We start from the raw sequence: 63,943 nt of genomic DNA on the forward strand, positions 1-63,943 counted from the left end.
TGGCCTGTAAACCAGGACAAGGGAACATCCTCTACTCGTAGAGGAGACTCGGTTCTAACAATGCCTTCACACACATGTATGGGGGGCGTATATCCGGCCGACGTATATACGGCTGATATATATCCCCCATACACTTCTATGGACTCACTACCCTATACGGGAGCGGTAAGGTGCAGCACATGTGCGGCAGCGTACCGCTCCGTAGCCTGTAGAAAGATAGGACATGTCCTATCTTTCTACGTGATACGGCGCAGTCACTGTATATTCCTATGGAGAGGGGCGGGGGTGAGCTGCGCTCATCCCCTGCTCCTCTCCGCAGTGCCAATGTATGCCAGCCGTACTATGTTACGGCGGGCATACATCATCTGAAGGTAGCCTAAGAATGTACAAAGAGCACATGTTCAAGAGAGGCCTGGGTCTTTCTGAAGAGCAAAAATATCATAGGTTATGGGAAGAAAACATTTAATTAAATGTAATAATTAAATGCAAATTTAAAAAACTATACTGTATAAAAAATTCTCATTGTTTTGCCTGTAAAAATTCATAAATTTTTTTTAAACTGTAATTGAACTGACCTATAAAATTAAGTTATTGCATTAATTATACATTGGGGGGCTTATTTACTAAGGGTCTGTGCACGCACTTTAGTCTGACATTCTGAAGTTTTCGGGGATTACACGGCTGTGACAGGTATTAACACCTTCGCAACCGAGGACAAACTATATCGTCTTCGTGCTGCAAAGGGTGTAGGGAGAGAGCTCACGAGCTGAGCTCTCTCCATACACACTGGGTGTCAGTTGTATAAAAGAGCTGATGCCCGCCTGTTACTGCTGTGGTTGGTGCTGTCACCGATTTCGGCAGTTATTGGCAGGGATTGGTTGGCATGGCAGCCTACAGTCTCATTAGGATTAGTAGGCTTGCCATGTGCAATGATTACCCTGGAGGATCTGAAATAATGGCAAAAAAATGTAAACATTTTTTTTTTTAAATAGTAAAAAAAGTAAAAGTTTAAATCACCCCTCTTTCCCTAAATCACATATAAAAGCAAATAAACAGTAAGAATCATAAACATGTTTGGTATCATCGTGTCCCAAAATGTCCGCTATATCAAAATATAATAACAATTTTTCCCAGCTTTTAACCCTATAACGGAAAATAGCGCCCAAAGATGAAAGTGCCACTTTTTTACCATTTTGAAAAATATAAAAAATTCTATAAAAAGTGATCAAAAGGCCGTACAGTGGTAAAAATGATTGCAATAAAAATGTATTTAAAAGTTGCAAAAAAAAAATGACAGCACCCACAGTTCCTTACACTGAAATATGAAAAGTTATTAGCGCCAGAACATGGCAAAATGAAGAATTTTTTTTTGTACAGGTTTTAATTTTTGTAAATGTATGCAAACATTATAAAACCTATATAAAATTGGTATCCTCGTGATTGTACCAACCCAAAGAATAGAGTAGACATGCCATTTGCGGCATACAGTGAAAGCTGTAAAATAGAAGCCAACAAGAATATGGCGCAAATGCGTTTTTTCATCATATTTACGGCATGGAATAATAAATACACCATTCACCATACAGTGCAATTTGTTATGCAGAAAACAATCGCAAGCACAGCTCTTTATATGGAAAATTAAAAAAGTTATAGATTTTTGAAGGTGTGGAGTGAAAAATGAAAATGCAAAAACGAAAATGGGCCACGTCCTTAAGGGGTTAAACAGGTGTTTGCACTGGAATTGTGTTGCACGTGTTCGAAATTTTGGCGCAGCTGCACCGGCTTGCATGCAAAATCAGGGGTTCTGTCGGACGATCCAACTGATTCGGACAGAGCGGGGGATTTAACTTTCAAATTGTGTCATAAGCCCAAGCACTAACTGGCACCACGAAGAAGAAGGTGAACTCCGGAGTACCTGAGCAGGGAAGCGTCACATGCAGGAAATCGGGCGCACAATCTTAGTGAATCGCGGCACAGTGCATTATTGTCCGACAATGCACTTTCATGGAACTTTGTTGGGCACGTAAGTAAATGTGCTCCATTATGTCATTTCTGCTGCAAAATGTTTCCTTTCTTAACAGGAAACATTTAAATATACAAATCACCACTTTTCGATATTTAACTAACTATAAAATTTTGGATGAAAAGTGAATAGGTCATACAATTTTAATAAGGTACAGGTTGTTAATTGTGATAAATAGACATTTTTAAAGATATATATACGAACAAAACTCAATAAATTTAGGCTCTGTTTGAGATTGGTATTTCTTTTAAGCTTATTTATCCTATGTTGTACAGCAAGATGGCTATTTGTAGAGTTGTGTTCTGGGCTGGGGAGGACAGGGGAGATGAAATGGTTTACCATTAGGCTGACAACTTAGGTCAGTGGTCAGTGGTCAGTGATCGAGCGCTGGAGGAGTGTGAGGAACACTCCTTACACTCACACTCCTCCAGCGCTCGATCACCTATTCACTTGAAAAAGGGTACCACAGATCCCCGAAACGCGTTGTGTTTTTCCGTGTACCCCCCATGAACTAAATAAAAGGAAAACCTTCTGGAACAAATACCTGGTCTTGTCGTGCGCCTTCCGCTTTTGACTTCACTGCACCTATTCTCTGACTCCAGCCGATCTAGCATCTCGTGCCTGGAAAACCCAAAGACGCCGGCTGGATTCATATTTTGACGTTCATCACTGCTATTTTCCCATCTTTTGAAGGATCGGATCAGATCTGATCTGGCCTAGGTCTGCGTAAAAGTCAGTGTACGAAAGTTCCCTGGTTTTGCAAAAGAACGCAGGCATCCCTCTACACCCCCAGCATGCCCACATAGCATGCAGGCGGAGTATTAACAATTTTAATTGCAAATCCTTCCACTGTGCAAGAAAACTGTGCAGAAAACTGGTGTAGAAGTAGTAATAAATCTCTCCCACAGTGTCAGAATCCCAATGTCAATCTTGTTGTGGTTTACTTTTGCTCCTCACTGCTGGAGGTGCATATACATCACATACAAACACACATATAAAGCATACACCCATCCCATTTACGTGATATATAAATTGTACAATGGGCAGCATAATATGCATACAATAATACACACCCGCAATTCTTTAGTATGTCTGGTCCGATGATGAGTCCCTCTGACACTGCAGGCCCCATAGCAGCAACTATGGCTGCCACTGCTGTAGTTATACCCCTGTTTCCATCCTGAACTCTCATAGTTATGTTAAAGATATCTGGCAAAGGTGGAATTCGACAAACTCAGGAGGCCTGCTGTCTGTGACTTCAATCTTAAGTTGCGTTGGGCATGAACCTTTCTTCTTTATTTCAGTATTTGTTTTTATTAATTGGCAAACTTTTGTCCGAAATTATATAAGAAAATTTATTGTGAAAATCCAGTTGAGATAAGACAAAGATATATACAAAAGAACTCTAAGCAGTTATTTAAAATGTATGTATGTATGTCTTATCATTATGAATATATGCATTTTTCTTTTTTTTAAATAATATGATTTGGGAAAACCTGAATTTATTCCATGGGGGACAAAGATATTTCCCCAGATGAAATATTGAGCAAATAAATTGATGAACAATGGGTCTTAAAATCATAATTCATGTCACGGAGCACGTTGGTAATGACAAAATGATTTAACCATAAATGTTATATACTATGTATATTTTATACTTCTATGAAAAGCAAATGCATGACAATGCACTTCTTATATGACATATGACACAGCTTTATACCTATTACATTTGTAGCTTTATATAAAGAAAACATGCACAAATTTGTTCATTGCATTTAAAGTGCCACTTTCAGGAAGCAGAAGGTTCTTGGATTTGTAAACTAACATCTACTATTGAGCTATAACCTTAGTCAACTTAGGAGTGGTTTAACACAAAGGAGTAACACTTTAAAAAAAAAAAAAACAATTTCACAGTTTTTGCCAGCTAAATTGGGGCAGTTTAAAAAAAAATAGTTTTTGTTTACCATTGCAACCAATCACAACACTGCCATTTCTCAGAATTCTTTTACTAGAGATGCAGTTATATACATGAATCACAATAGTTTTTAATCATATAATTGTTTTATAATTATTCTAAATCACATTATTTTGCAAAAATGTTTAAAAAGGTGTAAACTGCAGTTTTAAAGCAAAAGTGTGTATGAAGGAAGGCTGAGACAAAGGCTTCACACACACTTTTGGTTTAAAAGGGTCATATTTAAAACACAAGGTGAAATCTATTGTAATTTACAGGCACAACATGGAATGGAATTGAAATCCCATCCTTATGCAGCAGATAAATTCCACATCCCAAACAATAACCACATAAAATAAGGTTGATTTATTTTTCTTCAGACAGCAGTGTGCTTCACATGACTATAATTCTAGCTTATTAATGGGCACTCTATAACCATGGCATTTAAAGGAAAAATCAACGGTTCCAAGTTGGATGAATTTATTCTTACTGGTTTCTCTCCAGAGCCACATATCCAAAAGTTATTATATGTTGTTTTTTTATTAATTTATCTCATCACCATTTTCGGAAATGCATGTGTTATTTTTCTTGTCAACACAAACCCTCATCTTAAAATACCAATGTATTATTTTATAAGTAACCTGGCCTTCCTTGATATTTCTTATTCTTCTTGTATTGCCCCCAAAACACTTGTAGACCTCCTTTCCCACCATAAAGCAATTTCATATTTTGGATGCGCAACTCAGCTCTTTTTCTATTCTGGCTTAGGAAGCACAGAAAGTTTTCTTTTTGCTGTTATGGCTTATGACCGTTATATGGCAATATGTAATCCATTGATCTATCAATTGATAATGCAGCAAAGAACATGTGTGAGACTAGTGTATGGAGCCTACAGCGGTGGCTTCCTTCATTCTCTGATAGAGACTTGCTGCACCTTTCGTCTTTCCTTTTGTGCCTCTCATGTCCTCCATCATTTTGTTTGTGATTTTCCTCCTTTATTAAAAATCTCTTGTATGGACACGACTATAAATGAAATAGTCCTGTTCACGTTTTCTTCTTTAGTGACAATGTCTTCCATCTTGGTCATTGTTGCCTCATACATTTCGATCGTACTAGCTGTTATGAAGATAAGTAGCACTGATGGAAGACTTAAAGCTTTCTCAACCTGTGCTTCACATATCACAGCGGTAATCTTGTTTTATGGTACAGTGCTCTATGTGTACTTAAGACCTAAATCCCAATCTTCCATTGAAACAGGTAGTGTTGCATCAGTTTTTTACACTATGGTTATCCCAATGTTAAATCCATTGATTTATAGCATGAGAAACAAAGATATTAAACTCTCTTTACAAAGATTATTGGCACTAACGAAAAGGTAAAAGTTGAATGTATACATTGGGATGCTAATATAAGAACCCATAATTTTGACAGATCTGCAGTTATCTACATCAACATGTTGTCTCGAGAAAATTGCTGCCATTCCGCATCAGTAGAATATAAGCTGATATTTATAACCACTCAAATAAAGTGAAATCACTTTAGTGACCTGCCCTCAGGGGTGTAACTGCCATGAGGCGAGTTGAGACTTCCGCCTCAGGTGGTGCGCTCTGCTGTAGAAAGGCGGAGACAACAGAGGAACAGTGCTACCAGTGTCCACACTCTCAATCTGCCCAAACAGAAAGAGAGTAGACAGAAAGGAGGAACAGGGTCTTCTACTGTGCCCTTTGTACTGTATGTACTGTACAGCACACATGGTCCCTGTGGCATCTCAGTAACATCCAGGCAAAGTGTAGGCTGTCCCTTCCCCCTCTCCCTCTTGTGCTGTAGCTGGTCAGAGACATCTATCAGGAGAAGACTGCACATCAGTGTTATAGGACTGTGAAAAATAACTGTGTCCTGTGTCCTCCTCCTCCTCCCTTTTGAGCCATCCCTGGTTGAACCATCTGATAACCTAGATGGGGGCATAACTAAATCTGCAAAATGACTGTTTATTTAGACAGGATGGGAGGACACATAAGTAGGATGCTAGGACTTCCTGTCTGTCGGTTGGACTGCAGTACCAACATTGGTACAGTTGTTAATGTATAGAAACTGCAGTTCGGCAATCCTTGTATTATATTTCTGTATGAGGCAAGGACTCCTATCCTGTGGGTTGCATACCAAAATATTTCCAGATATATATATATATAATTGATAGCTTTTTACTGAACTGTAATGAATTCTTCAATTGATTTATTGAATATTCAATCAATTCTATTACCTGTAAATTATTAACAAACTTATGCATACATTTTTTTTTTACTTTTTAAGTTTAACCCCTTAAAGCAGATCTCATTCCTGTTTCTTTCATTCCACTACAATTTGTTCTTTCTAGTGCCCCCTTTTCTTGTGAGTATTTTTTCAAAGGTATTCGGTATATGTTATATTATGGTATATTATAGTGTTTGAGATATATTAGGACATTACAAAAAAAGGGTGAAAAAGGTTTTCGGGGCTAAATTGAACGTCACACAGTAAGTACTTTTTTGTTTATGTTGTTTTTTGAAGGGATGGGATCCTGAGTTTTTCGGTATTATAATTTGTATTTTTAGTCTGTTTATAAGGACATACTTATATTAACAATATAAGTTTTTTTTAGGGGCAGGGCTGGCTGTATACTGGTAGGCAGGGGGCTGGCCAGCTATATACTGGCTGGTGGCTGTGACCAGGGCATTTCCCACCCTATAGTCAATAGGTTTTCCCAGTTTTTTGTGGTAAAATTAGGTACCTTGGCTTACACTCGAGTATATACAATATTCATATTGAAATAATTAGTATTGAGAAATAGAAAGGATCTGTATGGAGGAAAGTTTCCTTTTCTTTCTTTTTTTATAACTATGGCTGTTTTATCAAGCATTTGTATTGTCCTTTCTGGTTGGATTTAATAAAAGCAATGTTTTTTTAAAAAAATGGCCTATCCCAAGCTCTGTTTTTACAGCTAATAAGACAGACATATCAAAATTAATATAGACAGAACCCCACAAGTAGGAGAAATGTAATCCTCTTATTTCTACATTTTCTAAATGGGGTTAACTCTGCATGAAAAAGCTACATTAACACAGTAATGGGCTAAACACATAGGAAAGGTGTACAGGTAGACAGGTGTGCGCCCAGTCACCACAAAACTTCTTCATAGCCACCCAACACCAGTATTGTTCAAAAGTACTGACGTGTTTCTACATCAGGGAGCCAGCTCACCATAGGTGTCCCAGTTGCCAACACAGGACAGCTACTCTGTACTCCTTCTAGGGGATGAACCAGCAAGGGTCAGAAATAAAGTGCATCGATTGACTTAGTTTATAGCGTTGGCAAGTAGAATCCATATAGCAGCAAAATGGAAAACACTAGATCTGTCATTTACCCCGATGAAGAACAGAGTAAACCTATTGATGTTGTTCTGTTGTTCAGATAGAGGTGACCAGGACAGGCACACTACCTGTATTTGAAGGTATTTGGAACCCAAGAATCACTGCACATGGTTCACCTACCCTTTGCCCCCCCCCCTCCCTTCTCCCCCATTCATTTGTTCAACCTGTTTAATACAGTTGCTGATTATGCATCACTCTGAAACCACTTCTATGAGATGCCCCTGCGAGGGGCATATGTTATGCCATGACCTATTGTAAGGCACTGTTATGCTTTTATTTCAATAAAATCTTGTTGAAACTAAAAAAGAGGATATTTTTATACAAGAAGGTAAAAATATTGGTAAGATGAAGAAAAAGCATGAAATGAACATCGCACAACACTTTAAAAACAAAGGACATAAGATTTAGGATTTACGGTGGTTGGTATTGGAACAGGTAATAGGTAATGATTCAGTGACGATTAAGAATAGGCTGGAGAAATAAGAATCTATGTATCCTCAAAGGTTGAATGAACAATGTAATTTTAATGTATTCCTGTAATATGTTATATGTAAATATTTACAGTTTGGTTGTGTGTGTTTTTGTAATAAATTGTGTCAAATAGATGATTACTATTTCTGATACTTCAGGATTTGGCTAAAATTTATAGTTACTCAAGCAGCTAGGGTGCATGCCTGAGGAAGGATTTGGAGACTTAGAAACATTGCAAAGGTTGCTGGTGTCTCAGTGAACAAACCCTGCTGCAATGTGGAATGCTGAAGATATTGGGACATTATGCCTATGGACTGATATACAGTAAGAGAGAATTTTTTTGTGTCCTTTTTTGTATTTTTAAAGTGTTGCTGAATAAAAAGCTGCTGAATAAAAAGGTGTTTTAAGAATCAAGGAATTATGGATATAAAGAGTCATGGTGTCCGTGGTAGGATATTGTAATGGCTAAAAGGGAGTGAAAGGTCTTCTAATTGTGCACTGTCCATTTGTTTCACCTGTGTTCAATACGCAGTTTTTGATTGTTTGTATGACTTAGAATCTGACTTGTGTCTGTAATGGCCAGGTACAAACAAGGACAGTAAGTCCCCAAAACTGGTTCTGCCTGCTTATTGGGTCTATCCTAAATAGAGGCTAATAACTGGGCGTGGTTCACTCCCTACGCAACAAGACAGTACAGAATCAAAAGGACGTAGAATGGCCAACGATATAGCAAATATTCAAGAGGAAGTGAGGAGCAAGAGAAACAGAAGATAGATAACAGAGTATACAGAGCTGTGCAGACTAAAAGTTTGACCAGCAAGGAAAACGGCTGCACACGGATCTTAAATTAGAGTATACCAGGGAAAGGAGAGGCAAAACTCTAAAATTGTGCAATCTTTAACCCTTACTGGACCAGAGCAGAGGGAGCAGAGACTGAAAATCAATGAGAAATTCAGTGCCTTCATAGTCAAACAACAGAAGACTGTAACAAAGCTGTAACAGTGTCACTATATTTGGTTATAACTTTGAAACACTTTACTACATCCTTATTGCCAATATATATATATTAATTTGGGGGTGATAATGTATACATTTACAAGGGATGGATGAATAGATTTGCTGAAAATCTTTTTTGCATTTTTAAATTTTTAAATTTTATGGTGTTTATTGTGCAGCTCCAATAATGCTTCAGATTTATTTTACAGATTGTTACGCACTCTTTTGGGGGGTTTCTACATGTATCAGCGTTTAACAGAACAGGTTCTGTCCTAATGTATGGAATCATCTGATGTCAGTGTAAGAAGAGTGCACTCTTTAATGTTATAGTGAATTTCTTTTGATCTATCGGTAGCCAGGCGTCAAAAACAATTTACAGGCGCTCCTCATATTATGCAAACGATAGGTTCTTTAGGTTTGTTCTTAAAGGAAATCTACCATTTGCTTTTATGCATTGTGAACCAAATACCTAGAGAATGCTGTAGTTACACTTATGCAGAACATATCTGGTTTAATCTCTGAACTGAGTGGTTTTGCTGAAAAAAAAAACAATTATAAAATTATGATAATGAGGCTCTGTTGCTCCAGTAGCTGCCCGGCGCACTCCTCTAACCATAATTATGCATTGCTTCAGCCTTGTCCTGGCCAGCATAAGCAGAGAATAAGTCATCAATGTGTTGACCATGATAGGAAGAAGTAACCAATCGCTGCAGCTCTTTTATGTTCGGAAGCCAGTCTGCACCCAGCTTTCCCAAAGACCTGAATTTTATAATTATTTTTTGACCAAAACCACTCGGCTCAGGGATTAAGCAAGATATGTTTCTTCATCAGTGTAGCTGAAGCATTCTCAAGGTATGTTTGGTTCACAATGCATAAAAATAAATGGTACATTTACTTTAAGTTGAATATGTATGCAAGTCAGAACAGGTATATTTTGTAAGTGTAACTACAGACAATATTTTCTTTGCATGGAAACAAGGATTAACTATAAAGCATCATTACGGACCCTTTTGATAAGTCTTACCTATGATCATACATTCCTTGTCACATACTTCAGTACTTCAGGTCGTACAATTACCTTATTGGCGCTCATTTACCCACATGTCCTCTCAATTCACAGGGGGGCTTATCTTGCATCAGCAAGACGATTCTTGTGATATGTATTACAACATCTAGCCCCTTTATTTCTTCTTTAATATTGTGCTATGTAATTTTGTGATAGAGGGAGGCACAGTACAGAAGGGGGAGGGGAAGGCTGACATATAATGGTTGTATTATGAGATTTTACTTGTAAACCAAGCTCCAATTTGTGGAACAGGTTACTAGTCAATGAAGGTTACACCATATATATATATATATACTGTATATGTATATCCATCAGGTTGGGTCTTTGGTAATGGTACATAATGTACAGGAATGGTACAGTGGAGGGTCTTATACTTACTCAGTTAAGTTTGATAAAAGCAGCCAACCCCTTTAAATTGGCAATCTATACAAGAGCTTATAAGAACCCTTTCATGCCAAGATGCTTAGCAAGCAGCCCCAACCATGTGCTTCATCAAAATCTGAGGTACCTCATTCCCTTTGCAAACCCCTGCAGTAGTTGAATCATCTGAGTTGTACCACTTCAGCACCATGCCTTTCTTCTCCTCCTTGGACTCCAGTGCAAGTTTTAGGGGTAGTCGGAGTATCTGGTGCTTCAACACTTATATGGTTTTAACATATAATATAGTGAATTTCTTCATAAGCTTTTATGTTAAATCGACAAACAAATGGTAACAGTGTTCCCCTACAAGTGTTTGGTTTGAGGTCTGGGAACTTTGGGGCCAATCCAGTACCTCTGCTGGAACATTACCATATCCCATTCATACCCAGAGAAACTAAGTGTACTCAGTAACTTATCTTGTAGTACACTCACATATGGTTCATCCTCAAACCAACATTAAAACCTGGTTAAGCTATGAACACATTTGGCTGTGAAAAAACCTTGTTTCACTGAGGTGCATGGGCAGGCTGGCTATAAACTGGGGGTCATTGTCTGGTAAGCTATAGGGGACATGGGCTGGCTAGCTATATACTGGTGGGACAGGGGCTGGTTAGCTATATACTGGGGGGTATGGGCTGGCTATATACTATGGCGCAAATTGATTTTTTCCCCAATTTCACTGCATTTGAATTATTTGCCCGCATCCAGTACATGCCATGGAATATTAAATACTCTCACTATGAAGTGCAATTTGTTATGCAGAAAACAAGCCCTCACTTGGCTCCTTTCATAAAAAAATTAAAAAATTATGGATTTTTGAAGGTAGGACGTGAAAAATGAAAACACAAAAACTAAAAAAGCCCTGGATATTAAGGGGTTAAGATATTAAAAAAACTATTTCCCGTGTGCCAAAGATGAAATAAGTCAGAGTAAATTCTTTATTTTCAAAGTTCTCATTTTTCTGTTTTTCAGGCAGTTAGTCATAGCAGCCAAACAACTTCTTAATTAACATTTCCTAATGTCTTAGGTAACCTGATGCCTCCTGTTTATTCCTACAATGCATTTTGATCTAAAGGGCCAACAGGTCACTAGGTTCCGGTCAGGGAACGCTGCTTGCCGTCATGTTTACAGAGATCAGTCTGTGAATTTGTAACAAAGTGGGAACAAAGTAGGACTGGTAAAAACAAGTCTCTTGGTGGGTAAACCTAAATGGTCAGGAATGATGCAGGGATCATCCACAGGGTAGATCTTTGTTTTGTTCACAAAGTAGTATAGGCCAGTATAATAATAGTAATGTATGGTTTCCCCTTCTGTCAGTTCGGTATAAAGTTTGATGGCGTTAGTCCTGCTGCCATAAAGAGCATCATAAGAATCTTATGGGGCTAAGAATTGCATTAAAAGTAGAAAAGGTAAAATAGCAATGGTGTTTTTTGGCATAAACTTAAAGGGATTGTCCACTTTCAGCCAATGGTTTGTGCACCTGCATGTCCATCACATCACATGGACACATTTCTATCCACTGGAAGTAAACAAAGAGGGTCCTATATTAAGACAGCAAGCAGAGATCTAGAAAACTGTGAGGAATTGATACAGAAAGTACCGTATACACTTGTGTATAAGCCAAGTTTTTCAGCACAAAAAATGTGCTGAAAAACCTCACCTCGGCTTATACACGAGTCAAGAAAATAAAATAAACTTAAATACTCACCCTCCGGTGCCCCGATGCTCGGTGCGGCTTCTCTTCTGTCTTCTCTATGCTTTATTAGCCGACAGAGACGCGTCCATGCGATCTGCCGGCTGGCACACACTATGATGCGGGAGTGTCGCCGCTGATGACGTCATAGTGTGCACCAGCCTGCAGATCGTGTGGATGCATCTCTGCCGCCTGCTACAGCAAAGAGAAGAAAGAAGAGAAGCTAGGGGAACTGGAGCATCGGGTAGCTGCACCAGGCATTGGGACCGCCTAATGGTAAGTATGCAGGTTTGTTTTTTTTTTATTTGCTTGGCAAACTGTGGGCTGGCTGGCTGTATACTAGTGGGGGCTGGTTGGCTGTATACTACATGGGGCTGGCTGTATACTACATGGGGCTAGCTGGCTGTATACTACAGGGGGCTGGCTGTATACTACATGGGGCTGGCTGGCTGTATACTACATGGGGCTGGCTGGCTGTATACAACAGGGGGCTGGCAGGCTGAATACTACAGGGGGCTGTCTGTATACTCAATTTGGCTGGCTGGATGTATACTACCTGGGGCTAACTGGCCGTATACTACATGGGGCTAGCTGGTTGTATACTAAATGTACCATTTAAATCTATACATGGCCATACATTCAGAACCCAGAGCCATGAGCTGAAAAGAATCACCATACTGCATCACTGCAACATTTTTCATTTGATGTTTACAGTATTTTGAAACTATTTTCCTCCTCATCTCTATCACCCAGTCTCTGAAGCTCTCACACACTTGTCTCAAGACATTAACATCTTGCTTATAGTAAGATTTTAATTAGCTATAAAATCAGTGCTCTGTCCTTAGCTGATGTCACAACCAAGAAGTCATGCCCACTTCAGGAAAAGCTGAGAGCTTTTTTATTGAGTCCAAGAGGTACATTCATATGACAATTTTGCATAGAAAGACACCAAGAACATACATGCGTAAATAAATCTACAATTTGATAGACTACGTCAGAACAATGGTAGTTAACACGTAATTATGGGAAAGGTAGTGAGTGGCAAACAGTTTACCTCAGAAGGGCTGTGGGAATAATATGGGAAGAAGGGATATCATATTCTTGCAATATCTCTTTTGCAGTTTCGATCTTCCCGCAAAAGCCAAGTCGTTGTGGGTGGTGATCCCCTTGTCAGCCCAGAATTTTGTTACTAAGAAAGTAGAGAAGATTTCCACTCTTTGGATTGGCAATTGTACCCGCACTTTTGTCTTGTTTTTTTTTACTTTGCCTCAATATCATAAATTTCCAGCTTAGAATTGATACTTGGATAGAGAGACATTGGTATGCATGAAGAGGCCTAGTTCACCAGTAGTAAATGTTTTAAGGGTCTGGGGAATGGGGGTTTGGAGGGGATATACTTATAGTGTTGAATAAAATATTTTTACTGTATATTTGTAATGTGCTTGATAAAATTATTGTACTTTTTATATAAATGGATGCCCAAGAAAGGTCAAAATTGATGTATTTTGGAAAATGTAATTAAAAATAATTCCTTCTCCTATATGCAGTTCCCTGGAATGAATTACAGAGAGCACAGCACCCCACTTTATTATATATACAGCCCTCCCTAATTCATTAATTAAGGGTGTGTTCATATAACAAAGCACAAAATGCATTAACAATGCCTATACAGTATATATACTGTATGTAGCACAGCACCTGCCCCCCAGTAGATAGGTAGTCACAGTAAATGCCCTCCAGTATATAGGAAGCCAAAGCAATGCCCCCCCCCCTAGTAGATAGGTTGCCACAGCACATGCCCCCAGAAGATAGGTAGTCACAGCAAAAAAAAAAAAAAACAATTAATACTCACCTAACTGTGATCCCTGCATGCAGCTCCTCATCACTGCTGTGGCCTTCAGGGCGCTGTCAGATGGCAGCATCCACTCCTCTCCATGACCAAGGCTTCATCACCTAAGGGACAAAGGTGGCAAAGGTGCCTAGATCACACAAAGGACCCAGGGAGCTTTAACATTGCTTAGATGCACACAGCGATGATCACTATTAAAGGACACCTGTCATCAGGTCTGTGTCACTTGTCCTGTCACCTCTACCTGTTGGAGCAGCTCACAAGGATCCCATCCCAGCCTTTATCTAGTTATTTCATACATTAATCATTGTAAAATCATCTATTCTTTATTATGTAAATGAGGCTGGTCACATGGTCAGAGGCAGTGATGTCACCCCTGTTACCCCTCCCCTCTCCTCCCCCTGCTCATGTCTGTGTGTATTGTATAGTAAAGCATGGCTAGTGTGTGCTGCATCCTCCTAATATGCAGGTGAGAGACACAGACATCAGCTACACATGAATCTGACATGTTCTGCTGTAACATGGCTGCAGCCTGGAGCTGTTGTATCTCTCTTATACACACACACACATGCACACACAGGCTGCAGGGGGCGTGGCCACCAGCACCAGGAAGCACATCATTATACAGCCTCACATCATTATACAGGCTGTCAGTCATGCACTGGGGGTGTGGCTGTGCCTCCCACTCATGAATAGAGTGGACAGCTTGAATATGCTAATGCTTCATTGGACATTTCACAGGTCATTTGCATACAGCTTTAGGACCTCATTGCTTAGGTTTACAGGCATGTAGAGGGACAATGAAGGGATAGAGGCAATGCTCTCTAATGGCAGTTTATGAAAATATATTTAGTTTAGGGGGGTTATTTTGCATGACGGGTTCTCTTTAAGGGCAGGGCTTAGATGCTCACAGCGCCTGAGCTCAGGCCCGGGACTGCAGTTCACCATTTTCCCCAATGATGGCAGCCATGATCTATGGAAAAAAATTGTTCCAACGTCACAGAATTTACATCTAAATGAATAACACTATTTGATGGTCCCAATCTTGTGAAGTTTTGTGCATGTAAAGATGCAGATCCTGCCAGAGGGGACACACACCAGTACATCAGTGTGCTTGGTTTACAATCCTTCATCCTAGTAAGCATTTTGTGCTTCCCAAATTATGACTTTCTGCGTTGAAGCATGCTTTGGGATGATCTTATTATAGCTAATTTAATGTCTTTATTTCTCAGGCTATAAATCAATGGATTTAACATTGGTAGTACTACTGTATAAAACACTGTGGCCATGTTTACATTATCTCTAGATGATGGAGATTTTGGACTCAGGTACACATAAAGAACCGAACTATAAAGTAATGTCACCGCTATGATATGGGAGGCACATGTAGAATAGGCCTTTTTTCTTCCTTCTGGAACTTTGATTTTTAGAATGCTTATAAATATGGACAAATACGACCCAAGAATTACCATAATTGAAGGCACAGTGACAGAAGATGAGAAAATCAAGAGAATCCTTTCATTTAATGAAGTGTCAGTACAAGAAATGCTTAATAATTGGGGAAAATCACAAACAAAATGGTGAAGGACATTGGATGCACAGAAAGAAAGGTGGAAGGTACAACAAATTTCTATTAGAGAATGAAGAAATCCTGCAGTATAAACCCCAAGCATCAATCCCAGGCACATCCTCTGCCTCATGATCAGGTTATAACTTAGTGGGTTACAGATTGCCACATAACGGTCATAAGCCATAACTGCAAAAAGCATGCACTCAGTGCTCCCAAGGGCACAGAAAATAAAAAGTTGTATGGCACAACAATAATACGAAATTGATGTCTTCCCAAAATATAGGCCCTCAAGCATTTTAGGTGCAATATCTGAAGCATACAACAGATCTATAGCAGAGAGGTTGCTCAGAAAAAAGTACATTGGTGCATGGAACATAAGATGGCTATAGACAAGATAAACTATTGCAATGTTTCCCACAACAGAACTAATATAAATTATTAAAAACACAAAAAATAAACACATATTTTTGTAGGATTTATCCGTAAACCCTAAAAGGACAAACTCATTTATTAAGGAGTGATTGTTTTCCGAAATTTCCATTTTTTTGAAGAAAGTTCTGCAAAACAAAATAATTATAATGCAACACAAGTAAATTCTGAATATTTCAATTATCTTCAAATTCAGGGAGTTCTGAATTTCTATCTTTAAACTTCGATACATAAAATCGGTCAGCAACATTTCACAGCAGCTATGTGTTTATAGTTTTTTACTAAACATTGCATGGCTTGGACAGGTATATGACTGGTGTCTGTGCGGGTATTGTGTCGCAAGCGATCAGATTTTGGCACAGATTTCATGCTTTCAGCTTTCGTGCGTGCCGTTGGATGATCCGACAGATCCGGACTGAGCGCGGCATTTACCATATTTTTTGGACTATAAGACGCAGTTTTTAGCAAGAAAAAATCTTGCTAAAAAGTGCCTGCGTCTTATAGACCGAAGGTCAGGAGGATCCAGCACTGCCAGACCCTCCTGACCGCTGTAATGGAGATTGGGTGATGCCCTGATATAGAGCTGCACACCATCACCCAGAGAGGAGAGGCTCCATACTGCTCTCTCACTATGCCTACAGGTACAGGAACTGCGGTGATGTCAGAATCATGTGACATGCTTCTTACATCCCCACAGGATCTGATACTGGGAGAATGGGGACACATGCTGTGCTGGGACAGGGTAAGGAGAAGGGAAGTATGTGTGCGTGTGTGGGGGGGGAGTTCTGTGTGTATAGCTGAGCTGTGTGTGTATCTGTATGGATGATGCAGAGCTGTGTGTGCTGTGCTTTAGTGCGACCAACATAGATATTTTAATTGGTGTAAAATATATTTTTCCTTTTTTTGGAAGCCTAAATCTGGGGTGCGTCCTATAGTAAGAAGCGTCTTATAGTGCGAAAAATACGGTAACTTTCAAATTGTGTCGCAAGCCATGCACTAACATGCGTCGGGAAGGTGAACTCCGGGGGACCTAAGCGGGGAAGCGACACATGCAGAATATCGGGCGCACGATCTTAGTGAATCGTGCCCGATGAACTTCGTCAGACAGGTAAGTAAATGTGCTGGCAGTGCTGGAAAGTTTTTTTTTTCTTTCCAAAAATGTCCACGTCTAGTACGAAAAATATGGTTTAAATAAATCTAGTCAGGTAAACTAAGAAGATAATAGAAATGCAAAAGTAAATAATAATACAATTGAGTACACTTGAAAATTTAATTCATTTCTTTCAAGGCTTTATCTAAATTGGTTTATCCTTAATTTTTTAATTACTCATCCAAGAGGAAGTACTGTACTCCAGGAAGATTCTAGCTTTTTTGCTGCCTGAGGTGAAAACTGAAACACTGCCTCCTCCACCCCCCAAAATCCTAGCCCTGATCTCCTCCTATATTCCGCCCACTGAATTTACATACACATCTTTAAAGTGATCTAAAACCTGATTAAAGTATGCTGACAGCATTGCCAATAATATCCTCGCAAAGCACCACAGATCACGGACACCTTATGACTGACACTACACGGGGTGACGCTGTCTCACACACTAGGATCAGTCAGTAACACAGACATTGGTGACATCTGGTACCTTACAGGTGACATCATCAGGAAGAGAACTTCATTACGATTTCTTCCACCCTAAAGAACTTATATACAGCCCCCAATTAATTTATATACATAACCACATATACAGCACCCGTAATTAAAATCTGCCCCCATAGATGCAACCTCCAACTTTAATTATATACAGTATCCCATAACAGCTCTCCCTATAAATTCCCCCTTTTATTTAAGATCTGACCTTCCATTATAATCCACCAAATTAAACTTTATACAGTAACCCATCAGCCTCCCCCCAGTTCAATTCATATTCATCCCCCCATAAAAAGCCCCCTCCACCGCCAGTTAAGTTATATGAAGTACTCATTTATAGAGAAGCCCTCCCCAATTTTAACCCTGGGCTCCATAGTGAGTCATCACCCTCTGAACAGGAAGTAGGGACTGGCAGCGGCAGATAGGTTTTCTTTTCTGGTGAATTTCCCTCATCGAAAACTACAATATTCTGCAGCCTTTCAATCAAAATCTAAAAACATTTCCTACAATTAAGGTCCACATATCTTCTTTCCATTCCTTATAAAACGTACTCATTTAATAAGTTTTTGTCCAATTTATTCCACACATTTTAATTCGACTATTACTTACCTTTTACTTAGATTTAACTCTCATCCTTGGTGATTGCATGTAAATTTTAAGTAATGTGTGGGCTTCCCCTATACTCGCCAAGGTCTCCAAACTTGAATCTTAAAGCATACCTCCAATTATAAAACAACTTTTCACACATCAATAGGAAAAAAGGAGTGACTAAAGTCACTCACAATCTTAAGCTATATCTAGCTCTGGCTATACGTCGGTAAAACTTACTTTCATTCCCTTAATGATAAACCTCCGAAATGATTCTACTGTTAAGAATTAAATATAATTAAATATAAAATAATAATAAAAAATATAATAATAATAATAATAATTATTATTATTATATATAAAATTAAATATTATTATTTTAGGCCAAGTTACACAGGGAAATCTTCACTGTATTTAATACTACATTTAAGCATAAATTAGCATTCATTTCTCCTCCATGCAGAATCCATTCCTGGTTTTAAGAAGGAACCAAAAGCAGCAAAATCTATCCACTTAAGAAGACCTAAAAAACTATAAACATTGAAAATGTCTTGCTGATATTTGCGTCTGGATTCGTTTTTGTGCAGTTATATTTGTAATACACAGTATCTATATACTAATATAATACTCACTATCACTTCAAAAAAACACATTATTAAACAAAGCAATTCAATATAATGTTTGAAAACCATCTTCATCAATATAAATATTCTTTGCTTGAAGTGATTTATATTTCCTCTATTTCCCTACAGTATTTAATCCTCATTGGATAACTGAATTTCTGAGGGAATTATACATAATGAATCCCGGCATCATTAACAATTACTTTTATTTGTTAATGGGCAGGTTTTTTTTATTGTTTTTTTTTCTATGTGTTTTGGAGATAATATAAAATAATACACTGTTAAAAAAATAAAGTGAACACTTAAAGAGAACCCGTCATGCAAAATAACCCCCCTAAACTAAATATATTTTCATAAACTGCCATTAGAGAGCATTGCCTCTATCCCTTCATTGTCCCTCTACATGCCTGTAAACCTAAGCAATGAGGTCCTAAAGCTGTATGCAAATGACCTGTGAAATGTCCAATGAAGCATTAGCATATTCAAGCTGTCCACTCTATTCATGAGTGGGAGGCACAGCCACACCCCCAGTGCGTGACTGACAGCCTGTATAATTGTGTGAGGCTGTATAATGATGTGAGGCTGTATAATGATGTGCTTCCTGGTGCTGGTGGCCTGCAGCCTGTGTGTGCATGTGTGTGTGTATAGGAGAGATACTAGGCTCCAGGCAGCCATGTTACAGCAGAACATGTCAGATTCATGTGTAGCTCATGTCTGTGTCTCTCACCTGTATATTAGGAGGATGCAGCATGTCAGCAGATGCTGCACACACACTAACCATGCTTTACTATACATTACACACAGACATGAGCAGGGGGAGGAGAGGGGAGGGGTAACAGGGGTGACATCACTGCCTCTGACCATGTGACCAGCCTCATTTACATGATAAAAAATAGATGATTTTACAATGAATAATGTATGAAATGACTAGATAAAGGCTGGGATGGGATCCTTGTGAGCTGCTCCAACAGGTAGAGGTGACAGGACTAGGGACACAGACCTGATGACAGGTGTCCTTTAAATAACACATCCTAGATCTGAATGAATGAAACATTCTCATTGAATACTTTGTTTTATACAAAGTTGAACGTGCTGACAACAAAATCACAAAAAAAATCATCAATGGAAATCAAATTTATTAACCAATGGAGGCCTAGATTTGGAGTCATTCACAAAATTAGTGGAAAAACATACTACAGGCTGCTCTAGCTTATGTCTGTAAAATAAGACAAAATGAGGCTCATTATTGTGTGTAGCCTCTCACACTCCAGCCACATGGGGTCTAGCATTGTCCTGCATTAGGAGGAACCCAGGGCCAACCTCACCAGCATAAGGTCTCACAAGGGGTCTGAGGATCGCATCTCGGTACCTAATTGCAGTCAAGCTACCTCTGGCGAGCACATTGAGGGCTGTGCGGCCCTCCAAAGAAATTCCACCCCAAACTATTACTGACCCACTGCCAAATCGGTCATGCTGAAGGAGGCGGCAGATCACTCTCAACGGCGTCACCAGACCCTCTCACATCTGCCACATGTGCTCTGTGTGAACCTGCTTTGATCTGTGAAGAGCTTAGGGTGCCAGTGGCAAATTTACCAATCATTGTGTTCTCTGGCAAATGTCAAGAATCCTGCACAGTGTTGGGCTGTGAGCACAACCTCCATCCATTCTCATGGAGTCGATTTATAGCTGTTTGTGCAGAAACATTCACATTCACTTAAAGGGTTAACAGACTTAATAGAAGTTGTTTTACATACATAGAGGTGTGTAGTTTCTATAGTATGGTAATTTATGCGCATACTATTTAGACCTTTCAAAGTCACTTGATAGCTGAGTTTTCCCTTAAAATGGAAATTTTGGCAATTTTCAGGCAAAGATGAAAATTACTCTAAACCTTAACCGTAATTGGATTTTTCATAACTTCCACAACAGCAGTGAAAGAAGGGATTCTTGCCCCCAGGGACAGGAAACAACACGGAATGTTTCAAAAGGAGGACCTTCCGCTTCTACCTTAGTAAAATCAGAGTAGTGTAACATAACCATTAACAACAAACTCAGTTTATAAGAAATATTAGCTACATTAGAAAAACAACTTTTCCATGAAACAAAAAAACATTGGAGGGAAATTCCCGTGTCATTGTGGAAGTTGGAGAGGAACCTTTTAGGAACATTTTAGGGCACCTTTTAGGCTGTTGACAAAGATATTCCTGCTCTTTCCTTGGAAGGACTGGAATTTGGTCTTACCCTCTCTTTTTGACTGATCGGGACGAAAATGTTTCTGGTTACGGAAGGATTTCCTGTGGTTGAAGAATTTTGTTTCCTGTGGGAACCAGTTCTTTTCTGACATTTTTACCAGAAAATCATCTAATCTAGATTCTGTCTCCTTCACAAGGAATTCCTACAATGTTTTTTGACCCTGTGTCCACTGACCAAGTTCTTAACCAAGTACATCTTGTAGCTGAGTTAGACAAAGCTGATGCTCAGAAAATTTTATCATGTCGGCTGATGCATTTAAAAAGTGATAGGGAGGATAGAATGGGGCACATTTACTTACCCGATCCTGTGGAGATCACTAAAGTGAATTGTCTGACGATAATGCACTGTGCCACTATTCACTTAGATTGTGCGCCCAATATCTTTTTTTTCCAGGAGTATGTAAGTGCTCAGTCTTGCGACACAATTTGAAAGTTAAATCCCGTGCTCAGTGGATCATCCAACGGCAACCCCCCTCCCATTTCTGTTGCATGAAAGCCAGCGCAGCTGCGCCACAATCCAGTTGCGTGAAACACAATCCCCAGTTAAATACCTGTCACAGCGGCACAAATCCCGAAAACTTTGGAAAATCCGACAAAAGTGGAGCCGCGGACCCTTAGTAAATAAGCCCTAATGTCTTCTCTAGGAGTAACTGAAATCGGGTGTTCCAGCTGATCTAGCCGCATCCCCATACATCTAGCTGTGCAATACTGGGCCTCAGCATAGAAGTACTTGACTCCAAAGATCTTTTTTTAGATATCCCGGCAATAGGGGCATCCACCTTTGGGAACTTATTCCAGCACAAAGCATCTTCCTCAGCGAACTGGTTTTTACGTTTAAAGGAATCTGAAAGCATTAACCATTTTTTTCAGGGTCTTTCTATTATTCTTAATCATACTGGAAATATTATCATGTACTGGAAATACTTTTATCCTTTTTTCTCTTAGACCCTTAAATAACTTGTTTGACAATGGTTGTACTGGATCTTCTAAGTCCATTATAGTTCTAACAGCTCTAAGTATGCCTTTCACATCCTCAAACTGACACAGACCCTGACCAGACAACTCTTCCTGTCTTTCAGTCTCATCTTGAGAAAAAAAATGTCACCCTTATCTACTTTCTCAAATGACAACATAGGATCCGGCATATAGCTAGCACCTAATGCTGAACTAATCTTATTTTTAATATATATCTTATGGCTAGACGTTAAGGAAGGTGACTCATCTGCCAACACTGATTGAAGGTAAGAGTTCTCCTTATGGAGACTTTGCCAATTAAGGCCGCCTTATAGGCGTGTGGAGACTTAAAGCCAGATGCTCCACTAGGGTATTTTGAGAAGTGTGCAAATACATTTTACAAGGTGTTAAATGGAAACAATGCCACTTTTTGCTACCTTGAAAGGCAGCCCCCCTAACACCAAGTATGACCTACAAGAGATCTAAAAACCTCTTAAGCCCAACCAGTATATCTATTCCAGGATATCTATCCTTGGAAAATGTATTTGCATACTTCCCAAAATTCCCTAGTGGAGCATCTATGACTTTGTCTCCACATGCCTATAAGGCAGCCTTAGTTGAAAACCTCTCCATAAGGAGAACTCTTACCTTCTGACCCTAGTAAATAGCCTCTCACACAGCCAAACCAGTTCACTATGCTGTAATGAGGACTTAACCAAGTACAAACAGGGCTGTCTACAGTTGGGAGTCTGACCAGATATACTGGTTTGGATTAATCCCACATCATGTTTTTAGACTTCTTGTAGGTCATACTTGGTGTTGGGGCTGCCTTTCAAAGTAGAAAAAGGAGGCAATGTTTTCCATTTAACACCTTTAACAAAATTTAACAAAAATTTATTTGCATACTTCCCTAAACTGATTGAATGCATTTTGAACATAATTGGGCACATTTACTTACCTGTTAACGTCGCAATCCCCGATCTGGAATGTCTGCCTATCATCATATGGATTATATGGACATGTAATATGAAATGTGCTGCAATTCACTAAGATTGTGCGCCCGATATGCTGCATGTGTCGCTCCCTGCTCAGGTCTGCCGGAGTTCACCATCTTCTTCCTGATGTATGCAAGTGCATTGGTTGCTACACAATTTGAAAGTTATATCCCGTGCTCAGTCCGAATCAGTGGGATCGTCCAACGGCCCGCCCCCCCCCTTTTCTGACGCATGAAAGACAGCGCAAAATCCAATCGTCCAATCGCAAAATCATCTTCTTAATGCCTGTCCCGGCGGCGCGATCCCCGAAAAGTTGGAAAACCTGGCGAAAATGCGACTGCGGGACCCTCAGTAAATAAGCCCCATTCCGTCGGAAAACCTGACGGAAATGCAGCCGTGGGACCCTTATTCAATAAGCCCCATTACTAAGGGTCCCACGGCTGCATTTTGGATTTTGGCGCATCGGCGCCAGCTTTCATGTGACAGAACTGGGGGCCGGGCCATCGGATGATCCGGCGATTCGGATAGAGCACAGGATTTAAGAGTAAAATTGTGTCGCAAGCCATGCACTTACATACACAACGGGAAAAAGATGGTAGACTCCGACAGATCTGATCGGGTAAACGACACATGCAGGAAATCAGGCGCACAATCTTCTTGAATCGTGGCAGAGTGCTGTCAGCACCTGTCCAGCAACCGTGCAACCACAACCAGACTTGGTGCTAACTGTCAGACTAGGTAAGTGATGGCAAACTCACCATGCGACGTCCCTTGGGCTAAGGCCCTGCCTAAAGCAGATAAGCTGCCCTGGCAAGGGCAAACCCACTATCAGGAACCTAACTGACAGTCCCTGAGCAACCCTACAACATGACAGGGAAGACTTACTTCATCTGGCAGCTGCTGGATGGTGGAGCAGACAGGTAACCGGAATACAGATATAGACCAGTTTTCACACTGGTACACAGAACCCGAAACAAGACTGAGACAGGTAAGTGGGGTCACACTAGGAGATAAACGATACTGAGAGACAAACAACAGATACAGACAGACAAGCGGAGTCAAAAAAACTGGGTCAAAACCAGGATGGTGGCAAAGGTACAGAATCGTATAGCAATAAAATGGTCAGTAGGCAAACAAAAGTCAATGCACAGAATAGCAAGAAACGCAATAGCAAGAACACTAGAGAACACGGGAGACTGAATAACCAACACCCAATGAAGGGCTGGGCAGAATATAAAGCAGTAATGGACAATACCTCCAGCACTGACAGGCTCAGCAGTCCATCACTCAAACCGCAGCTGCAGACAAAACGAGTTCCAAGCAGGGAGGGAAAGAAGCACTCACACAAGGACAAGGTACACGACAGCTGTTATGCGCTCGTGGCGCATCATCTGGCTTGCTTGTTCAACACACAATGAAACAGTGTGGCTATTTGAACTAAACAAGGCTCACCCCTAATTCCTACTAAAATTCCTATTGGTGCCTCGCGGCATTGCATTGTTTAATCCTAATACAGCTCCTGTAACATAATATGTCTCACAAGGCACTGCCAAATAGACAATACTGTAATAAAAGTACACTTACTGTATACTGATCGCATATTGCAGGCTCCTCTAAGCAGCATTCACCTATCCCGGCGGGCAGGCTGACGCCAACCCCAAGATGGCGCCGCCACAACAGCAAATAGCTGCAGGTCCGCGCTGGACCCTCTCAAGATGGCGTCAGCCATGGAAGGGGTGTTACTGATATCGCAACAGTTATTGTAAGCTTCTGCATAGAGCTGCATGTGGAGCTCGGCAGTTCCCATGGGGCCCGCAAACAACAGATAAGAAATACTTCTGCGAGAATGAATCAGAGCCTGGTAGGCTGATTGATTTATAGGATGACACGGGGTGAGCGATATTAGGTTATTCAGACAAAACATTACTATTAAAATGTTGCAATTCTTTGGTACAAATTTGGAGTATTGAGGCCCTTAGGGAGAATAAATTCTTCCTCCCATAGACAACTCTCTCTCCATGAACTATTGAATGGTGCAACATTTTTCTTTTTTTGACATAAAACTTGACATGGACGTATGGAACATGAGGAATTAGTTAATATACCATTAAATTAAACTAAACAAAGGGTGCATCCGGCTTATATCATTCTGGACTTTTCATAGAAACTCACTGATATCCAGTCTGTCATTAAGCGATATTGGTCCTAAGGCTCTTGTCTGTAGTATCCATCTGCCCTCTTTTTGTAATAGGAGGCAATGTCTGTCGCCTCCTCCTCTCAGGATGGGGACTCGTTCTACACCTGCCAATCTGAGTGACATCGGGTCTGAATTGTGGTGTACTCTGATATGTGCACTCAGCCTCGGGGCTCCATTCTTATGGATCTAATATGCTCACTAAAGCATGTGTTCAATTTCCTTATGGTTTTGCCTATATAGAACCTCTCACACATGCAGAAGATTCCGTACACTTCAAAATCTGTTTTGCATGTAATTAAGTGTTTCATCCTTATGGTTTGTCCACCCCATATTATCTTTTTTATTTTGATGAATTGTAGTGGGATTGAAAACACTAGTCACCCACTCAGATTTTATTGTCCTCCCTCTCCGATTAGAGGTCCTCTGGCTGCTGTTTCACCTAGTTCTTTATCTGCTTCAATTATGTGCCAGTTGGACCTTATTGCTGACTTTATGATTTGTGCCTGAGGTGTAAAATCAAAAGAAAAAAACAAATCTATCGTTATTTCCTTTAAACTCTTTTGTTTACATGGATTTCACTGTATTAGCTCTCTATTCCTCTTAGTTCTCTGGAAGGCTTCATCAATAAGTATTTCTGGATACCCTCTGGCTATTAGTTTTGTTTTTAATCCTTGATTGCATTAAAAAACTTTTCTCTGTGTTATTGATACAGGAAACTCTGACAAATTGACTGTACGGTAAGGGTTTCTTCACGTAAAGTGGATTATAGCTACAATAAGGCATTTCTGGCTATACTCTTTCGAAAGACTCGTGTCTCTTTCCCTCTTTCTCTTCTACTAAAACATCTAGAAATTCCAGTCGGCTTCCCCCAATGTTGTATGTGAAATACATGTTCATTGTATTTTGTGCATTTAGATATGCCACCATTTCTTGAAACTGCTGGTTAGAGCCTCTCCATATTATGAAAACATTGCCCACATAACGTTTATATACTTGCATATTCATCAAGTAGGGGTTCTTTTCCGAAAATATGTTTTTGTCTTCAAATATGGCCAGAAAGTGGTTAGCGTTTGTGCAGGAGACCGGAGTCCCCATCGTTGTACCCTCTCTCTGGCCATACAAAACATAATCATGCTGAAACAAGTTATGTGTCAGTATAAAACGTAGTGCATTGCAAACAAAACCTGTGTATTCCTCATTCTTATTTGCCTGAGTATGCACTGCTTGTATTCCTGTAAGTATACGTCAATAAATTGGAACAAAAGGAGAAGCTGTGGAGAGTGCCGTTCTACTGTTTTGTATCACTATTGGGACTTGTTCACTTTTAAAAGAATACCACCGTTTTTTTCCAACATATATTGACTTGACAATCAACATGAAGCAGACTACAATATTTTATGACAACATGCATACAGAGTAGTGCCACACAGTGCATACACCCTTTCTCTTGTGCCTTGGTTTATAGAAGTATGAAATAAACCTAATTGTCATGGGTGCTCCCACGACCCACGTCTCAGGTCGCAGGCTCACCCATGCCCCATCACCCTGAAACACCTGTCAGGGTGCCTGTGTCTGTTCCGGTGGTCAGGCGTGCATGTCCCCATCTCCTAGAGTGGGTACGCGCCGGCTCCAGAACATACAAAGGGCTAGCGCACCTTGATTGGCGCTGGCCATTTCCAGAATCGCTTATAAACCAGCCTCTACCTACACACCCTGCTGGATCTTTGTGCCATTGAGAAAGCTTTGTTCCCGATTCCCTGTGCTTGTGTTCTGAATTCCCGTTGTGACCCTGGTTCCATTACTGACTACACTCCTTTGCTGCCTGCCCTGACCTTCTGCTTCAACCCTGACTCTGATCCTGTGCTGCCAGTCCTGACCTCCTGGCTGTCCCCGACTATGATTCTGCTCAACGTCTTTGTACCTTGCCTTGGCTATCACCGGGGACAAAGTCGCTCCTGTGGAAAGACCTGGTGGTACCACGCTGCAACAAATCCAACCTGCTTTGCAGCGGGCTCTGGTGAAAGCCAGGTATCACTTAGACTCCGATCCCAGGTGTCGGCTTACGTCATCATTCGCAGTGGTCCAGTGGGTCCACTAACCTTGGTGTCCAGTGGGTCCACTACCCCTGGTACAGAGTTAGAAGGCATGTTCGTGGTCGGGGACAGGCAGGAGTTCGAGACAGGCGGCAAAGGTTCAGGGTCAGAGGCGGAGCAGAAGGTCAGTGCTGGCAGAAAAGGATCAGAGTCAAATGCAGAACCGGGGTCACAACAGGACATACAAACACAAGCGCACGGCAGGGAATCATGGGAGAGCCCAGCTTCTATCTAAATTCGGGAAGCCAGCACCAATCAGCGGTACACTGGCCCTTTACATGTACAAGCGCCGGTGCGCCCTAATAGGCGGGGACGCTAACGCTGGGAAGCTGGGACGGGAGCAGAAGCGTGAAGAGGTGAGTGATGCCAAGGGGAGCGGGCACCACAGAGAGGGGCACGGGTATGCCTGCCACCCGGGATGTGGTTTGCAGGAGCACCCGTGTCACTATAATTTACTAATAAGCTATCAGTCCCTAGTTCTGTACCCTAGTTCTGTACCTGTTATGTTTGTGCCACTGTATCTGATATTAGGATAATAAATAATTTTGGGAGATCCCGTTCTTACTATAGAAAGACATCTGTCAAAGCTCAGAGCAAAGTATGGTGCTTGAGAAGTACAATTTTGGCAATTACTTACACTCATGTCATTATAAGGAATATTAGGTGTAGCAAACTCACTCTTGGGTCCCAGCACTTACCCCGAGTCAGGCTTCGTGATAATATTCTGTGTAGTTTTAATAAAAATGATTTAAAAAAATAAAGTAAAAAGTCATTGGACATCTCTGGCTCCACACAACTGTTTTTGGCACCTGTGAAGTGCTCACATAAACTGCTGCCAGTTCAAAACCACCATAGACCTAGCTGGATGCCTGAGTGACTGAGCTGGGTGGCTAAAGTAAAGTAAAGAGTAGGTCCTATTTTAGGCTGAGGTGTCGCTCAGCATCCCTTGAATGAGGAGTGTGTGCTTTTCCTGGATTCCAGCCCGGTTAGAGCAAACAGTCCTGTGCACTTAGGCTACACTCACACGAACGCATGGCGAACTTATGTACGCCTGCAAGCTTGTGGGCAGCCTTACCTCCCTCTTGGACGGCAACGGCCGCATGGAGAGTTATGGACATGTCCTATCTTTCCCCTTGTTACGGCCCGTATGCTGTGCATTTCTACAGAGAGGCACTGAAAGTATGTCCTCCAGGCTACAGCCTGTTGGGCATACGTTCATGTTAATGTAGCCTTAGTTGTAGGATCTAATAATTCGATTCCCGGTTTATTCTTCTAAATGAAAATCCCTCTAAATGCCTGTGAATTAAACCTAGCAAATGATATTGCCATCCATATTCACAGTATACATTCAATTGTTGATTGATTGCTCAAGCAAACAATGTCCTACAGCTGTTCTCACAAGACCTTCACTATGACTCGGATGAACAGGCACATCCTTCCTGTAGCTCAACGGAACATAATATATTACAGTGATTGTATCTTTCCTACATTTCTTTTAGTACATTTTCAAAAAGTCATTTGTTCTGTAGAAAAGAATTGAGGACACTAAATATTTCTGACCTCTTCCTTTTTTGTCTTAATATTTCATATATTTACATTTTTACAATCTACAGAATTGGAAATTACAAACAACACGTTAATTCAGATATTCAGTTTCATTTATAATTTTGTAGGAGAACACCAAGAATAAGTTGCTGTTAATTCATTATTATTTCACCAAGAAAGCAATTCTATTGGTAATAGACATCCTTTCCTCTACTACTGTACTATAGATATTATTGTCGATCACTGGTAGGACCGCCTAGATTACTGAGCAGAAAAATAAAAGGATAAATAAATTAATCTTTTCCACAAACTATATATTAATCTGCTCAGCTCCCCTGCTCTATTACATTCTGCTGCACCATTCAACAGGTTTGCTTTAGTTGATAAAGAAAGGAATACTAGCTATAGTGGGGCGATGAACTTGCATCACACTCGCAAGTGTGGAATAGGCTAGTCTAAAAATTAAATTGGATTAACATTAACATTGTTTAATGCAGGTGGTTATAAACATGTCAGGTAGTAAAGAGATTGTAAAACAAAAGATTCGTTTTTTTCTGGTTTATACATATTGGGGCACATTTACATACCCCTCTGGAGGAGTTCACAGAAAGAGCATTGTCCGACTGGAATGCACTGTGCCGCGATTCACTAAGATCATGCACCCGATATCCTGCATGTTTCGCTTCCCCGCTCAGGTCCGCCGGAATTCACATTGCGACACAATTTGAAAGTTAAATCCCCCGCTCAGACTGAATCTGTCGGACGGCCCGTTCCCCACGATTTCGGTCACATGAAAGCCAGCGCAGTTGTGCCAAAATCTGCGTGCGACACAATCCCCTGTCACAGCGGTGCAAATGCTGACAACTTCGGAAAATCCGGCGAAAGCCCCATAATTACCAAATAAGAGGATGGATCATACATAGGAGGATCATACAACAGTGCTCCCTGCAGCCTAGTGCTCGTTGGTGACCACGGTACTTGGTACTAGGGAATGGAGGCATTACCATTTATAGACACTGGAGACCCTGGGATTTAGTTTTCCAACACCTGAGGTAAACCTTGAATTGGCAGGGTGTTGCATATATATATATATATATATATATATATATATATATATATATATATATATATATATACTGTTTATATACTGTAAGTACATGAAGTATATATACTGTATGTATGTGTATGTACTGTACGTGCATATAAATTATGTTTATATGGTTACTTTACTCATACCTACCAACATTTGTGAAAGGGAAAGAGGGACAAAATGATCCCCCTAAGCCACAGCCCCAATCACTCCCTGGCCACGCCCCAAATTTTAGCCATATTATAATAATGAAAATCATCTCAATTAAAAAAAAAAAAAATTTTCTTCATTGGGATTTGATCCCAGAACCTGCAGTGTCCATGTACAATATTGACACAGCGCCCCAACCAACTGAGCTATAATCTCTGTGATTATCTAGGTGTAGAATTTTGGTAACTAAGAACTATGACTACTGTTACACTGTGACACAGATTTAATGCTTTGGTATATAGAGAGGGATCTTCTCAGAAATTATTGTAATTATTGAGACTATTATTATTATTATGGAGATTATTATTATTATTGAGATGATTATTATTTTTACTATTATTAATAATCGTCTCCATAATAATAAAAATAATAAAATTTATAATAATAATAATAGTCTCAATAATTACAATAATAATCTCTGAGAAGATCCCTCTCTATACACTCACCGGCCACTTTATTAGGTACACCTGTCCAACTGCTCGTTAACACTTAATTTCTAATCAGCCAATCACATGGCGGCAACTCAGTGCATTTAGGCATGTAGACATGGTCAAGACAATCTCCTGCAGTTCAAACCGAGCATCAGTATGGGGAAGAAAGGTGATTTGAGTGCCTTTGAACGTGGCATGGTTGTTGGTGCCCGAAACTGCGGATCTACTGGGATTTTCACGCACAACCATCTCTAGGGTTTACAGAGAATGGTCCGAAAAAGAAAAAACATCCAGTGAGCAGCAGTTCTGTGGGCGGAAATGCCTTGTTGATGCCAGAGGTCAGAGGAGAATGGGCAGACTTGTTCGAGCTGATAGAAAGGCAACAGTGACTCAAATCGCCACCCGTTACAACCAAGGTAGGCAGAAGAGCATCTCTGAACGCACAGTACGTCGAACTTTGAGGCAGATGGGCTACAGCAGCAGAAGACCACACCGGGTGCCACTCCTTTCAGCTAAGAACAGGAAACTGAGGCTACAATTTGCACAAGCTCATCGAAATTGGACAGTAGAAGATTGGAAAAACGTTGCCTGGTCTGATGAGTCTCGATATCTGCTGCGACATTCGGATGGTAGGGTCAGAATTTGGCGTCAACAACATGAAAGCATGGATCCATCCTGCCTTGTATCAACGGTTCAGGCTGGTGGTGGTGGTGTCATGGTGTGGGGAATATTTACTTGGCACTCTTTGGGCCCCTTGGTACCAATTGAGCATCTTTGCAACGCCACACCCTACCTGAGTATTGTTGCTGACCATGTCCATCCCTTTATGACCACAATGTACCCAACATCTGATGGCTACTTTCAGCAGGATAATGCGCCATGTCATAAAGCTGGAATCATCTCAGACTGGTTTCTTGAACATGACAATGAGGTCACTGTACTCAAATGGCCTCCACAGTCACCAGATCTCAATCCAATAGAGCATCTTTGGGATGTGGTGGAATGGGAGATTCGCATCATGGATGTGCAGCCGACAAATCTGCGGCAACTGTGTGATGCCATCATGTCAATATGGACCAAAATCTCTGAGGAATGCTTCCAGCACCTTGTTGAATCTATGCCACGAAGAACTGAGGCAGTTCTGAAGGCAAAAGGGGGTCCAACCGGTTACTAGCATGGTGTACCTAATAAAGTGGCCGGTGAGTGTATATCAGTGCAGTAAGTCTGTGTCACAATGTAACAGTGGCAGATAACACTTCTTAGTTACCAGAAATCCTCCGACATGTATCACTGGGCTTATAGCTCAGTTAGTTAAGGCTCCTGTCTACAGTGCAGAGGGTCCCAGGTTTGAATCTCAGCCTGGGCACAACTTTATGTAATTTAATTAAAGGGGTTATCCGGGTTTAATTTTTTTCTTATGGCCGGGCTGGGGAGGGCTATTTAAACATAATAAACATGTACTTACCTCCTCCGGTGCTGCCGATGTCCCGCGCCGCGGCCCGTCTTCTCCGTGCGCCAGTTTCATTACACCGGCGCACAGGGAGCTTCCGGCCGGCCGGATGCTCCCATGCGCACCATCTCCCAGCGCTTACAACGCTGAGATATAGGGACGGATGGGAGGAGCCGTCCACAACGCGGACCGGAAGCTCCCTGTGCGCGGCTTCCGTGCCCCTGTTTGTTTACAGGGGCACGGAACGAAGTGACCGCGGCGTGGGACATCGGCGGCACCGGAGGAGGTAAGTCCATGTTTATTATGTTTAACTATCCCTCCCCAGCCCGGCCATAAAAAAAAAATTAAACCCGGATAACCCCTTTAAATAAAGAGCTTGTGTCTGGGGAAACCCTGGAGACCATATATGGACAGATGCTGATCTGAAGCTGATGACGTGGTCCCTGCTCTCTACTTCTCTGAAAAGGATTCCCTGCCCGATGTCTGCTCTGGGGAACCCTAGGAGATGCAGTGACCATATATGGACAGATGCTGATCTGAAGCTGATGACGTGGTCCCTGCTCTCCGCTAAGCCCGACACTTCTCTGAAAAGACATCTTCCCTCCCGATGTCTGTACAAGCCATTCTGTACTGTGAGTTTAGGCTTTCAAAGTATTTACTATGCGGACACAGCAGCGGGACCTGGGGGGAAAATCTGTGACAATCTCATAGCTGCCCGTGACACGGGGCAGAGGTAAGAAAAACGGGACTTTCCCGGCAAAATCAGGACGGTTGGGAGCTATGCTTTACTGTATGTACATGTTGTGTATATGATGTCGTAATTTATCAGTTATATAGGGTTACGGTACTGTATATGTGTGTACATAATGTGTATACTGTATTTGCATGTATATGATGTGTTTATACTGTATGTGTCTATGATATATATATATATATATACAATTTTTTATGTGTAAGAGTCGAGACTTGCTCGTGTAGGATTCAGTCATGGGGCCCAGCCTCTCCTGACCTGCACCTATTAGACCAGATGTTACATATTGCTTTTAGAAAAGTCCTGGACAGTCCCTATGCATTACAATCCATGAATGCTTGTATTGAGCCTCTCTCTGCTGTTGTTCACTACATATCAGCACACAAATGAGTGAAGATGTTTACATGTCAGAAGTCACATTTCCTTCCTGAGTCATCCAGCTGAAGCTACTTCCTCAGGCCTGGATGGCCACACAGCTGGCAGCCTGAGCTGTACCTGCTCACAACTAATCTGCTCATTAAAGTTTGTTGGGAAAGAAAAAAAAAACTGAGAAGGCAGCTAGCTAGAGGATTGTTAAAGGAAGTGAAAGAGCGGCTGCCTGACACATGAGGTGTGTAAGAGACATGGCTTGTAGCTGTGCTGGGAAATGCTGGGTGTGCTGTGATGTTGTATCTCATATTAATGGTGTGTGCTTCCCCAGGGCTCCTCCACTAGTTCTATCCTCTGCCCTGAAGTTGTAAGGCACTTAGTCATTTGCAAGTTTTACTCATTGTAACATCTACACCATTAGTTGCTGCAGAGCTACAGCTTCCAGCATGTGCAGAGCGGAATACACTGAGGTTTTGTTTAGCAACACATACGATGTTCACAGAGACACTGCTGTTTGCTTTCCATCAGGGATCAGTAATCATGCTGGGAGGTGTAGTGCAGCTGCTGGAGGAAGCTTCTTGCATATTCTGATTTGTTGGTGCAGTTAGAACTGCTTTAAAATGATGTGAGCCAAAGCTGCAGTCAGTCTTTGCTGCAATTGCACCAGAAACCTCATCAACACTACATGCAGTTTTCTGATTCATTGCTGATATAGTTTTAAGGGTATTGTCACTAGTTTGATTATTATACCCTATACCAGTGATGGTGAACCTTTTGGAGACAGAGTGCCCAAACTACAACTAAAATCCACTTATTTACCGTGAAGTGCCAACATGGAATTTTAAGCAGTAATTTATTGCTACCTCTCAGCCCTTAAGGCCACCAATACAGATGAAAGAAGGAGGGAAAATTCAGTCTATGATTGTAGCTTCTCTCCAGAGGAAGAATGAAGGGCCCAGCAGGAAGACCTCCAATGATAATGAAGCCCCTTCCACACCTTCTTACTTTTCACACATTTCCAAACAGCCAATAGAGTGTTGCTTTAAAATAGCGCTGAGAGCAGCATCTCTACTGGGACTACAGGAAGATTTGGTGGATTTGTTCCTGTCTGATGATGAACTCTGTCCGGAGGTGAGAACCTGAGTGCCCACAGAAATGGCTCTGAGTGCCACCGGTTCGCCACCACTGCCCTATACAATAGATGAAAGCAGAGTGGTTTGTCTATAAGTCGGTTATTCTTATCCCCTGCCCAAAGGATATGCGTAAACAATCTCATTAAAGGGAACCTGTCACCATATTTTCTCAAATACAGCTAGTGACAGGTTCCCATAGAGCCATATTAACGGACACCCTTCTTTTATCTAAAAATGGTTTATCTCAGGTCCCGATAAATCATCTTTATAACCTTGTTCCATGTGGCTAGGTCTCTGCCAAACATTTGGAGTGGATTGTTGTACAGTCTTATGGGCTATAGAAGGACTCTTTACTGGTGCACAGTATCAGCCCTTGGTATGTGTGATTCTGTACGAGAATGTTTTGATTAAGAAGGATATTTTGCATGAAATTGCACACAATACCCACATTTATCAAAGATAGTGCAAACTGCTCTATGTGCAGTTTGTCTGTGTAGTGTGCAGAGGGCACCAAATTAATGCATTGCGGAGCATGTTCTTCTAGAATCTGGTGCCCCTTGCACTGCGCAAACTGGTGCATGTTTAACATGGGGCATGCAGCACAATTCTGTCAGACTTTGCATAATAAATGTGCAGTATAGTGCAGCTGCGACAAAAATGTGTCTCGGACACTTCTTAAATACATGTGCAAGCAGTTTGCACTGAAAAGAACATGCAAATTCAGACAGAAAACTGTTGCAGGGGCTCTAAAGGACACCTGTCATCAGGTCTGTGTCCCTAGTCCTGTCACCTCTACCTGTTGGAGCAACTCACAAGGATCCATCCCAGCCTTTATCTAGTTATTTCATACATTATTCATTGTAAAATCATCTATTCTTTATTATGTAAATGAGGCTGGTCACATGGTCAGAGGCAGTGATGTCACCCCTGTTACCCCTCCCCCTGCTCATGTCTGTGTGTAATGTATAGTAAAGCATTGCTAGTGTGTGCTGCATCCTCCTAATAGACAGGTGAGAGACACAGACATGAGCTACACATGAATCTGACATGTTCTGCTGTAACATGGCTGCCTGGAGCCTAGTATCTCTCCTATACTCACACACAGGCTGCAGGGGGCGTGGCCACCAGCACCAGGAAGCACATCATTATACAGCCTCACATCATTATACAGGCTGTCAGTCACGCACTGGGGGTGTGGCTGTGCCTCCCACTCATGAATAGAGTGGACAGCTTGAATATGCTAATGCTTCATTGGACATTTCACAGGTCATTTGCATACAGCTTTAGGACCTCATTGCTTAGGTTTACAGGCATGTAGAGGGACAATGAAGGGATAGAGGCAATGCTCTCTAATGGCAGTTTATGAAAATATATTTAGTTTAGGGGGGTTATTTTGCATGACGGGTTCTCTTTAAAGGGGTTGTCTGAGTTTATTAATAATTTAGGGACTCCTCCGATCTGTCCCTATCTCTCAGCATTGTAAGCACTGGGAGATGGTGTCGGATGGGAGCTTCCGGCCGGCCCTTGTAGTCAAACCGGCGCACAGATCAGATGTACAACCGGACAACGGCAGCGCCGAGGAGGTAAGTGCACATTTATTATTTTTAAACAGCCCTAAATTATTAGTAACACGGATAACTCCTTTAATAAATCTGTGCCACTTTGTCTTTGAATATTCAGTTTTGGTATAAACCGTTAGATCCATTACTATCAAAATGTTATACCCTGTACTCTTAATCCCCCCTCTGTCTCGCCAGATACATCAGGAGGCTTAGGCTTTTTATTCTCTCCATTGATACCTCTCCTTTATTCTTGGGGTTGTTCCTGTCACATAAATATATATGCTTGTTACGGTACATTTAATACCTTTAAAATCAAATTAAAATCTTTAGAGGAAAAAAAGTTTGGTGTGTGAGGTCATTTATTTGTGGGTCAAGCTGTTGTTTTTATTTCTATCGTTCCAGGCACTGTACAACCTATTGATCACTTTTCATCCCAATTTTTTTTTTGTAAGAGAGGAAAAGTGTCGATTCATCCATTTTTACATTTTTTTTCTCTTACGATGTTCATCATATGGGATAATTATTTTAATAGACGTGGCGCGTGGCTACTGCACATCCTTATGATTTCAGTGGTGGATCTATAGTATAGTAACACAAGGGAATATGTTTATGTGCAACCTCATCTCTCCTATACTCTATATTCTACTCATCGCTACATATGCCCGCTGTGTTCTTCTCACTCAGTTACCACCCCTCCTCATGTTCTCCCTCCTCCTGAAGCAGTTACTGCTTATGTTACCTGCTTATGTTCTTCCCCATCATCACTCAGCTTATGTTTTCTCAGATGGCCTCATGGGTGGTGAACCCTTTCTATTAGTTTATTCATGGTGTGCTTTCAGCATATGTTATGCACAATATATTATCGTATAGAGGCAATATACAGTGTTATAAGTCACTTTATAGGCTTTCATATTTTTTTTTTTTAAGTACAAAACAAGATGTTTTTATGATATTATATGGTGCCATAAAGAAACCAGTAAAGACTAAATAACCTAAACAAAAATCAATGCTGATGTGCTATAAAAATGGGCATCTTGGGTCATGGCTTTCGTTGCCCAACCATCATGACAGTAAGTAAATAATGCAAATAATCACTGAGCTCTGGTCAGGTGCAGACACTAGTCATGAAATACCATGGGGATCACCAGGCATGTGAGGGGTGACATATGATTTTTTCGGATAACATTTTAACTAAACATACACTGCAAACATTTTCATAGGATTCTAATTCTCTGTCCCTTTTGAAAGTGTGGCTGTATTTGTGTTAGTTATCTAAGATAACACTCGTTGCTATTCTGGTTCGGCTGAAGTTGGATTCATACATGCAGTTTAGATACAGTTTATGCAGCTGATTTAGTGAAAAATGTTAGTAATGCTAAATGTAAAAAGGACAATACAGGCGGTCCCCTACTTAAGAACACTCGACTTACATACGACCCCTAGTTACAAACGGACCTCTGGATATTGGTAATTCATTGTACTTTAGTCCTAAGCTACAATCATCAGCTGTAGCAATTATCAAATGTGTCTGTAATGAAGGTTTATTGTTAATATTGATTCTTATGACAACCCAACATTTTTAAAATCCAATTGTCACAGAGACCAAAAAAGTTCTGGCTGGGATTACAGTGATAAAATATACAGTTCCGACTTACATACAAACTCAACTTAAGAACAAACCTACAGACCCTATCTTGTATGTAACCCGGGGACTGCCTGTATAAATTTTCATAAAAGCAATTTGACAAACTGACGTACTAATGCAAATTTCTTAACTGTGCACATACATGTGTTCATTTGTAAGTTACTCTCTTATATAATAATCTTTATTTATATGGCGCCATCATTTTCTGCATCCTATTTCACATCATGGGGTCCATATACAAACATTTCAGAGTAATAACATTGTCAGATGAAATAATAAGCCCTTACAATTTGTGATCTGAGATCTTCAATCATACCCTTATAATTATAAACTATATTGCACTTACAGTAATAAACTGGTAGCATAAAAGCAAAAGATCTATTTACAGCCTAATATTGCTGCCTTTATTTTTCTTTGAAGTTATTGAATCAGCTATTGTTCAAGGATCCAAGAGGGATGATGTTGCAATGAGTTGTACTTTTAATAATTACAAGAACTTTGGCAAAAGATAACAAATTTACTATTAATATTAATACATAGGTCTTATAAGTGATCATTTTCCCCCAGCTAAGCACATGGTAACATTCCTCTTTTAGAACCAGGGTCAAAATCTGACAAACAGAAGGCTCTGATCAAACTTTAACCAGACTCTTTGATGTGGAGCAAAAACAACTGCTACAGATAATCCAAGCACACATTTTCTGGAAGACCATCAGGAAAGGATCATGGCAGCCACAAATCTCGAGGAAAACCTTTCTGTTGTAGTACATGGAGTTGGAGATCTTCGTTTGGTAAGTTGTTGACTATTTCCACAACATAACTTGTCTGTGGCCCAGTAACCTTCATTTACTTGTTACTCATAGCATTCCCACACTGTTGTTTCGTCTCAGCAACTAATCCACTAGATGATAAATATTAAATATTTTAATGCTTTTTTTTTTTTTACACAAAGAGCTAAAAAAACAGGGAGATTTCTGTAGTTAACCCTGCCATAAATATATAAGTAGCCAATTTTACACCTTAGTATGTTTTTGTGAGGATACTCTAGTACAAACTCCACGCAGATATTGCCATTGATGGTATCCTAAACCCAGCAGTGTAAGGCAGCAGTTGTAACTACTAAGCTACCAAGGAGATACATTTTTGGTTACTGTGGGTCCCCATGTGGGACCCTCACAAATTAATGTGGGGGCATGGATCCTGTGTTCCCTTTATGAATTGATCAATATTGTTCAGAAGTCTGATGGCTTACATTAGTCTACAAAAAATTTTATGGCATGTGTTATTGCTGCTGCTCAGGGGCAAGGCTTTGCCTGACAACATAAGACTTTCCTTTGAAATGCATATGATCAGTAACAAGCACCCAGTGTTTTGCAGGTAAACAATCCAGAACACCGGACACTTGTTATAGATTGCATGCTTTTCAATGGGAGTCTGGTTGTGCCTAGTCTCCGGACATTTGCATTGCATTTCTAAATGTTGTGCAAAGGAACATGTGAATGCAGCCCAAAGTATAACTTGCCCACAGTACTAGAAGCAGGCCATGGACAACAATATCAGGGCTTTAGCAAAATCTTTAAAGGAAACCTACCACATGAAATGGTAGGTGTAAGATGCAAATACCGAGCACCAGCTCAGGGTGAGCTGGTGCCGGGGCTTATTTTCGTTAGTGTCCTAAAACGGTGTATCACGGTTTAAAACACTTTTTAATCTTTATAGCTGAAGCAGCTTCGGCGCACCAGGCGCGCGACCGTGTGCACGTGACGTCACTGGCTTTCCGACACTTCCTATGTAGGCGCACGCACGGTCGCGCACTTGGTGCGACGAAGCTGCTTCAGCTATAAAGATTAAAAAGTGTTTAAACCGCAATACAGCGGTTTAGGACACTAACGAATATAAGCTGCGGCACCAGCTCACCCTGAGCTGGTGCACGGTATTTGCATCTTACACCTACCATATCATGTGGTAGGTTTCCTTTAAGACCTTTTCTTTTATAATCTGTTAAACATCATGTTATACTTAAAACAAAAAAGACATTTCAATCTTATGATTGTTCTCCATCCATATAGGTTATTTATTAGAAGTTAGTCATTTAGTTCTCCTTGACTTTATTGTTAATAATAAACTTTGTTCACATGTTGTGTTTTGTTTGTGTATTTATTAAAGTTGGGGAGAGCAAAGTAATGGTGTAGTCTATATTTGAGAGGTGCATGGGTCTCCAAACTGGACATCAGTGCTGTGTCAGTAATGTCAGTGCTGTGTATATGTTGTGGATATGGGCAGTATGCCCTTTACTAAGATGGCAATGGCCATGTAGGTCATGTGACCAGATTCTCGAATCAGGTGCGTGTAATACCCAATGATAGTGTGGAACACATTGCGCCAGATTGTGGCGCATGCCATTGCTGTGGATGTGTGAATAGTGGGCCTCCTGATTGGCCGATGACTCCTTCATCACTTGCTTTCTAGAGTGCCGAGGGAGATTGAAAACTGTGTCTGTGTTTGATATTGATTGGTGGTTACACTTGAACAATAATTTATATTGTGTATCACAGGAAAAGTATAGGTATAATGAGAATATATTGAGCTGTAAGTTGATTTATGGTTATACTGATATTTCACAAATATAAGCACAATTGGGTGATTGAAACAACGTGTCTGCGAGTAGAACTGTTCTATTTGGCCATGACAACCAATCAGAGGCCAGCTTTCATTTCCCCACAGCTGTTTATTAAATTTAAACTGAGCTCTAATTGTTTTTTATGGGCAACTAAAAAAAGTTTTACCTCAGAAACGTCTGATAAATTTCCCCCAGTGTGTGTATTATGTTAGTGATTGTACACTTATGACACTGCTTCAGACGGGATTCTTATAAGGACTATAAAGTACTCATTTTTGTTTTCACTATACTTTAAAACCACAGTGACCTAATTCAACCTCACTTGAAAACCTCACCAGTTTTATTTTCCAATATTTGCTTATAGCAATAAAGCTATAAAAAATGCTTATACTGTAATCTACTAAGGTTTTCTATTACTTTTTACTTTTTCTACTAGGAAAATCGACCAGTTCCTGTACCTGGTCCAAATGGTGAGTATTTATTATCATCACTTTTATGGTAATAGGATAGTGAGGGTATATAACTTTTGTAAGTTATGACTTGAGATGAGTAGGATTGCATTTAAAGTTTGGGTTCGGGGGTGTGTCCAGCGAGACCCAGACATATTGCTGGATAGGCGGCCGTGTGGCCACAGCCATGACTAGTAGGTCGAGGTGTCTATTTGCTGGATTGGCTGCATGGCTGGGTCACGTGCAACACACCCAGACCCCGAACTTAAATGGATTGTCCACTTTCAGCAAATAATTGATATGGATTGTGTAAGGACAAGTTATACAACTTATCAATATACCGTACTTTCTGTATCAATTCCTCACAGCTTTCTAGAACACAGGTGCATGGCACGTTATATCACACAGCTCTGCTTTCTCTCTGTTATACTAACGAGCCGTGCACCTGTGTGACCATGGTCAGAATTCTATCCACTGGAAGTAAACATAGAAGTTTTCTATAGCAGGAAAGCAAGCAGAGATCTAGAAAACTGTGAGGAATTGATACAGAAAGTATATTGGAAAATTGTTTAACTTTTCCTTACACAAACAATATGAATTATTTGCTGAAAGTGGACAATCCCTTTAAAGTTCAGGTCTTCTCATCTCTAGTTATGAGCCGCAGTTTCCCTAACCATATGACAACATTGCATCCTTAACTGGACCCGAGGCTATTTCGTTTTAACCCCTTCATTAGAATGTGCTGATAGCACATTGTAATGAATGAGGAGGAAAATCTCCATATACTGCCATACTGTAGCATGGTAGTATATGATAGGATCGATCAGATAACCTACGGTTAAAGTACCCTAGGTAGTCTGAAAAATAGTAAAAATAAAAATAAAAAAAGTTTAAAAAATATATATAATAAAAAACCTAAAATTTCAAATCACCCCCTTTCCATAGAACTGACATAAATATAAATAAACAGTAATTAGGTATCGACGTGTCCGAAAATGCCCAATATATAAAAATATAATAACGGTTTTAAAATGCGTTTAACCCCGTAATGGAAAATAGCGCCCAAAGTTGAAAATGGCACCTTTTTTGCCATTTTGAAAAATATAAAAAAATCTATAAAAAGTGATCAAAAGGTCTCACAGTCCTAAAAATGATATCATTGAAAATATTATCAAATTTCGCAAAAAATGACACCACCCACAGCTCCATACACCAAAGTATAAAAAAGTTATTAGCGCCAGAAGTTGGCAAAATCCCTGAGGAAGTCGCGAGGAAGTCGCAAGAGGCGACGTAACGCGTGGGGTGCCTTCAGCCACAGGTTCATTACTTAGCATTTCCTCCATTTACTTTAGTTTGAATTGTTCATTCAATGTGCCTTTGGTTTTGTCCTATGTCTGATTCTTTGTACCTTTTATTTCTTGCATCCATGTGACCCAGTTCTATTTATACTTACCTTGGTATTCTCATGACATTATGTTGTTGTTCACCTTGGAGGCTCTGCAGTAACACACTCCATAGGACTCCATTTAGGCACATACATCTGTACTGTTGTACACATCTTGTGTGAGGTTATTGTCATTACTGCTGTGCTGTGCACGTACCTGTGGCTGTGAGTGGGTCCTTGTTACTGGCTCGGACCCGCTCAGTTTTTTTGTAAATATGTGTACTTGTACACTTTTTAAGTGGTTTTAAAGCATATATGTGGGACTTTTTTGTATTTTGCAGATTGTAATAAAGTTGTTTATTTTGTAGCCTATACACACTTGTTCTTTTCTCATTTTGTCTTCAAGTTGGCAAAATCAAAAAAATAATTTTTGTACAGGAGGTTTTAATTTTTGTAAATGTATGAAAATATTATAATACCTATACAAATTTGGTATCCCCTTAAACGTACCAACCCAAAGAATAAAGTAGACATCTCATTTGGGGCGCTCAGTGAAAGACGTAATATCCAAGCCCACAAGAAAATGGCGCAAATGCGTTTTTCACCATTTTCACTGCATTTGGAATTTTTTTCCCGCTTCAGAGTACATGGCATGGAATATTTAATACCATCACTATGAAGTGCAATTTGTTATGCATAAAACACAGCCGTCACACAACTCTTTACGTGTAAAAATAAAAAAGTTATAGATTTTTGAAGGTGGGGAGTGAAAAATGGACATGAAAAAACAGGAAAGGGCCCTTAACCGGTTAAATTAATATACAATATATAGTAATTGTTTAAAAATGTTTGAACCTAAATCTTTAACTTCTTTGTAGAGGTCTTATTGAAGATGCATTCAGTTGGAATATGTGGATCAGATGTACATTACTGGCAACATGGTCGCATTGGTGATTTTATAGTGAAAAAACCTATGGTTCTTGGTCATGAAGCCTCAGGGACAGTGATAAAAGTGGGAGCTTCAGTGAATCACCTCAAACCAGGTACACAGCAATAATGGCTCCAATCTAAGATTGTTAAAGGGGATGTGCTGACAAATGGTGTCAACTAATAAAATAAGGCATACATTGCCTTCTGTATCTTCTTTTATTACACCTCTGATACTCCTGTCTCCCAGGATGTTCTGTGCTTCCTTGATAGACAGAAAATGACTGTTCTACCCATCATTGGCTCTAGTAGTTGAGTCAGGTCACTGCTGCAGTATAATGGAGCCACTATGATCTAATATAAATGAGCAGATAAGAGAAGGATTAGGATTCTAGATATCAACATATTAAATGGGAGATAATCTATTCTCTAATTATCATCAGCATGATTTTTGCAAAATAAAGGTGATATGTTGGTAATTTTGAAAAACTTTTAGGCTGCACTTTTTAGATTACATTACTTCTGAAAAAATCAAGTAATGATACATTTTGATCTCCAGTGTTCACTTAAAAACTATAAATGGAATTATAAAATCTGATGTGTTCAAAAAATGTGGGGCAATTCTCATTACAAGGTCCATTACCAAATTCTATACAAACTACAATATAACCTTACACACACCAACATATGCATAGCATGAAATATTCAGTGAAAGAATAATTGAACTTGAGGGGCCGAGACAGATTGGGGACGCAGTATTTCTCCGGTGGTGGGGTTACATTGGGTGCCACATGTTAATTATATTATTGCTATGATTATTTCATACATGTTGTACATGTGTACATGTGGTTATCCCCTAGGTTTAGATGCAAATGTATTAAATTGCCCACAAGTGTTATCGCTCTTTTGGATGCATGTTTACGTTATACCATTTGTGGCTTTTAACCCCTTAAGGACACAGCCATTTTATCGCCAAAGAATCAGCCCTATTTTTTGGATTCTGACATGCGTCGCTTTATATAGTTGTAACTTTTGAACACTGTTACTTATCACAGTAATAATGATATTGTTTTTTTCCTTACATGTTGTACTTCATTTTAGTGGTAATTTTTGGCTGATAAGTTTTGCGTTTATATAAAAAAATCATCACGTTTTAAGGCAGGAGGGAATTAGGGACTTGCATCTTCTTGGATTTTAGTTTTCTCATTTGCTCTTTTCGTAGGCTATAAAATTTTAGCTTTTTGGTTACTGGGGCCATGTGACAGCATTTTTTTTTTGCGGGATGAGATGCTTTTTCCAGTGTTACCATTTTGGGGTAACGATCATAGGAATGATCGTGCCCCCCGAAGAAGGCGCGTGGGAGGGGGGGAGCGATCGTGGGGCAGAGACCCCTGACAGGCAAGTTAAATGCCCTGGTCGCGCTGACCATGGCATTTAACAGGTTAAATACCCGCAATGGGAGCCCACTCCGACCACGGGTGTTACACGGGGAGGTCAACGGTAGATTACTGCTGACACCCCGTGACTCCCGATGTCAATTCGGCTACATTGCAGAGCCGAACAGGATGGGACCCTCGCAGTACTAGTATGGGGCTGAGCGCTACATGGTTAACGGAATGTTTCTTTTGATTTACTAATTACATAAGGCTCCATGCACATATCCTCAAATGGCAGCAATCTCTGCAAAAGATAGGAAAGGTCATTTTCCCGCCCGGCTTTGCCACTCGGCCACTCAGCTCGCTATTAAGAGGGGGAGGGGTGAGATGCGCTGACACCCTCCTTTTCTGGCCGGCGTTTGTCTCACGGCACACATCTGCTTGTGCGTAGTCAATACTTTTGTGGCATAGAAGTATTAGTATTTCTGCTTGTACAGGTGATTCATGAATACTGCACCCATTAGGGTCACTTTCTCACCATGAGTCTAGGAGGAGATACAGCTCAGTTATTGAAAGCGACTGTTATCAATAAGGGAGAAGAGGGATAGCTGAATTCTAAATGATCACATAATGTGAGAAAGGAAGAGTAGGAAGAAGGTCTGGTGTGGATTGGTGGGTCATTAATCTTAATCTTTTCACACATCAAATTTATTGGAGAGCTACAATTTTGGTAAACAAAGCTATCAGGTAAGAAGTAGATAAAGTGGAGGGAGCGTCTTAAAGATATGGTATGGGTGATGAGCATTTTTTAATTAGAATAAAATGCCAACATACAAAAGAAATGTACAGTAATACCAATACCAAAGGTCTATATACTGTACCATAAAGTAATTGGGAGTAGAGGTGATACCATATAAATCACTATCACTGTCAACAATTCCAGTTTTTGTATCATAATGATGAAATTATGTTGAGTTTATTGAAAAAAAAAATCTTTGTCTGTTTTCCTCAACAGATTTCTCTATGGATATAAATGTTTACTATACATGAATATTTGTTTTGTTTGGACATTGCAGGAGACAGAGTTGCTATTGAACCAGGTGTTCCAAGAGAAAATGATGAGTACTGCAAAAATGGGCGCTATAATCTTTCTCCTACTATTTTTTTCTGCGCTACACCACCCGATGATGGGAACCTATGTAGATACTACACCCATAATGCAAGCTTCTGCTACAAGTAAGACAATTTGGGCAATTTAGGAAATCTTGTAAACATTTTTTAAATGTCCTCAACAATGAAACACTTTGTCATCAACAGCATGTTGTTGTTTGCATTTTAGGCAGTTTTCAGTGCTTTAGGGTGCCATTTTGACACCAAAAACCTAAAAAAAATTTAAAATTGAATTCAGACGTCTGACTGTGACTTTAAGAAAAAGTCCACTAAAAGGTGCTAGAGGGCAACTGTTAATGGACAGAAATGCTGTGTATGAAAACTTCCTTGACGGAGTTTCCAATATTTAGCAAACCCCTAGAATGTAGATACTCATCCTTCATTTCACCGTTTGGCTTGGCATACATCGATTACACAATTGCATTTTTTAAAATGTGTCAAAACATAACTTTCTTTTGCTTCACTGCAATACATTAATCAAAACCTTTAACATAAATTGTTATTCCTATACATTGGGTGTTATGTGAAATGAATAGTGGGTTGTATATCCACTGTGCTATCCAACCAATTTGGCTTTGCGATACTAACAAGGATGTTTTCCCTGGAGCTCTCTGGAATTTTTAAGCCTATTAAGTTTATGGAGGGATCTGGACTTTGCTGTGGAGAGATGGCTAGGCTGCTTCCTCTTGTGGTGGCCCTGATATGTGCAGCAGCTGGCCCAGTGGGCACAGAGACACCAGTCATGGCACAGGGTGCGAGGGAACAGTCAAGCAAATAGTCAGAAACAGTGAGCTCAGCCTGTGGAATAAAATCTCTGCAGGGTTAGACTTTTTGGAAGAAGTGACAGGTAGGCCAGGAAACCAACAAAAATAAAACTGGTGGACGAGACATAGGAAATGTCCTACATAGTATCCAGTCCATTGGCCATATCATTATTTATCACAGCCACCAGTGGCCACCTAGTGGTTACAGATGGAATTCAAATAATAATAATCTATTTCGATAGTGCCATTAAATTCTGTTGTGTTTTACAGATTATAGGGAACATATACAAGTAAAGACATAACAGACTAATAACATTGTCATATGAAACAATAGGAGTGAGGACCCTGCTTTCAAGAGCTCAGAGTCTATGAGGATGAGGGGGGGGGGGGGGACACAAGAGGTATAATAGCTTGTATAAGGGTCCAGCCATTCTTTATACTGTGGTGGCCAAAAGTATTGGCATCCCTGCAATTCTGTCTAAAAATACTCAGTTTTTTTTCTAAAAAAAAAAAAAAAAAATATAGCAATTAGAAATTATGTTTTATTATTATCTTCATTTAATTTGTCTTCAATGGAAAACTACAAAAAGCCAAATTGGATATAATTCCACAAAAAGGGGGTGGACAAAAGTATGGGCACTGTTTGAAAAATCATGTGATGCTTCTCTAATTTGTGTAATTAACAGCACCTGGAACTTACCTGAGGCACCTAACAGGCGGTGGCAGTAACTAAGTCACACTTGCAGCCAGTTGCAATGGATTAAAGTTGACTTAACCTCTGTCCTGTGTCCTTGTGTGTACCACATTGAGCATGGAGAAAAGACAGAAGACCAAAGAACTGTCTGATGACTTGAGAATCAAAGTTGTGAGGAAGCATGAGCAATCTCAAGGTTACAAGTCCATCTCCAAAGACCTGATGTTAAGACCTGAATGTTCCTGTGTCTACCGTGCGCAGGGTCATTAACCCCTTAAGGACGGAGGGTTTTTCGCCTCATTTCTCGCTCTCCAACTTCAAAAATCCATAACTTTTTCATTTTTCCGTGTACAGACCTGTGTGAGGGCTTATTTTGTGCGTAACAAATTTTACTTTCCCGTAATGTTATTTATTTTAACATGCCGTGTACTGCGAAGCTGAAAAAAAATTCCAAACGTGGAAAAATAAAAAAAAAAACCCGCACGTGCGTCATGTTCTTGTGGGCTCAGTTTTTACGACTTTCACTCTTCGCTTCAAATAACACGCCTACTTTATTCTTTGGTTCGGTGCGATCGCGGTGATACCAAATTTATACAGGTTTTATTGTGTTTTAATACATTTTCAAAAATAAAACGAATGTGTACAAAAAAGAAAAAAAAATTTTTGCCATCTTCTGACGCTAATAACTTTTTCATACTTTGGCGCACGGAGATGTGTGAGGGGTCATTTTTTGCAAAATGAAGCGACGTTTTCATTGCTACCATTTTGAGGTCTGTGCGACATTTTGATCATTTTTTATTTCATTTTTTATGTTATGTAAAAAGGTGTAAAAGTCGCATTTCGGACATTTGGGCGCCATTTCCCGCCTCGGAGGTCACCACCGCCCATAACCGTTTTTATATTTTGATAGATCGGACATTTTGGGACGCGGCGATACCTAATATGTTTGTGATTTTTACTGTTTATTATGTTTTATATTAGTTCTAGGGAAAGTGGGGTGATTTGAATTTTTAATATTTTATTAATTTTTTTTATTTTTTAAACTTTTTTTTTTCACTATCTTTTAGACCATCTAGGGTACATTAACCCTAGATGGTCAGATCGCTGCTACCATATACTGCAATACTTCTGTATTGCAATATATGGCATTTTTGCAGCACATTCATTACAATGAGCCACTGGCTCATTGTAACGAATCTGCAGCTGCCATGTAGCCTCGTGTCAAGAGAAGACACGAGGCTACCATGGCAACCGATCGCCGCCCCCCGATGACGTTCGGGGGCGTGGCGATCGAAAAAAAGATGGCGGCGCCCGCGCGCCGCCGTCTTTTAGACGCCGGCGGCAAAGAAGGTGTTAATAGCCGCGATCGGTGCAAGCACCGACCGCGGTTATTAGCGGTGGGGGTTTTATGCAAAATGCAAAAACCCCCACCTTTGAATGAAGAGGACTCAGCCCGTGAGCCCTCTTCATACATCCCTTATACCTCTGTGCCGTAGAGCTACGGCGCAGAGCGTTAAGGGGTTAAGAAGTGTAAAGCCCATGGCACTGTGGCACCTCCCTAGATGTGGACGGAAAAGAAAAGTTGACAAGAGATTTCAACACAAGATTCTGCACATGGTGGATGAAGAACCTTGACAAACATCCAAACAAGTTCAAGCTGCCCTGCAATCCGAGGGTACAACAGTGTCATCTCACACTATCCATCGGCATCTGAATGAAAAGGGGCTGTATGGTAGGAAGACCCCACTTCTTACACAGAAACATAAAAAAGCCAGGCTGGAGTTTGCTAAAACTTACCTGAGAAAGCCTAAAACGTTTTGGGAGAATGTTCTCTGGTCAGATGAGATAAAAGTAGAGCTTTTTGGGAAAAGGCCTACAGTCAAACACGGCAGAGGTTCCCTGATGTTTTGGGGTTGCTTTGCTGGCTCTGGCACTGGACTGCTTGGCCGTGTGCATGGCATTATTAAGTCTGAAGACTACCAACAAATAGAGGGCCCAGTGGAGAGATCTCACAATGACAGTTTGGAGATGGCACCTTCAAATTTCAGGGACCTGGCTCCAAAGAAGAATGGTCTAAAATTCCAGCAGAGCATTGTAAGAAACTCATTTATGGTTACCAGAAGCGGTTGTTTGCAGTTATTTTGTCTAAAGGTTGTGCTACCAATTATTAGGCTGAGGGTGTCAATACTTTTGTCTGGCCCATTTTTGGAGTTTTGTTTAAAATGATCAATGATTTCAGTTTTTTTAAATTCTCTTTTCTGTTTTGTCATTGCATGCAAAATAAATGAAGATATTAATGCCAAAGAATTTGTGATTGCAATCATTTTCTGGAAGAAAACAAGCATTATCTGACAGAATTGCAGGGGTGCCAATACTTTTGGCCACCACTGTAAGGGAGTGGAATAAAAAGTCCAAGGTCAATGGGACAGCAGAGAAGCTTGTAGTTAACTCCCTACACAACCCCTGTTTAATAGTAACCGCATCATTCCCTTTCCCAAGTCCCTTTCACTAATATGAGTCCTGCTTCGCATTATGAGCAAATATTTTTTACATGTCTTTTTACTGATTGCTTTCAGCCGGACCATAGAATGGGGGTAGAAATTATCTCAAATGCCTAGAAGTGTCATCCAAAACCTACAAACATAATTTTGCATTGATCAAAGTTGCCAGAAATTTTGTTAACCCCATGTAACAGATGCCAAGCAGTTACCGTATGTGTTTATGCCACAAAAATAGTAAACAATCATACAATACAGTTTTTGAGTTTTTAAAGGAAAATGCAGAAACTGCAGCCTTATATTTCATTTTTTGTTGTTTCTGTGCACTTGCATTCAGTTTGTAATTGTTTGAACTTGAAATGGAATTTGTTGTATTTTCCAGTGAATTTAGGCAAATAAATAGAACACTTGTGTGCTTTATTTAATTTTTTAAACTCGCTTTTATGTATTTATCTTAAGTTGTTATGATTGCTTATGTCAGGCTTCCAGACAATGTGACCTTTGAAGAAGGTGCTCTGGTAGAACCTCTCTCTGTTGGGATCCATGCCTGTAGAAGAGCAGGAGTTACACTTGGAAGCAGAGTTTTCATCTGTGGTGCAGGTACAACTTAAGGCTTCATAATTTATCTGGTGCCTCAAAATCACCTCTGTCTATTTACGGGATTGAACCATAGCAGCTATTCAATTTATTACAGCCCTAGGCAGTAGTGCATAGGTGTGGTATGTTTCATAGAAAGCATGTCTTTCAATCCTATACACCCTTTAGGTACCTCAAAAAACAAGTAACTGTAATAAAGGTCCTAATATTTTTCATAATTTCCTTATGGCCACAGCTCCAGTGGAGATCAATATCTCTTGTTTCCATGTATAGCCTTATCCTGCAGTAATCTACTACATCCATCTACCTGCTTTCTCTTTCTAACATATAATTGGAGGAATATAGGAGCATAGCATGACTGGCGGATCAGACCACGCAGATTGGTTGAAGAATACAACCATACATAGACATGTTTCAGAGACTTAATCACAATTAAAAGCATGACCCACTACACCTCCTGAAAATGAAAGTGCACGCATTTATACTGCACATGCCTCTTATGCCTACATTATCTTAACATGTATATACTAAGGCCTCCTGCAGATGACCTATATGGGGGTCATGAACTGGCATTACAAACTGTGGCAAGCTCACACTGGCAATTGACTTACATTATGCACACTCAGGGTGCAGTGAACGGCTCCTATGGAGATGAGAGGGGTGAGGAGTGCTCACCGCTCCCATCTCCAACGGGCCACAAACTTCACCCGGTTCGCACCCTGTCAGCCAGACACCTGATAATTTGATTATGAGAAATGTTTCCACTGTCTTTTTTTGCAGGAAGAGCTCTACAAAATATAGAGAATGCTTACTATGTCAATTATTGCTTGATTTGCATATACATATAATCTTAAATTTATGTTTCAGGACCTATTGGACTGGTCTCTCTAATTGTTGCAAAGATGATGGGAGCTTCACAAGTGATTATAAGCGGTAAGAACATTAAAACTGAATTTAATTTCCAAATTACAGATATGAGTAATGGAGGTGATAAGAATAAACTAAGTGTTTTATAAAAGAAAAATTCTGCTTTGACCGAGTTTTCTTCTCCTTTATTTTCCTACACGTATCATAAATAGACTTTCCCTCTGTACTCACACAGACGGCAGAAAAATAATGAGAAGTTATTAGTAACGAAACTTCTCATAGACAGTCACTTCATAATATTAACTAGGTCTGTAAGGAATTCAGCTTCAGCCTCCTCTCCTCACTTATCTGATGTGTACAGACTTCAGAACTGCTTGCAGTTAAACTGCTTACCACAAGTGAACAAATGGAGGGAAATAATAGGACAAAGAAGCATATTTCTTTAGTAAATTAAAAGTGTGATATTATCTCCTGCAATATTAAAAAAAAGGTTTTAAAGTGGTGGTTAAGTTAATTTTTTACTTTTTATTTGGGAAATTGTTACATCCCAAGACAAAATATTGAGTTATTACATAAAATATGTTGGGTACAATTTCTTAGCCTGATTTCTATTCTATATGTTCACTACAGTCTATGTATAAATGTATTGTTTGAATACAAATATGTGCTCATGTTTGTTTCATTGTGGGTTATATTTATAGTACTTTGACATTATTAAGCTTCTCTCTTGCCAATGGTCATTACTATGAAATCTTTCTCCAGATTTATCTTCATCAAGGCTAGAAAAAGCCAAAGAAGTAGGTGCAGATTTTATTTTGCAAGTTGCTAAAGAGACCCCTCAGCAGATTGCTCAGAAAGTTGAGGGATTACTAGGATGCATGCCAGAGATCACCATTGAGTGCACTGGAGCTGAAGCTTGTATTCAGGCCGGAATCTATGTAAGTAATTACAAGATCCTTGTTAGCAAAATTTACCACCTCCCTGCTAGAGATCAGCAAATTATTTTGTAAGATTCAGTGTGGGTCTGAACTGATCTTGTATAATTGTTCTGGAACCTAGTATATAATAACCCCGCTAGTCCTCTAAAACACATACTTTTTAAAAAAAATAAAAAGATCCTATGTTTTTTTTGTTAATTTTTTACAAAAAAATCCCTTTTTTTGATTTCCAGATTTCACTGCAGAAATACCTACCAGCATGTTGTCAAGCATCTTAACATTTTTCACATTATGTTCCTTTTTTGTACCTGTGTTTTGGTATCATTCAAAAAATGGACTATGAATTGATTGTATAACGTCACGTAGGTGGAGAGTTTAGCACTGAAGTCATGCTCTACCAGCCGCAGAATATCCCCGTTGCTGAGATTAGTATAATTCCCCAGATTTATAGAGAGCTGGTTACCTATGTCCCTGACAAAGGGCGATCAATTAAAGTGTAGGGGCCATTCTGAAGCGGAGAGAGCTTGACTTTAATTGCTAAATTTTTAGGATGATACCACCATGCGGTCCATATAAGGAACATGAACTTGGGGGATGTTTGTGGTTTATTAGGTACATTTCTGCTGAAATTTTCCTTATAAACGGCGGTGAAAACGGACAATAACAGAAACCATCAAAAGACTTTTGTAATCAGTGGACATTTGAGTGGATTTGTTAGACTTCTATTATTATCACAATTGCAAAATTGAAAGCTAATCAAAAAATTTTCAGATATCAGTCAGTGATTCAAAAATGACAGATTCACACCAATCTAAGGTTTGACAAATACATTTGCTCATTTCTAATCCCTGCTAAACATGGCCTTCATATAACCAGTCACTTCAGTTTTTGATGGTAATACAGAATGTGGATTTTGGTTCTGCTTACACTTTCTGTAAAGGGTGACACCACCTTAAATCTATATGTGCCTTTTATGATTTCTTCACCTCATAACAACTTTTGATTAGAATACTGCACAGATATATATAATATAATAATCCTGCAATATTTGCATCTGTTGTTTCTAGGCAACATATACATACCGTAACAATAATTTGTCATCAGACAATAGAAACATTTGGATATATTATTAAATCTTTAATAAACTTTTAACATTTGGGTGGAGATTGACCTTAACTTTGACTCTACTTGGGTGAACCGTATCACACGCAAGTGCAATATATTACAGTGTATTTATTGTCATCTGAGTCATGAATCCAGTCAGTCACGAAGTTAATAAGACTTCCAAAGAAGTGATTTATATTGAATCTAAAATGCATCAGGAAAAATTAATGCTTCTAGTTTAATAAGTCACTCTTCAACAACAACTTTCCATAGAACATTTGTAAATCAATGTCCTAGGGTAAATGCCAATATCAGGTAGTGTCTGGATACGGGATGGATTTGATCTACCTTGAAAAGGTTTCTAAAGTACGTAACTATCTTAAGGTTCTAGTAACTCCCCACTTCCCTGGAATAAGCATAATTCATGTGGAAATGGGTCATTAAAATATAATCTTATATGTAATCAGATCTTATTTAAAATTTAGCTCCACTTAGCAGAAAAGTGTTGTTGACATACAATACAATTAAAATAAAATGCTACTGGCAGTTTATTGATTTTGTCCTTGTGGAGGAAAATGTGGGCAGAAGATGGCCGCTGGTCACATGTCCACATCACATGTCCTGCACCAGCCTGGGTAGGTCATGTGGTCATCACTGTGTTTGGTTCTAGTCAGTTGCTTGCAGTGCATCCAGTATGGCCAGTGTTGTGTTGAGACCCTTCTCAGTAGGGCAATGGGCAGTGATGGCAGTTACACACATCATTGCTATGGTAACAGAGCAAGACAGGCTGTTACATCATCACGAGCAGCGGAGCATTAGAGGAAGTAGCCGTTACTGAGATCTGAGGGATTATAGGAGTTGTAGTTGTAGATGGTGGCCATCTTGGAGATAACTCCAAGCCCATAAAATTTTGTGAATCATCAAAGCACTCCTCAAGCTCCATTATGTAAGTAATGACATTGGCCCACATTTATTAACTACGTGCAGTCTGCCTCACAATCATACAGAGTGCGCCCGGTTCTTGAAGACCGGAGGACTTTCACCATGAATCTGGTGCACCCTGTGGGTACCAAAAGTGCATGCACCACAATTATGTTGCGTTTCCTACACCTTTAGACGCAAAGTATTGTGTTGCAGCATGCGTTTTATAGAAGTGACATAATACTGGTGCAAGCACTTCATAAATACATGTGGAAGCAGTTTCCACATGTATTTATGTGCAATCATGGCCTGATGCAGACTACAGTCATAACTGCAAAGGGAAAGGCTTATACCGGTGACATTTAGTCTATTATACCCAGCTCGTCTTCACAAAAATTGGTAGATTGCTGGACAACCTTTGCACACGGTGCTATGGAGTTAAAAAGGTTCCCTCATTCATAAGGTTTGAGAATGTACCATAATTAAAGCATATTGGTCTGAGGCTCATTTTTATATCAACACCAAGTAGAGTCCGGGTGATTGTGGGGAGGTTGACATTTTTTGTGCTTGTATTTGTAAAACATGTTTAAAATCTTTTCCATGTATATATTTTTTATACACGGTACATAGATTTCGCCCAAAAGGGTTTATAAAAGGCCTGTGTTTTTATTATGCAGGATTTTACTATATCTAGTGCGCCCAAAGGATCCTGAGCTGTGTCCAATAGTAATAATGGTGGTCAAAGATTTACAGTCACACGTCATACACGGAAGTTTTACAAATCAACACTGCTTTGTCCTACCCTGTGGCATGCACAGCTCTGTTTATTGTTAGAAACAATGGCAACAACTTTTATTGATTCCAATTATAAAAGGCACACCTTTATTTCTAAAAATATGAAACCTGATAACGCTTTCCAGAGAAATCCTGCTCATAGTTATTACACTGTGATTACTGAATGATTGTGTTGGTTTGGCAGCTTTATGCTCAGCTGACAATAATTTGGAATGTCCTCATATCTGTGCATCTTATTATATCATCAGGCCAGATTTTATTCTCTGAATATAAAATATAAATGTTTTTTGTTGAATAACAGAAACAGAGAATTATGACAAAAATGCAAAGAATAAATTAAACCGTATTTCGTCTTTGAAGGTGTGTTCACAAGTACCGCTAGCACGGTGTGAGTAAATGCGACGCTAGCGTATGGGAGTGGGCCTTGGCCCAATTGCATATGCACAACTCAAGTAGTGTCTTTAAGGATAGGGATTAGCTTTTTTGGTTTGTAGTAATTTGTTTTGTTGGGAGAAGAATAAAGCTGGTTGCACCCATTTTTAATTCATATTCTCTGTGTTAATTTGCCAGCCTTCTTTAACAAGATACAGGTGCGGCACTGGTTGACTGGCATAAGGCATTAAAGAGGACCTGTCACCTAAAATTTCGGCACTTACTAAAGTAAGCAGCTCCTAGTGCTTGAACAGACGCCGCAGTATTAGAGGTTTCCGTTAACGCTATCTATCACTGCGGCGGGGTACAATGTAATCATCAAAGCGGTCCGAAGTATTCATAAGGGGGCGGGGTTAGGGGCGGTGACTGCTGTATGACGCACGGCAGTCAACGCTGGCCTATGGAGTGAGCGGGGCGGTCCTGGGTAGAGGCATTACATTGTACCCCGCCGCAGTGTTAGATAGCGTTACCGGAGGTTTCCGGTAATGCTATCATTCTAACACTGCAGCGTTTGTTTAAGCACTAGTGCCGAAATTTTGGGTGACAGGTCCTCTTTAAGTAGTCACAAATTTATAAATAGAAAAGCTCATGTTGTCCAAGTTCCAGACCTCTTTTCGGGTTGTGGGGTAAATTACCATGTGTTGCAACACATGCGGGAGTGCATAAGCGAAAACCTGTCTGAACTGCAGGTGTGGTCACAAATGACTTGCAAAGAATGAATGAAATTTGCAGCACATCCTCTATAACGTATCAACTTTTATTTCTTTGTTAAAAGCATCACAAATCAGTTGACCTAAAGTGGATAATCAATAATCTGGTGCATTCAGCACACATGCTTAAACAGAGAGTACCATTTTTTTGGATGCACTCAGTTTAAGGGCGTCTTCCACATTTCTATCGCAACACCCTTTTATGTGCATGATTTTGTGGATCAGCGGACACAGTGCAACTCCTTTCAACTGTATGGAAGCAGCATCAATAGCTATACGTTCCCATAGAGTTGAATAGAGAGTGACCCTGCATGCGCCCAGCTGTGGTAAGGACGCCTGCGAACCAGTGGTTCCTAGGCAGGTGGGGGATCCCATAGGTAAGACCCACATCTAGCATCTATTTATGACATATCAGGTGTACATAATATTGCAAATTTAGTTTAGTTTTTTTTTAAAATGTAGTATTTTAACTAAATAACTTGCCACCTTAGGTGATGTTGAGCTGTGCTACATTCATGTTACAGCCTCCAATGCCTATAAATACCCAAGTTGTCACTGTACATATGCACAGAATACGCCATGAATATTTGCAGGTGTGATAACTGCCTCTGAGATTAACTGCATCGCATTATAAAGTTCTCTATAGGCGGTTCAACTTAAGGACACTCGACTTATAGACGAGTCCCCTTGTTAAAGACGGACCCTTCTTCCAACTGTGACCTCTGGTGAAGCTTTGTGAAAGCTTCATTTTACTCCCAGACTGCAATGATCAGCTGTAAGGTGTCTGTAATGAAGCTTTATTGATAATCCTTGGTCCAATTACAGCAAAAAAATTGGAAATACAGTTGTCACTGGGGCAAAATAACATTTTAACAATTTATACAATTATAAAATATACAGTTTCGACTTACATACAAATTCAACTTTAGAACAAATCTATGGAAACTATCTTGTATGTAACCTGAGGGCTGCCTGTACTTTGTTTTAATGCTTTATTTGTGCAGTTTTTGATCTTTTAAAAATTAAAAACTGCAGCGAAAACCACATCAAATTGAATGCAGTTCTTCACAGTTGTGATGCAGTTATATTTTCAACTTGTGAACGTTCACAAAAGAAATTGGGTCCCTGTTTTACTGATTTAAAGCACATTATTTCAACACTAGCAACTATGTAAAATAGTTCAAACCGTGAATATTATTTTCTCTTTTTAAGTCTATGGGAGAAACTCAGCTCTTTGCTTGACAACCATAACAGTTCACTAATATGAGTGAAGATATTGGACTTCTTGTCAGCTTTGTTTCTTGCTAATGTCTTGTGTTCAAACATCAATGTCTAACAGAATCGATCTTACTGTCTGTATCCCTATTAGCTGTGATCTGATAAAAGGTCCTTTATGTAAATTACAAGGTAAATATACTGTACTCTGTAATACAAATATTATCCTAAAATTTATTTAATATCACGTTAAACATCACACCCAAAATATAATAGCTAAACAATCTGTAGACATGCGACTAAATATAGAACTGTATCTCTTGCTTTAGTGGAGGAAAGAGTAATTTGCCTGAGATCTCAATGTTCTCAACCCAATTCCCCAGAAAATTCCCCAGCATATGACCAAATTTCTGATATGTTCCATTATTTATTAATGCTTGGATATCTATTGGTGCACAAATACATTCTTATCTTATTTGCTCCCTGGGCAATAATATTAAACATCATGATTACACTTTGGGTAGTGCCTTAGGCTAACACTCCTTTTTAATGAAGTTGTTGGCCTTCCTTTGCCTGAAACAAGGATTCAGCTTGTGTTAAGCATGAAAACTCTTGTTTTTTCATGCATGGTATTAGAAAATACATTATATCATATTGTATTCTGTCCAGTGTCCTAATTTTTTAATATACAATATCTCTGTTTTGGTCTCTTAGCCAAGGAAATGGAAAAAAAAAGTACAATATATTGTAGCAATTCTACCCAAATTAGGCTCTAGCTCTTGCTTGAGCAGATATTACACAGCCTCATGTCCCATATTTTTGGACTATAAGACACACCTTTCATGGTTGTCACACAAACAATAGCTCCCACACAATGGGCTCTACAACATGCACACGGACAGCTATGCTACTTCTACGCACAGACATCTCTGCTATGTCACACACACTTCTGCTCCACCTCTCTCCCCCCACATACTCACACTATTTGTTCTTGACCAATTATAATTACTAAACCCCCTACATACCCTATCCCCTCAGTTTATGCCCACCTCCCCACACACACATAAATATATTTATAGCATATATAGCAGCGGCTCTCAACTCAACTCACCACATCTGCTTTTTTTTCCCCTCTGTAAAACACCTCAGAATAACTTGCCTCTCCTCCAGTAGCTCCCCAGCCACTCCTCCCATGTAATCAGAGCCCTAGGTTCTGGGTCATGTGACTTGAGACTGTCACATGACCCAATGATGCTGGTAAGGTCCTTTTGCCTTTCTGTCGAGAGGCTTGGAGAGAGAGCAGTGCAGAGGCTCTGCTATCTCTGAGTTTCAGTGAAATGCTTTGTAAGCACTTCACCCGATCTATATGGCGGTGCTGGATTCTCCTCACCTTTGGATTATAAGACACAGGCACTCCATCAGAAAATACAAACCGACCTGGTTACCATGGCCTTGTGTATAAGACAACTGTGCACGTCGCAAATTTTGGATCAGGTCCAACTCTTACATCTGTTTTCTGTTCTAGTTTTCTATTCTTCTCACACTCACTGGCAACTGGTGACAATAATATTCATGTTCATGTTCTTAGGCCCAAGCAAACAAAAGTATATGGCGGCCATATGCTAGCCTTACAGACGACCACCATAGAAGTGTAGGTGAGCACACACATGTGTCACCGAATTGTACTGTAGCTACAAAAATGATTGCGCATGCTCTATATTTTACCTGAAATACAGCACAGCTGCATGTCCCCCTATATAGAGGAGAGGGGTGAGGAGTGTTTACCCCACCCCTTCCTCAGCTGCCCATATGCTACACCCGGGTTACGGCCTAGATGTAAAATACGTTTATGTGCGTGAAGTCTTATTCTGTAATTTGTCTGAAGTTAAGATTGGTGAGGTTCTTGTGTAGAGTGCCCTATTCCTTTTTATTTATTTTTTTAATGGCAATGGGTCTAAAAATTTGTTACCCTTATTTTATTGTATTCTTAACCACAGGCAACACGCTCTGGTGGAACTTTAATTCTCGTTGGTTTGGGTCCAGCAATGGTTAATGTGCCCATTGTAAATGCTGCTGTGCGAGAGGTTGACATCAGGGGTATTTTCAGATACTGCAATACGTAAGTTTGTTTTTTGCTTTTAAAGTTTTCTTAAATATTAGGGCCACTTCACATCTCTGTTAGGTTTTCAGTTATTTTGAGCGAAAACCAGGAGTGGTGGAACACACTGAACAAGTACAAGTCTTTGCATTACACCTTTCCTCTGTGTAGTCGCTGTAGAGGCTTGCAACTGTTCTGTGTGTTTAACCACTTCTGTTTTTTTCTCAAAGTAACTAAAGACATAACAGAGATGTGAACTGGCCTTAAGATGCTTAAAGGGAACCTGTCACCAGGAGACTCATTTTTAGCACTCCCCCAGTCCCCACAGAGCATAGTACATACACTGCCAAAGTGTTTTTGTATTAAACATTGGTTTTACAGAAAAAAAGATATGTTATATTGTACCTTTCATTATCATCTGCTGTGTGACTAGGCAGTTGCCCAATAGGAGGGGCTGGAAAGGAGCAGTTCCCCCCCACCCTTGGGGAACAGCTACTCCATGTGACCTTTTCAAATATATGAAAGCACCCATTACTTGGCTTAGCAACGCCCCCTGCTCCTCTACAGCCAATCCCGAGGGAGGGGAGTTATTCATATATTTGAAAAGGTTACATGTTTCCCAAGGGTGGGGGGAACTGCTCCTTTCCAGCCCCTCCCATTAGACAATTAGTCACACAGCACATGCTAATGAAAGGTACAATATAACATATCTTTTTTCTGTAAAACCTATTTCTTATACAAAAACACTTTGGCAGTGCATGTACTATGCTCTATGGGGACTGGGAGAGTGCTAAAAATGGGTCTCCTGGTGACAGGTTCCCTTTAAGGTTTTGTGTTTTTTTTCTCTATAGAATTGAACAATTTAGTTTTTACTTTTGCAGGTGGCCCATGGCTATTTCTATGCTGGCATCCAAAAGAGTGAATGTGGCTCCTTTGGTCACACATCGCTTTCCCTTAGAAAAGGCAGTACAAGCATTTGAAACTACTATGAGAGGAGAAGGTGTGAAAGTTATGCTAAAATGTGACCAGAATGATCTGAACCCATAAAAATAGAAGTTGACAATACCTACACTATAACATTCTTCTGAAATACATGTGACAATAGAAGTAATGTGAGAAAATAAGCTTAATCTTGCTTGTGTTTTAATAAACCATGTAATAAATGATCCTACAAAAAATATTACAACATTAAAGTTCTTTTTGTTTCATAAACTGAAACCAATTGTTGACTTTTTATTTAACACCATAAATGCATTTTCATGACAAAAATGTAAGACTGAAATAGCAAAATGGATTCTGGTTTAGCGTATACTTATAGAGATCAGGAGAGTACCAGAGGCTTATGATCCCTGGTGCAAGAGTTTAGCTTGTCACCCTCTTATTTCAAGTCCATTAAGATTATCATAGAGAACAGAATGTAAAAAATGCTGAAAACATAACTAATAACCAATGTGACACCCACTGGCCTACATTAAGAAGCAGGGCCAGATTAAGACTGGCATGGGCCCTGGACTGTATGAATACTAGACCCCCTACAAGTCCGGAATCCACTTCTTACACATAGCACTAGAATCAGCTTCTCTGGGATTGTCCCTTCTGCCTGCTTTCAATCTGTGGTTTCAGGACCTCTGGGGGACCTTCAAAGGTTCTGACATGGCTCTTGTGTCATGGGAGCAGAAACCAGATGTACGAGGGCTTCAGATTTCTTGAGTGAATTTTTTTGGTCTCTTTAAAAAAAAATTGGCAGGTGAATTGACTAGCCATGGGCTACCATCTAAAACCTCCTATATTATAATCCACCACATTTCAGAAAGGTGACTTGGCCTTTGGAAAGACACTACACATGCTGAAAGTTATCTCACACACTAAAAGGGAGTAGGCAGTGATTAGAGTACTATACGAACACAGGTTGCAACGACATCTAGCAACAGGTGACTTTTTCTCAATCAGGTACAGAAAGTCATTTAAGGAAATCTAACATTTGATTTCACGCATTATGAACCAAACATACCTTGAGAATGCTGTAGCCACACTGATGCAGAAAATATCTTGTTTAAACCCTGAGTTGAGTGGTTTTGCTGAAAAAAACTATTATAACATTCAGGACCGTGGGAAAGCTGGGTTGGATTCAGACTGCAGTTCATAAACACATTAAACAGAGCTTCCTGAACTATCCATACAGGACTAATCAACATGAACTGGTGCAGCAATTGATTATTTCTGCCTGTCGGGCACAACACATTGATTACATCACTCTCTGAAGCAGTGCATAAATAATGTGAGAGGAGAAGCGGCAAGCCCCAGCAGAGAAGTGACAGAGCCTCTTTATCATAATTTATAATAGTTTTTTTTCAGCAAAACCACTCAACTCAGGGATTAAACAAGATATGCTTCTGCATCAGTGTAGCTACAGCATTCTCAAGGTATGTTTGGTTCATAATGCATGAAATCAAATGGTAGATTTCCTTTAAGTTGTCTCCCACCTGTGACTTATAGATGTCTTCAACTCCTTGCAGCACATCTCCATATTATACCTGAGTTAATATCTAGAGACAAAAAAGAACAACAAAGGATGAGTCTACTTGAATGTTGTGTATAGACCAATACATGTCACCTTGGAACGTTTCAGAATCCACCCAGGACAAGATGCCTTCAATCTGATGTGTGGCTAGCTAGTAAGCTGGGATGGCATGCAGTGATGTTTAACAATCCGACAGAAAGAAAAGTGCTATAGAAAAAAAAAACAAAGAATAAAAGATTGAGCACTTACCAGTGCTTACACCTATAGCCTAATAAACTTAATGTCAATCCATAATTATAAATAAAAAAGTTTATTCCAAATAAAAGAGACCTGATGCTTCGGAGGAGTAAATATTTTATCAGAGGAAGGGTTTTCAAGTCTGAAACACATCATGTCCATTTAATTTTATTTGAAATAAACTTTTTAATTACGGAGTATCAATTCCTTACTGTTTTGAACATCTCTGCTTGCTGTCTTATTATAGGAAACTTCTATGTTTAGATCCTGTGGATAAACCCTGGTCCATGGTCATTAGTCCATTAGTGCCCCCCCCCCCATTTTTTATTTGATGTAATTTTTGATCACAACAATATCAGAATGTATTGACCCTGGTATCCAGTGGTAGGGAAATTATGATCCCAGGTGTGTATTAGGACTGTTATGTGAGGACTGCATTCTGTTTATATTAGAGTTATGTTCTGCCTTGTTTGATTTGTATTCTTCCATATTCAGCATTCGGGGTGCCACAAATACCATGCTTACTATAAGGATGTCCTGTTTATCTTCCAGTAAACCCTTGCAAACAGCACTTTGCAGTCCATCGGGTCTATGTGGTGCACCAAGGTAACAAGACGTAAAAAGAGGCAACACCCAACTTAAATGTGTATTAGTTTATTATTATTTCAGATTGGCGCTGACTACCTGACTAGATGTCAGTAAACCCCTGCTTATGTTCCAAGGAACAGCAGGGTGTTAACCACAACAAGATGCTTGATGGAAAAACAATGAACTGTAACTACCGGAATGACCTCATTGATTTACTGTATTGTTGGTGTTAGAAAAATGTATGAGTCGTGACTCATTACCCTTACCCTAGTATTATTTGTTGATATGGTATTTACAGTGTTTTATCTTACCCAGCTGCAGATAGTAAGGCAGAATGTCTATAGACAGTGCAACAGTGATAATATTGAAGGCACAATGTCCACTCTAGGGTCACATATAAACAAACAATGTTACCACTTAGGTGACGTGCACTCTTATTATAAGCATGCCTTTCTTGAAAAAAAAAAATTGTGCTCTGTATTCGTAGAAATATTTGTTTTTGCATATGTAAATGCAAATAATCACTTTCAGTGCAGTGTGGGTATAAGTGTGAGATTTGTGGAACCGTCTCTTGTTTGGTTTCATGTAGACTAACCATGCCATGCTTTCACTCTGAACTTGGACAACAGGCAGCGCTCACTAATCTCCGTCAGCTTCATAGGGATTAATGGAGCAGAACTGTCCATAAATCTCAGGGACAGAGCCGGTCTGACAGTTACCTGGGTTCCCATCGGATCCTTCGTTCTCGTGATCAGTAAAGATCTCATCACTGAGACCCCCACCGATCAGCAAGTTAGGCCCTATCCTGTGTTGGGAAACTAAAATGTAACAAAGTAATATTTCTCTGAAATCAGCCCATTATCAAATCATTATCTCACAATCGGAACTGGTATGATGCAGGGAAGCTACAATGTATGTGTCTAGTCCAGTGGTGGCGAACCTATGGCACGGGTGCCTGAGCTGGCACTCAGAGCCCTTTCTGTGGGCACTCAGGCCATTTACCCCAGGACAGAGCTCACTAAAAAGGACCAAATTCACCAAATCTTCCTGCAGACCCAGGCAATTTAAGAGATGCTACAATCAGCGCGATTTTAAAACGACACTTCATTGGAACTACGGTAAAAGTGAGAATGTGTTGATAGAACTGCATTATCTTTGTAGGTCATCCTAATGTACCCACCATTCTTACTGTACAGAGAGACCCTGGTGAGAAGCTACAATGATAGTCTGAATGTGCCCTCCTGTATTTGTGGCCTCAAGGGGCCGATACGACTGATAAGTGTTGAAGAGCAGGTAGCTCTTAAGTTACTGCTTAAAATGCAATGTTGGCACTTTGCGGTAAATAAGTGGAATTTGGTTATAGTTTGGGCACTCGGTCTCTTAAAGGTTCGCCATCACTGGTCTAGTCCATTGAGTAACCAGTTATCTGCTTTCAATATGTTTATCAGCTTGCTTGAATAGTTGAGTACATTGAATTCATGCCCTATTGTGTTTTGTTTTGTTAAAAGGGTTTTCCCACATTCTCACATCTCAATCCCCTAGTGATGTTAACACAATAAAGATCATTTTAATCCCTTACTTTACAAATTTACTCAGTTTTATTGCAGTTTTAGTTTCACTGTCTATGGGG

The 63,943-nt window shown here is 40.0% G+C and overlaps 3 protein-coding genes across 4 annotated transcripts; 2 read left to right on the forward strand and 1 right to left on the reverse strand.

The window, feature by feature from the left end:
- Positions 1-4,414: 4,414 nt before the first annotated feature.
- Positions 4,415-5,356, forward strand: LOC140128484 (olfactory receptor 5AR1-like). Its single transcript, XM_072150186.1, has one exon. It carries the CDS (start codon positions 4,415-4,417, stop codon positions 5,354-5,356), a length of 942 nt encoding a protein of 313 aa, XP_072006287.1.
- A 9,683-nt stretch (positions 5,357-15,039) lies between these two features.
- Positions 15,040-15,810, reverse strand: LOC140128485 (olfactory receptor 5AS1-like). The gene has a single exon (XM_072150187.1). It carries the CDS (start codon positions 15,808-15,810, stop codon positions 15,040-15,042), a length of 771 nt encoding a protein of 256 aa, XP_072006288.1.
- Positions 15,811-33,177: 17,367 nt separating this feature from the next.
- Positions 33,178-60,185, forward strand: SORD (sorbitol dehydrogenase). Of its 2 annotated transcripts, XM_072147996.1 has the most exons (10): positions 33,178-33,309; positions 38,005-38,199; positions 40,465-40,498; positions 42,740-42,904; positions 45,241-45,400; positions 49,772-49,890; positions 50,755-50,820; positions 51,517-51,692; positions 58,867-58,988; positions 59,849-60,185. In XM_072147996.1, exons 2-10 carry the CDS (start codon positions 38,134-38,136, stop codon positions 60,012-60,014), a joined length of 1,074 nt encoding a protein of 357 aa, XP_072004097.1. In that variant the 5' UTR covers positions 33,178-33,309; positions 38,005-38,133; the 3' UTR covers positions 60,015-60,185. The 2 variants fall into 2 exon arrangements, with proteins under 2 accessions (XP_072004097.1, XP_072004095.1); XM_072147994.1 differs by lacking the exon at positions 33,178-33,309 and having other exon boundaries at positions 37,959-38,199.
- The last annotated feature ends 3,758 nt before the right edge of the window (positions 60,186-63,943 follow it).

The sequence above is a fragment of the Engystomops pustulosus genome, chromosome 4 (assembly GCF_040894005.1).
Source record: "Engystomops pustulosus chromosome 4, aEngPut4.maternal, whole genome shotgun sequence".
Classification (NCBI taxonomy): Eukaryota; Metazoa; Chordata; class Amphibia; order Anura; family Leptodactylidae; genus Engystomops; species Engystomops pustulosus.

Coding starts and splice junctions, on each gene's coding strand:
- LOC140128484 (XM_072150186.1), top strand. CDS start 4,415: ATGGCATTTAAAGGAAAAATCAACGGTTCCAAGTTGGATGAATTTATT.
- LOC140128485 (XM_072150187.1), bottom strand. CDS start 15,810: ATGTACTTTTTTCTGAGCAACCTCTCTGCTATAGATCTGTTGTATGCT.
- SORD (XM_072147996.1), top strand. CDS start 38,134: ATGGCAGCCACAAATCTCGAGGAAAACCTTTCTGTTGTAGTACATGGA. Junction 38,200..40,464: donor GAGTTGGAGATCTTCGTTTG/GTAAGTTGTTGA, acceptor TTTTTCTACTAG/GAAAATCGACCAGTTCCTGT. Junction 51,693..58,866: donor GTATTCAGGCCGGAATCTAT/GTAAGTAATTAC, acceptor TCTTAACCACAG/GCAACACGCTCTGGTGGAAC.